General features: G+C 35.1%; 3 protein-coding genes, 1 long non-coding RNA gene and 2 pseudogenes across 7 annotated transcripts in view; 2 read left to right on the plus strand and 4 right to left on the minus strand.

The window, feature by feature from the left end:
- Positions 1-15,490: 15,490 nt before the first annotated feature.
- Positions 15,491-17,921, plus strand: LOC146922498 (uncharacterized). The gene is made up of 4 exons (XR_015010855.1): positions 15,491-15,644; positions 16,359-16,411; positions 16,557-16,620; positions 17,404-17,921. It is a non-coding gene; the product is annotated as an uncharacterized LOC146922498 (long non-coding RNA).
- A 17,678-nt stretch (positions 17,922-35,599) lies between these two features.
- Positions 35,600-39,341, minus strand: LOC146922499 (mitogen-activated protein kinase kinase kinase 1-like). 2 transcript variants are annotated; one of them, XM_085715396.1, is made up of 5 exons: positions 39,286-39,341; positions 38,171-38,230; positions 36,845-36,955; positions 36,391-36,633; positions 35,600-36,094 (listed from the first exon to the last, which is right to left on the minus strand). In XM_085715396.1, the coding sequence occupies exons 2-4, from the start codon at positions 38,180-38,182 to the stop codon at positions 36,424-36,426; spliced, it is 333 nt and encodes a 110-aa protein (XP_085571522.1). In that variant the 5' UTR covers positions 38,183-38,230; positions 39,286-39,341; the 3' UTR covers positions 35,600-36,094; positions 36,391-36,423. The 2 variants fall into 2 exon arrangements, with proteins under 2 accessions (XP_085571522.1, XP_085571521.1); XM_085715395.1 differs by lacking the exon at positions 39,286-39,341 and adding an exon at positions 38,355-38,448.
- Positions 39,342-39,388: 47 nt separating this feature from the next.
- On the minus strand, positions 39,389-46,422 carry LOC146922500 (disease resistance protein Roq1-like). Its single transcript, XM_085715391.1, has 4 exons — positions 45,777-46,422; positions 43,191-44,289; positions 39,909-42,055; positions 39,389-39,751 (listed from the first exon to the last, which is right to left on the minus strand). The coding sequence occupies exons 1-3, from the start codon at positions 46,052-46,054 to the stop codon at positions 39,977-39,979; spliced, it is 3,456 nt and encodes a 1,151-aa protein (XP_085571517.1). The 5' UTR covers positions 46,055-46,422; the 3' UTR covers positions 39,389-39,751; positions 39,909-39,976.
- Positions 46,423-46,885: 463 nt separating this feature from the next.
- LOC146922501 (toll/interleukin-1 receptor-like protein pseudogene) lies at positions 46,886-47,389 on the minus strand (annotated as a pseudogene).
- A 5,073-nt stretch (positions 47,390-52,462) lies between these two features.
- Positions 52,463-58,080, plus strand: LOC146922502 (glutamate receptor 2.7-like; annotated as a pseudogene). Its single transcript, XR_015012488.1, has 7 exons — positions 52,463-52,772; positions 53,396-54,699; positions 54,788-55,085; positions 55,444-55,840; positions 56,063-56,295; position 57,276; positions 57,741-58,080. The product of XR_015012488.1 is annotated as a glutamate receptor 2.7-like (transcript).
- A 10,804-nt stretch (positions 58,081-68,884) lies between these two features.
- Positions 68,885-72,089, minus strand: part of LOC146922503 (protein SUPPRESSOR OF npr1-1, CONSTITUTIVE 1-like) — a 6,623-nt gene continuing 3,418 nt past the window's right edge. The window contains exons 4-6 of one of the 2 annotated variants that reach the window (XM_085715393.1): positions 69,346-71,462; positions 69,210-69,261; positions 68,885-69,143 (exon numbers count right to left, since the gene is read on the minus strand). In XM_085715393.1, the coding sequence (XP_085571519.1) occupies positions 69,414-71,462 (2,049 nt within the window). In that variant the 3' untranslated portion in view covers positions 68,885-69,143; positions 69,210-69,261; positions 69,346-69,413. The remainder of the gene's footprint in view (positions 69,144-69,209; positions 69,262-69,345; positions 71,463-72,089) is intronic. The other variant, XM_085715392.1, reaches the window with a different exon arrangement.

The following is a 72,089-nucleotide window of genomic DNA, read 5'->3' on the forward strand; positions in this document are numbered from 1 at the left end:
GTCTCACTTAAGACCTCAACGCTTAAGTGGGTCCCACATTACTTTTGCTTAAAATAATCAATGTCATTGTACTATTGCTTTTCAATTGCAATTTACCTTGATTTTTTAATGTTATTGGTGGGTCCTATTTAGACCTTTTGTTGAAGGATCTCCATTGTAGTGGTTGAGTACCTATTAGGTACTATTATTAAAAAATAATAAAAAAGTGATGTGTCAATGTGGGACCCATTTAAGACCTCAAAGTTGAGGGTCTCCATTGTAGATGCTCTTAGGGCACATGTTAAGCATTAATTTCATTCCATTAATGGTTAGAATTTAATGAAAAAAATTAATATCAAATATTTTGAGCAATAAATTAACACAATTTCCAATACATAATTTCTATTAATAGAATTCTTAACATGTGTCATAGGGCACGAGTTAACATTTCTCATAAAGAAATAATCAATTGAAAATATCAAAGAAGTCATAAAAAGGGACGAATTTTTCTATTAAAATCACTCTTTTAGATTTAGAGAAAATTGTTCTACCTTTTTTCCTCGAAATTGGTCTCCCAAAACCGATGGAATAATGTATTTTAACTGACATATCATACCATATAAAATGTTGAATGATCAACACTCATGAAATTAATTGCAACAAACCTCCTAAAAACTAGAGTTTAAATTTTAAAAAATATTCATTTCTCTAATTTAGAACTTCAAATGACATAAGAGAATCAAGCTGATAGTTCAGCATGAGATTTTTCTTTATCTGTCCTTTTTAGTACTGCTTTTGTGGCTTCCCACATGTTCACTCCTGATTTCCATCAAGAGTGTTATATGAATATACTATGTCTTTTTTTTTAATCAATGCAAAAAAAAAAAGCAATAAAATAAGGATGATAATGGGTATCCTATGAACAAAGTACTACGGTGTGTAACGATCCGATTTTTAAAATATTACTTATTTAATTTTTTATTGTTTATCTAATTATTCGATGTATTTGAATTGTTTGGTTAATTGAATTTTATTAGAGATGGAGGAACTAAGGATATTTTGGTAATTTTTTTAGTGAAGAGCATTTTAGTAATTTAGAAGTGGAGAAATATTTATTAAGGTTAGTAGTAACTTTGTGGAGTTAATAGAAGTAGCCCCGTAAGTGTAGCTTGGTTGGTAGAAATATCGTAGATAATTTGTGCGAGGGAGAGTTCGAACCCTGCATTCCCCACTTTTCCACACATAATGTGTGTGAATCTAACCACTAGGCTACTTGACAAAAAATAAATAGAATAGAGGTAAATGCTAAAAGAGGATATTAAGTGAATTAGAATCGTAGTGTTATTTTTAGTAAGAATAACACTAAGCTCAATAGGAGTAAGTGAACTAAGCTCAATTAGTGAGAGTAAATAAGACTAGTAGTAGTCCCAAGCTAGGGTTGTGAAATCATTTATCAAGTTTAAAAATTGGAGGCTAGTGAGAGAAGAGAGAAAAATAGAGAGAAAGAGGAAGAAAGAAGAATTTCAAGGGAGAAGAGGATCTAACTTGAAGATCAAAGTAGAGGGGAAGATTGAAACTTAGAGTCTAACTTTTGGGAGTTATAAGTAAGAGGGAAGAGATTATGTTCACATGTTGAGTTATAATCACTTGTATAATATTTGGGTCATGTTTGTTCTTGTGAATTTATGAAATTGATGTTGATTTGAGTTGATTTTTGTGCTCTAATTAAGTTGATAATTTTGAGTATGTGAAAAGTGGTAGAAACTTGTTGTTGTTTCATGAAATTCAAGGTTTGATTATGTTAAGTTGATAACTATGAGTTCTTAACTTGATTGGATGAAAATCATGATGTTGTTGAATGTTGTTAAATTCATGGTCTATCTCTTTGATATGTTATTGGGTATGTATTTATGTTGAAGTTCATGAAGTTATCATGTTTGGATTGTGTTGTTGTGTTGTTTTTGAGTTTTATGTGAAATAATTGAATTGTGTTAGCTTTTTCTTCTTTTAACTAAGTCCAAAATTCAGCTTATGATAGAGTTTAGAATGCGAAACAATGTTCGCAGTTAAGTGCAACGAGATATAAAAGAGATAGAGAGAGAAGCGAAAGACACAAATCAATTTATCTTTGTTCCTTCCACAATCCAAGTAGTCCATCACATACAAGAGATTTTTCACTATAATCACACAAGATTGCAAATGCTCAAGCACACAAGCAAGAAACTTCCAATGCTCAAGAACACAAGCAAGAGACTTCAAACAAAGATTACAAAGAAAATTGTTTGGATTGAACACTTGATATACAATCGAGGTGTTCACAAAATACAACACAGCTTCAAACTCTAAGACTTAAGAATTTCTAAGATGTGAAAGTTAATAAGAAATTCTAAGTGTTTGATGCGTATAGATTTTGACAGAGTAATGACACTTTGAAAATATTGCAAAGTCTTGTAATTTCTTCAAGTCTTCAATCCTTTATATAAAGGTTGAAAAGAGACGTTGAAGAGTGTCAACGCATCATTAGAGCCGTTAGAGAAGCTTGATTAAACATCATAGATTTGTTGCTTGATTTGGTTAATGTCCTATGAAGGAATGATTTTGAAACATTTCCTTGACAAGGAATTAATCGTTCTTTTCCAAATGAGACACAATTGTAGCTTCGTACGGTGCACATGGGAATGCTGGAGGTAGTGGTCGTACTATTGTCCTTCATTGTGCTTTATTGATAATGACATACATTGACTCTCCGAAACTCCAGAACTACCATGCTTGGTCTCTTGTAGAGACTTTTGCACCTTTTGTCTTCGGCTATCCAAAGTCCGGCTTCCAGAGTTTGAGGTCCGGCCTTCACGCTTACCTTCAAAGTCCGACTACTCCAGCCTTTCCGGGTTGTCATCGAATCCGACTTGATACTTAGCTTTTCCCGAAAATTCTTTTCTATACTTTTGTTCTTTATTAAGAACCAAAACATGATTAAGACATTGTAAATTTTTATCTACGGTTCGCACACTTGAACAAATATTAGCAAATCTAATTAATCTTTGAATACCTTGTTATTTTCAAAACTGAAAAGGCATTGTTTTCACTTATTTTGTTCCAACAATCTCCCCTTTTTGATGATGACAAACACAAGTATTAATAGACAATTGTTGTTAATCAAATTAACAAGTTGACTTTAGGTCCGAGGTTTGTAACCTCCCTCTAAGTCCGATAGTCCAGAAGGTGAGGTTTGTAAGCTCCCCTAAGTTCTATCCAGGTTAATTAAATTCATTTTAAGCGCAATAATCTTAAAAACGTCACTCGGAAGAATATCACATTAAATCCAAAGGTTAAGAGATAAGAAGAAGGTTATCCTAAGTTAATTTTAATTAACCTAGTGGAGCTCGAACCTAAATAGTATTATATGTCTCACTCCCCTTTTGTTATCAACAAAAATTATAAGTAAGTGTAAGAAACGATATGGATAAAAACATGATAGCAAAATAAACATAATAAGTAAATATAGTATCAGTAAGCAAGAAAAATAGTGTGAAAATAAAATAATAAGGTTTCGCCGCTTCGCATCATCTCTAACATGATATTGATGTCAAAGTTCATCTGATCTTGCTTCCTTGTCATATCAACTTGAGTCTTTGCCATTTCAGCGAGTTCCCTAGCCATCTCGGCTTGCTTGAATACAAATTCGGTGTGTTGCTTCAATATATCATCCCGTTTCTTTGCAAGCTATTCCCGTCTTCTCGACCAATTCACTTGATTTGTGTTGGAACAAAATGTGTTCCCCTTCTTGTGTTTTTCTCACCTTCAATTTGCACTTAGATGTTTTTGTTCTTGCATAACTTCTAACGGTTATGCTTTCATATATTCTTGCATCATCTTTTGCTCTAGCAAGTCACTTCCACGTTGTCTATAAACCGAATCATGTCCGGTTCTTCAAGATTCAGCCTCTTGACCACAACTTTGTCGAGTTTGATAAAGAACTTTGAGATCCAGAAGCTTGAAAAGCTTGAAGATCGATCTTCATCCGTTATATTTTTCTTGTTCGTTTGTTTTCGCTAGCTCGATGTTAAAACATCTTACTCGACATTATGTTTGTATCCGATGTTGAAACATCGTATAAAATATCTGAAAGCTAGCTGCCGGAATTTCAATTGGTATCAAAGTAGACACCCTACCTCGCTATTGGGTGAGATCCAGAGAAGATACTTTACGGCGTTATGAACAAGGAATGAGGTATTTGATATATATTTTTTATGCCTATTAAGAGGGAGTATTACCCGAGGGGGAGTAGTATGCTTTACCGATCCGCCATTGAGGGGAACATTATTTTTAACTAGCTCGATGATGTCATGATGCTAGTTTGATGTATACGTGTGGTTTACCAACTGCGGTAAAACCCATCCAACCTAACCGGAGCCTACAAGTGGACACAAATTATCTCGAAATCTTATTTTATAATATATGTCTAATAGGTTCTATTTATCCAAAGAGTTACTAAGTTCAATTATCTAAATCGAAATGTCATATTCAACTTCCATATTTCCTTTGGTTAGCAATTACCCAATGATAATAAATTAAATATATAATTTGTACACTCTCGGAATATGTAGAGTGTTAATCGTGTTCTTGGCTTGGTTAATCTTAAGGGACTCAATTGGTGTTGATGTTAAGTTTGGAGGAGGTTTGGAATAAGTTAGAAAGCAAAGGTTACGATCCGAAGTGCCAATTTTCAAATTTTTAAAGCTAGTAATCAATTACCATAGGGAGGTAATCGATTACCATTTGCCTCGCACCTCCGTAATTTCACCTGTTAATCGATTACCGAAGTGGGTAATTGATTACCCACGTTCAAAAATCATATTTCGGTTTGTTAAAAATCACTTTTCACCTCCAAACTTTCCAAAAATATTAATGCAACCGGAATAAGTCAAAATCCATTATTTTTCAACAGAGAAACCAAACAACAACACAATCAACGCTACATATCTCATGGGGAAAAATCTAATTAATCATGCATTCAATTTTCATCATATATTTCTCACAAATCACACATAACTACCCAAGGAGGGAACCAATTCTATATGAACTCACATGAAAGTTCTGAAATCTTTCAAAAGCTCTAATCCCTAAGCTTTAGCTTTAACTCCTTCTCCTTTATCCACTAACGGCTTCTAAAAGCCAAAGCAATCCATAACCAATTCAAAGAACACATGCATGCAACCACTCTAAGCTTGAAGAATCAACATCCCAAGTACCCAAAAGGAAAGGATGATTCAACCAACAAGGAAAACGAAGAGGAATAGAAGTTTAATACATGATTCACACTTCAAATTATCCAAAATTCATGATGGGAAGATTGCATGTTGAAAAGGTTTGGAGCTTAATTGAGTTTAATGGAGATAAAGGGAGAGAAAAATTTGAATTTTAGAGAGAGAAGTGAGTAGAAAAATGAGAGAACTTATGTGATTTTGCCTAAATATAGTCCTTAGGTGAAATTACATAATTGCCCTCTTTCTATAAATCTTTCTCAAACTCAGTTGACTGATAAAATTTCGTTAGAGTTTTAAGCGGAATGTTATAGTTTTTGAGGGTGGGATTTAGTATGGGAAAGGATAGTTGTTTCCCAATGGGAAAGTATTTTTTGACCATTAGATTAAAGAGGAGTACCAATTTTATCATGGTCTATCCACACTATATTTTTCTCTTTCTCTTTCACCATTTTCTTCAACCCTCCATCACTATTCTCCTCTCCACTTCTCTACCTTTTCTCATAAACCCCCAGCACAATCACTTAACATTTTCCACTAAACAAACTTGGTAGAAATCTCATGGTGACAAATAGAAAATCATAGTCATAATAATAAAGGAAAACAGGACCTGATTTTAACTAATTATTTCAAAGAATAATAAAAAGATCTAAAATCGTATAGCAAGGAAATTTTCTGAAAGTGTTTGTCTGATGTTTGCGTGAATTGATTTCTTGGGCTTCAGAAAGAAAGGGGATAATTAGTTAAAAGTTATACAGTTGATGCTAATTCTTGTTTTGAGTGTGTTAATTAAAGGAGAGACCGATGAGTATCTTCTTTTCCGACGACGGTTCCGACGACGTTTGTTACAGATGTGTTGCCATGTGATTAATAGCAACATCGTTTGCGACGGAGAGGTTGGATTCGTCGGACGGAAGGGAGAGAGGAAGAGACGAAGAGATGGCGTTGGAAGTGGTGTGTGCATTTAAAGGAGGACGGGGAGGGTGGGAAATATTGTAAAATTCCAAATCTGAATATGATGTTGCTAATTATCCCCTTCAATATTGAAGGTTGAAGGTCGGAAGTGGTGTGTTGCTAATTATTCCAGATCTAAAATCTTAACTTATGGAGGTTGAAGTCAGTGGTGGTGGGGGGTTCACGGTAGAGTCTGATGGAGGCTAAGAAAATGATGAAAGAGAGAAAAAATATAGTGTGGATAGACCATGATAAAATCGGTACTCTCTTTAATCTAATGGTCAAAAAATACTTTCCCATGATGGGAAACAACTACCCTTTCCCATACTAAATCCCACCGTTTTTGAGGGAGTGATGGAAACATGACAAACAAGCTTAACCAAACCAACAATTTGACCTATTCGGAGGTAGGAATCTTTGAAGGATAACTCACCATCATGAGAATGAGTCCAAATAAGTTTGGCACCTTTGTCATGAAGGGTAAGTTTAATGAATTTTAAATCATAATATATTATTTTTCTCATATTTATAAGATTAATTGTTCTTTTATAAAACGTTTAATTTTTGTACAATATCGGTATAGAAATTTAAATTTTCAACACATTACGGCTAATTATGTGCGTCGTTTTAGAAGTGACTATGGTCAATAATCAAATATTTCTAATGATCTAACGATTATAATTGTTTATCAATGTAAAAACTACACACATTGATTGTTTATATAAATCAAATCCTTTGGAAAAAGCATATTTACCATTAGTCATGGAAATGTTCTATTTGTGAAGGCTTATACTTTTACCAATATCTTTTGTGTATAACGAGTCTTTTTCAATTCCTTCTTTTTTCTCCACTTACAATAATATTTGTAACAATGATTGACATGGAGTTAGTAAGAAGGTTTGAACAACGAGAACATAGTACGTAACGATAGGTGTTTCCATCACAATTTTATTTTTATTAAAGACATGTTTGATGTCCGACATGTATCAATAATAGATACCGACACAACGTGGGTAAACTGTTGGTTATTAACTATAGGTAAAATGCCTATCAATATGATATTATTTTCACACAACTTTATCGAATGACAAACTTTTTCATAAATCATACAACATATTTGCTTCCTTTCTACTTCTACTCTCCCTCTTATTAGTTCTATCTCCATCATCATGGCCGGCCTTGTGTTTGTTCAAGCTTGGTTACGACATAGTACCTCAAATATTTTAGGGTCTTAAAATTTCATAAGGCTCACCATCAATTTTCCCTTTATCTTTCGAAAAAATGTTTGCTCCTCTTTAGTCCATTGTTGATATTGGCAATTCAGCAATGCAAATCTCAACTCTCATTGCTCTCAAGACCAACTACCATTTATATTTCAAATATGAAATTAATGGATCCAATATTTTAGACATGGTTAGAAAAACTCTTTATATTAAATTTTTACTTTTTTTTAACTCAACTTTCAATCTAATTCCTAAACTTAAAGGTCTCCTATTTTAATTATTTTTTAAACATTAAAAACACCCATTTTAACATTAAAGAGAAAATTTCAAAGACTCTTTCTAGTCTCACCCAATATAATTCTAGTTACACCCAAATTTATTTAAAAGTTTACCATAATACCAAAATTTGTCTTCTTCATGTAAATTTCTAAAAACCCTTCTTTCATTATCATCATAAATCCTAACCCATTTTTCACCCACAAACCACCATGGATATGCAATCAATACCTACTAAAATCGCCAATTAAATCAACATCTCCTCCATTGATACGTACTCGATTCATACAAGTAAGTGAATTTCATAAATTTCTCCGAGTTTCTATTTATCGTTTGCTCTATGATTTATTTGATGTTGTTAATTTTACCATGGATGTTTATCATTATTGTTAATTTCACGTTTGTCTCGTCGATTTGTTTGATTTAATTTTACGTAGAAGGGTAACGTAATTTACATTTACATAGGTCTCACGTGAATTTAGTTTACGTACATATTCTAAAGAGGAATAACATACACGTAAACTCGCTTACATGAACTTAAGTAAACTCGGTTTACATAAACTTTGTGAACTACGTTAGTTTACTTAACTTAACTTATGTAAACTCAGTTTACATAGTGTATGTAAACTCAACTTACATAAACTACGTAAATCGTGTAAACTCTTATTGTAAACTCGCCATACATAAACCGTGTAAACTCGGTTTCGTAGTGTATGTAAACTCGTTTACATAAACCGTGTAAAATAAGTTTACATAAACTACGTAAACTTAGTTTACATAAACCGTGTAAACTCGCTTTACGTAATGTATGTAAACTCGCCATACATAAAATAGTTTATTTTAATTAAAGGGTATATTAGTAATTTTGGGGTGTAACTTGGATTATTTGGGGTGTGGGTAGTATCTGTCAATTTCAAACTTATTTTTGGGTGACTTTGCATATTTTTAGAATTTAAACAAAATAAAGAGAGCATGTGTGACACATTAAATGAGACGATTTGAATTCTTTTGGTAAACGTGAGAAATAGATATTAAAGGGAAAGAAAAAGGGAAATATATTGTGTGAGCCTTTTACCATTATGTCTAACGGATCTGCACAATCATATGGTTAAAAAGGATCTTGCATTGAAATTATTTGTGCATATTAAAATTATTCAATACTAATATATCTTGTCCTTTTCACTTTTTATTTTTTATCCATTGAAATTTTACTTCCTTTTCACCCCGACACCTTTTATCGGCATTGATTGGTAATTTTTCATACATAAAGATAAGTTGTATTGAAATTAATTTATACATGTTGTCCGTAGCTATTAATAAATTACCCTATGTGTGATGATGTGTATACAATTGACTTTTAATATTCCAAAGCAAAATACCAATATTTATTTGGGTTATGTTTAATAATAATAATAATAATAATAATAATAATAATAATAATAATAATATTAAAACTCATGTAGAAACTTGAAAGATAGCTTATGTTTAGGGAAAAAATCTATCTCTCAAAGTTGTCCCGTAAGAAATGCAAATTGGGCAGTTTACCTCTTTGTTATTTACTCATATAGTCGATTAATAAGACCAAAACGAATATCATGTTAAAACAAAAAATTCAACATAATCAAGATATGTAAATTTTGTCAAAAAAAAGAAGATATGTGAATAACTACTATAGAAAACACAAGATAAAGAGAATATCAAACTATAATTTATTAATCAATCTTATTCATACATGTATTACATAAGATATGAACCTTTCTTATATATATATTGATTGATTTATTAATAATAGAAGAGTTAATGTGTTTCGAGAGATTGATACTACTCAATGGAGGTTTGCGGCATGGAAGTTTAGGACACTCAATTGGTTGACATTCTATATCGGGATGCTCGGCAACAAGGTGGTAAGCCTTGTACATTTCCAACCAGCGCACATGCAATAGCAAGAATTAACACAACAAACTTGAAAATAGTTTCCATTATAACAAAGTTTCGTTTGCAAAGAACAATAAAATGGATAATTCAAACTGTATGTTAAAACAATGTCTACTTATTTATAGGTAAATAAATAATATTGTAATATATCACAAAAAGAAATATTTAGACTTTATTAGTGTGTAAGCCTTAATTGTTTTCTTAACTGTTATTTTTATGTTGACTACTTTTTTTTATGTTAAGTAAATTATAATACTTTACTATTTTATGAAACTATAGTCACTAAAAATAATTATTAGTAGTTAAAAAATTATATTGAGAATATTTTTCATTCTTCAATAATTTAACCTACATATAAACTTATTCATTCTTCCATAACTATCCTTATTTATTAATCATACTATATATAAAAGTTGCCCCAAGCTAGAATTTTCGCCCTAATTAAACCTAAACCCTAGCGAATAAAATTCTGTTTTAACCCCGACCTAAACCTTAATTACGAAACAGCTATAGTAACAAAAGAAGAGAAAAAAAGCCAAACAACCGTACGCGCGCTCAACAAGCGTCTTTCTCTTCCCCGGAAACAATCACTCCGACCTAACCCCTCTCTATTTTCTCTCACACCCATTCTCTCGAATACCATCATCTCCTCTCGCCACCGGAATCTAGCGGACCTCCGTCGTATCCGCACCATCACTTGTGGCCATTTCATCTCCGCAAAGCAGCCGTATCACCACCATCACTAACTCGGTCATTTCATCTTCGCCGCCGCCGTATTCGATTCTCGACTCCATCTTCTTGCTCATATCGAATCTCCGTTTCTCTCTCATTTTCGCTCCGAGCAACTTTCGCAGTCCTTCGCATGGATTAACCATTCTCAACCATCCTTCACCATTAGCGATTTCACATTCTCCCCCCAACCTTTTGATTCTCCTCAATCACCGAGTCCAAAAGGTTCGATTTTGAATCCTTCCTATACGTAAACACAAAAACGCTCGATCATTTTCAATTGTTGATTCAAAAAAGGTTTGATTTCTTCTCATCCAAATCTCATCGATTTCATCTAAATTTTATAATTTTATATGTTTTGTTCATGGTTTAAAGATCAAACGTCGACTAAGCTTGGAATGAATTTATATGTTCTGTTCATCATTTAAAAAAATAGTAATTCTTCTACCCCACACCTAGCACTCTAATATCATGGGTCAAACTTCAGCTGGTGACACTTAATTGTTTTGATTTTTTTTTTGAAATTTGGTGATTGTTGTAAGTTCGGTGAGATTGAAATGATTCGGCCGTCATCTTCAAAAACCGTGCTATATTCTCATAAAACTAACGAGAATGTAATTGTGACGGTTCAATTTTTGTCTTTGAAGTAAGTGATTTGTGCTTTTGTCATGGTAGTTTATGTTTATTTGATTGAGGTGTCGTGTATTATGTGTTTGATGTCCAAGGGAAATTCACATGGCTAGGAGATTGCTTAGTATGCGGATGGAGATATTGTAGTGTGTAATGAGTATAATCCGTCTATTGGTTATGCTACGGTAAAAATATGCCAAACTCATTTTGTTAATAGGTTTTTTGTTGTTTAAATTTGTTCATTTGGTATTTACATTGAAGCATTGAGTGCTTTTGTTTTGAGATTTAATGTTTTGGTTTGATCGATGCAGGTCTCGGTAGTATGAAGTAAATGTAAAGGTCTTTGATAGTTGCTTATATGGAGAAATTGTGTATCCAGATTAGAAATCTTCATGACTATTGAATTAGGTAGGAAATATCAAAACTCTAATTTCTCGAGCAAATTAAAATTATTTCATGCTTACTTTTGATATTGTGGATTGACAAAAATTAAAGTGATTGATGTAACTTGAATATTTTGATGATTTGCCGCTGTACTTTGAGAGTCAAAGGAAATTAAAAGCATGACAAATACAATTTTTTGATTTAACATAACGGTTTAAATTTTGATTTTGATTTGATTTGCAAGGAGTTAAGTTAAACCGTGTTAATTGAAATTGTTGGTCAGATTTCTTGAACGGTGAAGTGGAGGAATCGAAGACAAGTGCAGAGGGTGATTATTCAATCGATAAAAGCAATTAGTGATTTTTAAAAATTCACCGGAAGGTGATTGTCATGACCACTTATGATCTAGATAGGTATTTTTCATAATATTCATTGGTTGGATTGGATGTATCAGTCTCTCTATCTCATCTAATTATGTTTACGATTTTTTTTCTCCCTATTTTTTCTTCACTTTTGCAGTGTTTTCCTTTTTGGTAGGATTGTGTTTATTGAGGAATGCATAGCTTGACTGTAATAATGATGTAGAACAAGAGGATCCATCAACTATTGGTATTTCGAGAAAGCTTTAAATTTGACGGAAGCAAGAAGACTAGATGGATAAGTAACTCTCTCAATAGTTAGGTGCAAGATTTAATGAATCAATTTTGGTTAACACAAACTCAAAACAACCATTGATACAACCTCTTTGTTATTAAAATCTAGAGATCTTTAGGCCGTTTTACCAATTTTTATGTCCCTCTCTTTCATTTCACCAAGCACCCAATTTCAAGCCTCTATCCCCAATTTCTTTCAACCGCCAAATCAATTGCCACCTCTCGAGCTTAAAAATTGAGTTATAGGTATGAATATAGTGTTTTTTTTCCTGTTTCTCTTGCAGAATTTTAATTTTATTTTGATATGTATGCTAACATGGTAACTTTGTAAAGGTTGTGTGATTTTTTTGACATTTTATAACAAGGTAACTTTGGCTAGGTTTAAGAGAATGATATAAATGAGGTTATGACTATATTACTATTGGAAGGAAGAATGAAGTCGTGTGTGGAATAAATTATTTAGAACTTCATTTATCAAACCGGATGATAACAAAAGCACTCGGAAATTATGTTGTTCAGCTTTAATTACTTTCCCTTTAAAATGTTTGAAGGAATGCCTCATTGGATTTCATTTTCACCACTCATACTTTCTTTTGGGTTACAAATGTGTGTTTCAGTTAAGCCTTGAAAGTCTCCGTTTTTTGCCTTGACATTATTTTGCTAAGAACTTCTTTAACTTAATAACCCTTTTTTTCCTCCTTTGCAGGATTGTTGTCATTCTTGGTTGCCATTAGATTAGTCACTAGGATTATGCATATTAGTCATGTGGGTTTATTATGCTTCTAAAGCATGTGGTTCTCTATTAAATCTTGAACTTCTTTTATGTCGGGTAATAATTTGTCTTACTCATTGGTTCTATCAAATTGGATTCAAAATTTGAGCTTTCCTTTGGCAAGAAATGGAGCTAACTATACATATGTCTATAGAATTTATAACTTTTGAATAATTGCTTTTGACTTTTCAAAATGAATGATTGTTTAGTCTCCGTTATCTTTATATTTTTATTAATGTCTTGATTAAGGCTCATACTTATGGCCGCGAACTTGATACATTGTTGACATATTTGTTTCTTATTTGCATATTCCGTATGAATGATGCCTATGAAAAATTGCAAAATCAATTATTTGAACATTTAGGGCAATGTGTGACTATGTCGATGACTTCATATGGAACTACAATTTAGTAACTCAACGTATCAATGATTGGAATAAGTTCTTTGTGTCCATTAAATAAATTTGTTCAAATTCTAGGATAGAGCAAGATGTGTTCAAACTGATGCCTAATTAATTACCGTACATATATTTTCATCTTAATTATGGACAATTAAGTTGTGATAGTTGGCCTTTCCGTGGTGGTGCAGTCACTATATTGGTGTATATGTATCTTCTATATCCGTTTCTTATTGGCTAATAAACGTTTTTTAATTAAAGTATTTGATATCAAATTGTGCATCACCATCATACTCGTGTGGAACATCATATTTTCTAGAGATGATAACATATTGCATTGATTTTATTTTTTTTTATATTGCATTGATTAAAGTCATACTCTTTGTAGCAATTTTTTTTAGAGAGGTGGCTGATTTTTTACTCTGTAGTATTTGATTGTCTTTAGATCTCTCTAATGTCGCGAATGTATATACACGGGTCTATTGTAGCTATTTGAGATAATCAATGGTGTATCTAATTAGATAGACCGGACTACTACCTCTGAAAATTCTCGGTTTCTGATTTATTTTAGATATTTCTTGATAGTTTAATGAACAAATGAGTTGTAGCCAATGATTATTGTCTTTAAATTTCTCAATGAACGACTAGATTTCATTATGATCTTGCAAAGCTATTTCCAACACTTATTTTTTTGTTGCAAGAATTACAAATTTATGTGATTTTTATTTTCTTATTAGTGCTATTTTGTGTGTAATTTACCACATTGTTTATGATTTGAATTTCTAACTATCTTTTTATATTGTAATAACTTATACGCCGGTACAATGTTTGTGGCCATAATAAGGTTCAATTTTGTATGAATACTCAAAAGTGCACATTAAGAGAGTTCTACTCAAAAGTGCACATTAAGAGAGTTCTACTCTTTTTGGAATTCGAGAATTTTCCTGTAGTATATCTCGTACTTTTTTCATTTGAGAGGTCTGCTACTAATGCTATGTCATGTTTTGCTAACTTGCCGCCGTAGAGTTTTTGGGCCATTTTTTCCGCGGTGTTGTTCTAATGCCTATTCAACTCACATTTTCCGGTCTCGGAAGATAATTTCGAAGCCCGTTTTGGTATGAGGCAGCTAGAGTTTGTGTTCTACCGCTTGTTCTAATCCATATGTTATGTAAAAGCTACATGTTGTAATCTTTTCATGTCCTAATCCATATTTTCTATAAAAGTGATAGTTGTTATCAAGAATATAGATTAAAAATGCAACATCTCATGTTCTATTGTATTATGAATGTCGTTTTTAACTTGCCAATTTATGTATGATAAAAAGTCTCACCGTGGGATACTTTGAATTTGCCGAGTTTGAAAGGAAATAGGGTGGACTTAGTTTAACTTCTTCACCTACTATTTTTTGTTCAATGTAGACAGCTTTCCTATAGTTGTGTGTTATACAATGACCATTAACAAAATTTAAGGGCAATCACTAAATCGAGTTGGTATATACCTTCCACATCGTGTTCTCAAATGGTCAACTTTATGTATCAATATCGTGGGGTTACCTCATGAAACGGTCTCGAAAAATTTGCTAATAGATGAACATGGTGTTTGCATTGATAGTACTTCGAATGTAGTGTTTAAAGAAATTTTCCAAAATGTGTAGACACGAAAACCTCAATTACTATTGAATTTAAAGTTATGACATTTGAACATTAAGTTGAAAATATACGATGTATTTTTGCTTTTCTTTACTATATTTACATTGTATATGACCCGTGCGGCGGACGGTGAAAAGTCTAGTTTTGTTAAGTACGCGACAACTTAACCTAATTTTTTCCTCCACTAGTCCCTTATTAGGTTTGCAACAATTCAATCCTAAAATTTTGACTCTAAATTTGCATCATTAAATGCTAATCCTCAACCCTAAAATTTTGGCCATAAATTTGCATCATTAGTTTGTGATCATCCATGCTACCTCAACAAAAACCCAAATATTTTCTTTTTTTTTCTTTACTTATCTATGATTTTTCTCGAGGTTAGTTCCCATTAAACCTTTCTCTCTTCTTCTTTGTTGTTTTTTTCACCGCTTTCCATATAAATTCACAATCACTCCTTTTTCTTTTCATTTTTCAAATCTTTGGCAATTACTTGCTTCAATACCTCCTTCAAAAAACTCGCTTCATCTCTCGGTAATACATTTTTTATATATGCATTTCTCCGTTTTTTATTTTTTCTTCTTAATCCCTAATTTCAATTCAATTTCGCACGCACTTTTCTAAATTCTATTCGATTTTATAGAACACGAATCGTTCATCGGACTCAAAGAATCAATGACGAACTCAACATGCGGAGGCGCCGAGTCGGACCTATGCCGAGACGAGTCCGCATGCGGAGGCTATTGATGCTCTTGAAAATCTTCTCGCTCCTGCTTCTTCTTTTTCTATTTCTAACCTTTTTGTAAGTTTTCACTTCTTTCGCTGTTTATTTCCTTGAATAGTTGTTGCATTTGAAGCCTATCTTTGTCCACACCATACCTACATGTTATTTCCTGCTTCCAATTCATTTCTTTTAATTTCATGTGTATACCTAGAAAAAATTAATTTAATTAGAGTCTAATTTTTCAATAAAAAATGTATTTTACAGGGGAAACTGGTTTCTGAGTATAATTTTTAATTCATTGATTTCAGAATTTAACCAATATTGGTTTGATTTCAGATAATTTTTAATTCATTGATTTCAGAATTTAACCAATATTGGTTAAATTATTGATTTCAGAATAGATTATATAGTGACAGAAGAGAAAATTTTGACACATTTTCTGCTAACTGGTTTGCTTTCCTGATTCTTATTGGTTAAATCATTGCAGTTTTCATTTCATATTTTGATTTTGCTTATGCTTTCAAATGTTAATGATTATATGGGGTTTGAAGTGTCATGTTGCCTGCAAAAGAGTGAATATAACCTTATATTTGTGGCTACCAAAGAATGATTTGGATTCTTTCTAGAAGTTGAGTTTCAAGTTCTTTTTCCTTGCATCGCTGCCGCCTCTTGGCACTGCTTGGTTTATGTTTGTTCTCTATTTGTTGATATTGATATGTTTCTTTGCATTTATACTATTTTATCTTAATGGTTTTTTATTGATATATTTATTCTGTTTTGATCTTCATGTAGCTTTGATTCTTCCCATTTTGTTCATCTATGTTGAATTGATTCTCTCTGAAAGAGTAAGTACTTTCTCTCCTTGCTATTCAATATGTAACTAAGTTACATCTGGAGTTAAGAGAAAAAATATCTAGACTAGAAAACCATCGTTAATTATACTATTTCAATTCAGTTTTGATTTCGACTTTTAATTCATTTCTACTTTAGGTTTTAGATTGCATCATGCGCCATGTTGCAATGGATGGGAGGATCAATGGTTAAAGCTACGGCAGTGAGTTTTTTTTATCTCTATTAGTCTCTTTTGTTTTCATTCTCTTGAAGTTGATTCTCATAATTTTTTGTGTGCCCTTCTCTCTTTATGTCAATCACTAATTTATTTCTTCAATTTTTTACAGCTTTTATAATCTGTTTTTGTTCTTATTTCCTTCCTTTTTTTTCCCTCTGTTTGACAACTAAAGAGGAAAAATTAATGTGTGCCATGCTCAATTGATTTTGTTCATTTTCTAAGTAAATGCTTATGGGTTTTGTATGATGTATATTTATCATTTATTTTTGCAGTGTTTTCAACTTACTGTGTAAAATAAGTAGTCTGAACCTCCGAAATTAAAGGCTTCCTGTAGAGGTTACATAAATCAGTTTTATTTTTTTTGCCTCCAGTTTGAGATTCCCACTATTTTCTTGGTTCACTTTCAATCTATAAAAATCCTTTATTTTACTTTTGCTAAACTCCATTTTAATTGGTAGTGTTAGTTATCAACCATTGCTTGCCGGTTGTGAAAAGATATTTCTTATGTCTTTATTTGTATGTAAAACCATGCAAATTAGTCCCTTTATTGTGTGTACATATATGTTTGCAGTAGGTCTGGTGTAAATGTTCATAATCTTGGAGTTTACTTGGTAGTGTATGACATCCTCGTATGTAACAAATGATTTGGTCTCTTCATTTGTTTTTTCTGTTTTCTTATGGTGTTTTCTTATAACAATATACCTGGTGTAAATGTTCATTTGTTTTTTCTGTTTTCTTATTCGTTTACATTTGTTTTCATCCTTATAGTGTTTTACGAGTGGTGTTGGGTTCCCCAGGATTGTTTGCTAAGGTAACCGAAGAAGATAGTGTCTACTGCCAGTTTTTACTACTGCTGTTTTTCTATTTTTGCTTTGTTTGGCGATGCTGCAGCAGGTTTTCTCTGTTTTTCTTGGTGCTATTCGCCGGTGTTTTTTTTGGGTGAGGCGATTCAGCTTTGTTGGGGTTTTTAAGGCGTGTCGGTTTGGCCCATGTGGTGTTTTTTGCTGTGCCGTTTTGTTGATAGGTGGCTGCCAGGTCTGTTGGGTCAGCTAGGGAGTGATACTGGGGTATGCTTGCTCTTTGCAAGTATACCTTGGCGTCATTGCTTTGTCGCATATTGGGAGGTTTGGAGTTTTTTCCGGGGTTTGGGTGTTCCGTATATTTGCGGCACCTTTTTGTATATTTTTTAGTTTTTTCAGCGAGTTTTTTGTGCGTCTTGCACATACTCGACGAGAATAGTATTTGCTATTTCATTATAGTTAACCACATTCGACAAATAGAACTAACGATACAAACTCCACAAGCCTAAATATGACTTAGATATTGTGTCCTTAGGCCTCTAATTATAAGCTCATTTTGATGATAATTCCCTGCTTAATTTACTATATAGATTTTATTTCAAAAACAATGATCCCTTAATAGTAATACAAAGAAAGACTAGAAGATATTGGTCACTATTGAGGAAAATGAAGATATAGACGTAACATTAACATTAAATGTAGTTTATAAAAGAAATATTTCAAAATGTTTTGTAGTTAATTATTAATATGTATAAAATTTTCATTATAATAGTAAAAGTTGTGATAAACTTATTGTGTTCCATATATCAATACATTTGATTGTCTCATTGCTAACGTAATTCAAATATCATATAATATAATTTAAGCGTTTCTTTAGCAATAACCTAATATGTTAATAATCTATCAAAAAACATAACTTAATATGTTAATAAAATATTTGTTAGCATTTATTCGTTAAAAAAATATGAGTCATCAACTCAAATAGACCCGTACGATAGCACGGGTCAAGAGTCTAGTTTATAAGAAAGCTAGACAAGCACTTAATCCAGGATTTCTAGTAGTGGCACCATATGTATTACAATTGTTCCATTTAGGTAAAGGAGGTTGCCATATTATTTCTTTTATTATAGCACGCTTAGTATATTTAATGTTAAAATTTAGAGCCTTCAAAATCACATTTTTTTTATTAATGAGTTAGAAATCAGGCTAGTATTGTTGGCAATCAGAGGGGCTGTTGTGAAAGGAACATATGTTTATTGAAAACGTAGGATTGATGCTTACATTTGAAAATCTTTTACGGTTCGTTTGGTGCGCATGATAAGGAAACATGATATGATTAGAACATCATATTACGACTCAATCTGTTGTTTGGTGCACCGACATGAAAGCATAAGTTTAACCTACTTTTACTCTTATCTTATTCCCCCTTTGTTATTTTAATTCTTAGTTTTTGGTGGGTTACCAACGTGATATATAAGCTTATCAACACACATGCAAATGCTTTGTATCCTTATTCAACAACCGAAAATAGAAAAGGACTTAAACAAACAAATTATGTAAACAAAGATCTTAAACAAGGTACAAAAGTTTGTTGTAGATTACTTAAATCAGATACATAGATTCATAACCAAACAAATTACATAGCTTCACATCAAGAATTGGGTGAAAAATAGGTTTAGAGAGCAAAATAACGTAACCGACCATTTTGCTAAATCTCCTGTCATATAGAACAGTCCTCCAAGAAAAAAACTTTGAGACGTATCTACCAAACTTATATATTAGGGATAAAAACATAGGCCTATCCATATGGACCCACCAAATCCATTCCAAATACGGTTGGTTGCACGTTAAAATAGTTTCCACTTGGAACCCTAATGTCTCAACAACATAAAATAGGGTTCAAAGTTAAAACTCAATCCTTCGCCGGTGCTACTCAACTCACTTGATCCATTCCTTCAAATTCAATGTATATGCATATGTATGTATATATCCCTTCAAATCTCCACTTTTTCTCTTCATTCATATTGCTTCTATTATTTAATTTTATTAATTATATTAACATGTCTTCCTTTAATCTTTGCGGCTAAATAGTTGTCTACAATCTCCACCTCTTGGAACAGTTCTACAATGTCCATTGTCGTTTGTCAATGATATTTCTTGGAGTGTGATTTCCTTGATTAATGAGGTATGTTATGTTGCAAATTTACAATATTTCAATGATATATTATCGGCCTTTTGAAGCAATCAAAATACATGATTTTACTAGTGTAGGAATTAAAATTCCAATAAATTGGACTATTAATTTATGTGTATTACTAAAAATAACATTCATAGGTTAACCTTGGAAGAAAACGTAATCTCCTTAACCCTTGTAAGTAAATTAATACATTTGCGAATTCACATGGTAATTAAATTAACTGACCTGAATTTTCGATTTTTGGCTGAAAATGACACTCGTTTTTATAAGTCTTAGAAGATCTATACAAAAAAATTATCAACTTCTTTACAAATATGAATTATAAATCCACAGACTTTAGAAGAGAAATGGTAGCTAGCATTCTTCCACTCTTTTGAATTAGAAGAAATTAACATAAATACAAGTTTTCCAATTTCAAAGTCTCATCACTTTACTCTGGATAATTTTCTTAGGTAACCTTTGTTGGAACAAAATGTGTTTAACAATGAACCTTAAAGAGTTTTGATGATAACAAGGTATTAAAAATTGTAAATTGGACTAGCTAATATTTGTTCAAGTGTACAGGACCATAATTAAAAAGTTACATCATCATTGACTCGAATGAGCAAATAAAGAGCAAAGGAAACAACAAAGTTTGAAGCTTGGACGCTCTGAAGGCAACTTGCTACCGAAGAGAAAAAGCGCTCTGAAGTTTAGTCGCTTCGAAGTAAGAATAGTGCTTCGAAGACAAGAGGTCCAGAAGTCGTATCATCGAAGCCGTATCATCGTAAGCCGTATCATTAGAAGCCGCATCATCGTAAGCCGCAGAAGCCGCCTCATCGAAGCTATTTCACCGTAAGCCGAATATCAACCGGATTTGCAAAGATTCAAGAATTGAAGAATCATCACCGCAAAAGCTATCTATTGGATTCGAAAACGCAACAAAGGATTAGTGGAATTTTGCAACGGTCATTTCAAAGGTGTTTGAAGGCATGTGCTTGCAATTTGGACGAAAGCGTTGACATTTGTACGAATTGTACAACCACGTTCTCCACTACTCTGTTTTGTGTCCACGCTACAAGACAAGAAAACAAATCAGAATACGGCTTCGTCTGCATAGATGTTCCTTTGGATAAGGAATGGATTTCAAATTAGTTCTTCATAGGACAACAACCAAATCGGGCAAAAGATCAAAGGTGAAAGATCAAGCTTCAACAACGACTCTTTGCCGTGCGGCAATTTCACAACGTCTCTTTCACACCTCTATATAAAGGAGTGAAGACCTAGATATTTGGTAATGCCGAACAACGGACTCTCAATATTTTTACAAGTGCCAAATCTCTCGCCGAAATTGTTCCGCATTCACTTAGAATTTCGTGTCTCAAAGTCATATCTTAGAAATTCTTAAGTCCATCGAGTCCGTATCCGATTTACATTGTGAGCACCTCTCGATTGTATATCAAGTGTTCAACCTTAAACAATTTTCTCGTGTAATTTTGTTTAGTTAGGAAGTCTCTTGCAGTTGTGCTTCGAGCAGGAAGTCTCTTGATTGTGTTCTTGAAGAAAGGAAGTATCTAGCTTGTGTGCTTGAGCAAAGGAAGTCTCTTGCTTCGTGTGCTTCGAGCAATTGTAATCGAGATATTACTCTTAGTGAAATCTCCTTGGAAGTGCAAGGGGGACCGGACTACTTCCGGATTGTGGAAGGAACCAAGATAATTGCTTGGTGTCGTTCTTCTTCTCTCTCTCGTTTTATTCCGCTGCATTTAGATTCGATTATCACTTCGAAGCCGTCTCACTTAGCTTCGATCGTTGTGTTCGCTTTTAGGAGAAACGAAGAATTTTTCAAAACACAATTCAACCCCCCTTCTTGTGTTTTTCTCACCTTCAATTGGTATCTAGAGCCTTGGTCTGTTGTGTTACACTTAACCGGTGCAACAGTCAAAGATCCGAGAAAAACATGTCTACTCCTCCTCCTACCGGTTCTAGTGATACTAGCTATAAAAATGTCTCTCATGATTATAGTGATAGTAAGAAATCCAAAGTGTTGGAAAGATTCCAAAATTCAATGGAGATCTTGTCAAGAATTCTCTTGGTGGAAGACCAACTTTTACGATTACATCATGAGCCTAGATGAAGAATTATGGGATATTCTCGGAAGATGGTGTTGGTGATTTAGTCCTTGATGAAGAAGGAGCTGCTGTGGATAGAAAGAAACATACTCCAACCGAGGAAACTCTACAAGAAGCATCATATTATCAGAGGAGCCCTTGTCACTGCCATACCCAAAGCGGGAATACATGAAGATGAGTGACAAATCCACTCGCTAAAGCTATGTTTGCTTCTCTCTCGTTCAAATTATGAAGGGAGCAAAAAGGTCAAAGAAGCAAAGGCTCTCCGCTTGTACATCATTATGAGTTATTCAAGATGAAGGATGATGAAACTATTGAGGAGATGTACTCAAGGTTTCAAACCTTAGTCTCTGGGCTACAGATTCCGAAGAAGAGCTATGTTGCTTCGATCATGTAAGCAAGATACTCGAAGCTTACCTTCCGTGTGGAGACCAAAGGTGACCGCCATTGAGGAAGCTAAAGATTTAAACACTTTAAGTGTCGAAGATCTTGTTAGTTCTCTCAAAGTTCATGAGTTAAGTCTTAATGAACATGAGTCCACTAAGAAGAGTAAATCAATAGCTCTTCCATCCAAAGGCAAGTCATCAAAAGCTCTCAAAGTGGTTGAATCTGAAGAGGAAGAACGGTCAAGTTCGGATTCGAACCGGATGCCGCCGAAATGGCCATGCTCTCAAACAGACTTCCGCATCCGGCCAAGAAGAACAGAAAGTTTCTTGCCGAAGGGGTAACTCCGAAGCTCAAGGAAAGAAGATCGAAGGGATGCTTCAACCGCAAGAAGCCCTGGACACTTCATTGCCGAATGCCCCGATCTTCAAAGAGAAAAGTCAAAGGACAAGTCAAAGAGGTCTACATTCAAACCAAGCAAATTCAAGAAGCAGATTAAGCAGAGTTTAATGGCAACACAGGATGATTTGGGAAGTGAATGCGGATCCGATAAAGTGGAAGCCGATGAAGATGCAAAGGTAGCTGTTGGGTTGGTAGCAACAACAACTTCGGAAAATTTGGATCGATTCGACTCGTAAGATGAAAACGAGGTATATTCCAAAATTCCCGAGAGATGAACTTGTTGAGTCACTTAAAGAACTCCTTACACATTTTGAAGTAAGAACCAATGAGTTGAAGGATTTAAAAGAAAAATATGCTGATTTGGTAAAACAAGAGAAAATCAACTCTATTGGATCCGAAAGCTTCGAACAAGGACTTAGGGGCTTTGACTTCATGTGTAAAACGTATGAAGATCGGCAGTTCTTATGTCGGAAGTTACAAGATAAGTGTAATGAAAAATCTTTAAGTAACCATGAAATTGCTCTGGAAGATTTTATTATATTCGGCATTGACGAAGCGAGTGGCTTCTATGATTTATAGCATTTACAAGAACAATGGCAGAGGAATTGGTTTTCCGAAGTGAAACTTGAGAAAACCAACCTAAAAATCTTGTTGTGAATGCATCAAGGAAGGTACGAAAACCATTTTTGTACCGAAGGGGCCGAGTTGGAAACTTGTTGTTCAATTAGAACCTGAAGCTTCTAGTTCTAAGGCTAAGATTACTTCAAAGCCAAAGAACTCTAAGTCAAAGGCTATGATCAAATCCGATTCCAAGATTTCAAAGGTAAGGATCCTGAAAAGATCAGTAACCTATTCCTCAGCAGTACGAGTGAAACCAAAATCCGAGGTCTCAAGTCTAAGTTTCGAAGAAGACGATTACCGCTTCGAAGTACCAAAACCTAAGGTGATGGTTAATCGAAGCAACCCAACTCACAAAGACAAGGTACAAGAAGTGAAGAGTAAAGCCTTAAGTACTAACCTTCCAGGACCCATAGGACAATGGGTACCTAAATCTAAAAATGTCAATGATGCAGGTATGTCTAAGAGCAAAGTGCTAAAGCAAAGATCATGGTACCTAGACAACGGTTGCTCAAGACACATGACAAATGAGACAAGTCCATGTTCCTCAGCCTAACAATGAAAGAGGGAGGAAATGTGAAGTTTGGAGGCAACCAGACAGGCAAGATCATAGGTACGGGAACTATTGGTAATTCCTCTACCTCAATTAATAATGTATGGTTGGTAGATGGTCTTGAACATAACCTTTTGAGCATTAGTCAATTTTGTGATAATGGTTATGATGTGCTTTTTGAAAAACCCAACCGTACAAGAATCAACAAGGAAGACAAATCCATTGTGTTCAAGGGAAAAAGAGTTGACAATGTCTATAAAATCAATTTTTCCGAACCGGTGATCAAAAGGTGATTTGCCTACTATCGCTGAATGATAAGAAATGGATGTGGCACGAAGGCCGGGACATGCTAACTGGAGGTTAATCTCTAAGCTTAGTAAGTTACAACTTGTGAAAGGGCTACCAGACATTGACTATCATTCAGATGCACTCGTGGTGCATGTCGGAGAGGGAAAATTATGAAATCATCTTTTAAAACCAAAGACATTGTTTCAACCTCAAGACCTTTAGAATTACTCCATATTGATTTATTTGGACCAGTGAGTACTGCATCCTTATATGGAAGTAAATATGGATTAGTCATTGTTGATGATTACGACGGATGGACTTGGGTGAAATTCCCGAAAAGTAAGGATTATGCATATGAGGTATTCGGTAACTTACGCACACAAATTCAAACCGAAAAAGAGTCAAAGATTTTGAAAATCGAAGTGATCATGGTGGAGAATTTGAAAATGAGCCATTTGAAGATTTTTGTGAAAAACATGGAATTATCCATGAATTCTCTTCTTCCTAGAACTCCACAACAAAATGGGGTTGTAGAGAGAAGGAATAGAACTTTACAAGAAATGGCCGTAACCATGATCAATGAAAACAATTTGGCTAAACATTTTTAAGTGTAAGGAAGTGAATACAAAGCATGTTATGTTCAAAACAGGATCTATATTAGACCTATTTTGGAGAAAACCGCATATGAACTCTTTAAAGGAAGAAAACCCAATATCTCTTACTTTCATCAATTTGGATGTACATGTTACATTCTGAACAACAAGATCTACCTAAAGAAATTTGATGCCAAGGCCCAAAGAGGAATCTTCTTAGGTTACTCGAAAGGTCAAAGGCATACAGAGTGTATAATTCGTAGACACTCTGTGTTGAAGAATCTATGCACGTTAGATTTGATGACAAAGAGCTTGAAGATAAAACTTCAAAGCAAGATGAAAGTTTCGCAGAGATACAGGTTCTGAAGTTACTCCTAACACGATCGGATAGCCGAATCCGAAGATAGTCCGGAAAGTGAACCCACATCGAAGCGCAAGATGAAGCCGCTTCGATGAAGCACAAGATGGCTCACATCAAAGCGCATCCTCCCAAACACATTCAAACACAAGTCTTCACATCCCGAGGAGCTAATCATTGGAAACAAAGATAATCCAAGAAGAACAAGATCACATTTCAGACAAGTAGAGTCAATGATTGGACTAATCTCAATGATTGAACCTACAACAATTGATGAAGCACTTTCGATGATGGATGGATCCTAGCTATGCAAGAAGAGTTGAATCAATTTCAAAGAAATGATGTGTGGGATCCGGTACCCAAACCTCAAAGACAAGAACATTATTGGAACAAAATGGGTATTCGTAAACAAGCTGAATGAGCAAGGTGAAGTAACAAGAAACAAAGCCGGGCTTGTTGCACAAGGGTATAGTCAACAAGAAGGCATTGATTACACCGAAACGTTTGCTCCAGTTGCAAGATTGGAAGCAATCAGTTACTTCTTTCCTATGCGATTAATCATGGCATAATATTATATCAAATGGATGTCAAGAGTGCATTTCTAAATGATGTCATAGAAGAAGAAGTGTATGTCAAGCAACCTCCTGGATTTGAGGATATTAAATATCCCGACCATGTTTTTAAACCGAAGAAATCACTATATGGTTTGAAACAAGCTCCCAGAGCTTGGTATGATAGACTAAGTAATTTCTTAATCAAGAATGATTTTAAAAGAGGACAAGTTGATACAACACTCTTCGAAGGACCCTTGGGAAAGATATTCTTGTTGTGCAAATATATGTTGATGATATAATATTTGGTTCTACTAATGCATCTCTTTGCAAGGAATTTTCGAGTTAATGCGGGATGAATTTGAAATGAGCATGATGGGAGAGCTGAAGTTCTTCCCGGGCATTCAAATTAATCAATGCAAATATGGAGTCTATGTTCATCAATCTAAGTATACAAAGGAGCTTCGAAGAAGTTCCACTTGAAGATTGTAAAGTGATGAACACTCCAATGCGCCCTACGTGCACCTTAATTAAAGAAGATGAAGGAGCTAAAGTTGACCAGAATTGCCTGTTTAGAGGTATGATTGGTTCTTTGTTATACCTCACCGCATCTAGGCCGTATATTTTATTCGAGTGTATGCTTGTGTGCAAGATTCCAATCAGATCCTAGAGAATCTCATATGCATCGCCTTGTCAAGAGAATCTTCGGGTATTTGAAAGGAACAACTAATCTTGGACTCCTTTATAAGAAATCCTTAGATTATAAGCTAATTAGATTCTGTGATGCCGATTATGCTTGGTGATAGGATTGAAAGAAAGTCAACCAAAGTGGCAATTGTCAATTTCTCGGGTGATAATCTTATATCCTGGGCTAGCAAAAGACAAACAACTATTGCTATGTCTACAAAGCGAGAATACATTTCGAGCTGCAAGTTGTTGTACACAACTACTTTGGATGAAACATCAGTTGGAAGACTATCGTATAACCGCTAACGGTATTCCCATTTATTGTGATAATATCGTCGCTATATGTTTGTCTAAATATCCAATTTTGCATTCAAGAGCTAAGCACATTGAAATCAAACACCATTTTGTCGTAGATTATGTTCAAAAAGGAATTTTAGATATACAATTCATTGATACCGAAAATCAATGGGCTGATATATTTACTAAGCCTTTAACTCGTTGAAAGATTTGATTTTATAAAGAAAAATTTGAACATGCACTTTGTATCCGATTAAATGCTTGCTTGCTCCCGAATAGGATTTTAGGTTCGAAGTCGGTTCGGAAGCGTAGTCCATCGTAAGCTCTTTATTGAGGTTCCGAGGAAAACTCGCTTCGATAATAACGACGTCGGCATTCGAAGTCCGAAGCTGGATTTGTTGCTTCCGAATAGTTGAATTAGTGGAAACGTTGGGAGTTACTTTTTAAAGTAACTTCGGCCCACTAACTTGGTAGTTACTCGTGAACTTCGACGTGGCCCGTATGTGTTGGTGTATAACTAAAAGGGCAATGATGATTTAATAGCTTTGAAAGTACTTTTCACGCGCCCCCAATTTTGTCATTAATGTTATGTTTGTTTGTCTCTTTTGAATTGCAATCGTTTTACTTTTAACACTTTGTCAATTCACACACTACTCACTCACAACAAACATATTTGCTTTCAAACCTCTTGCGAAGTAAGCGCATTCTCTCAACCCTAGAACCACTAAAATCTTCATCTTCTTCAAATCTTCTTCAATCATCAAATGGCATCATCAAGTTCGCAACGAGAAGGTTCAATATCTACTTCACGAATGGTCCCCGAATATGACTACGAGAGGAAGAAGCATGAAATTGGAAGAATGGGATTTACAAGTTCGAGATAGAGAATCCGGTGGATTTTTATTCTCGGCTTTTCATAAGTGTTGGATCGGAATCTACTATGAAGAGCAAGGACTCATGCATTATTTCAAAATGTTGAATGGACCAACATATGAAGCTCGGTTAGACACTTCGGGTAAGAGCAAAATTTTACAACAGAGCGGCATCCCTAGTGAGGAAAGTCGATGGTGTTAATGTATCCCGAATTAGAAGGGAAGACAAGAGAAGAAATGGGTCTTGCGCCGTTTGTTGAAGATGAAATCGAGATCAAGTATCTGCGGTATTCCGGTAAGAATTACTCAATGGCGAGATAGAAGTTGTTCTTAAGATTGAAGCGTCCGGATATTACTACGGAATTGATCTTTCAAGTGCTTCGCCGAACAACGCATTTGGAAAGAAAGAGCTAACTTGGTTATATACAATTCGAGAAGGAGAAGAAATATGCCGAGATTAAACATGGAAACTAAGATGCTTCGAAGATTCGCGAATGAGGATTTGTTTCCATGTGGTGATAATGAGAAACCAAATTTGGCTCGAAGGTCTTTCTCCGACTCCTCATCAAGAAGGAAAAGGTGAACGTGCCCAAATACATGTTCAAGTACTTGGTAGAGTGTCCGAAACAGAAGTCACCAAGGATAAACCAAGGCCCCGGGTTCCTTATGGAAGACTCTTATCGTAGATATTCTATCAAGGAGGTGTCTTGGACAATTTAAGCGAACTCAAGGCTACACAGACATCGGATGCCGGATACAAAGACCGGATCATTCATAAATGCTCAAACTCTCAAGAATATGAAGCCGATCGGCAAGGTCACCAAACTTAGAACCGATCTAAGTGAATCTCATGTCTTGTTCGATCTTATGAGGGATTTTCCACCCATCCGCAAACAGGATCCTATTGAAGTACATATGAGGTACATCAAGGAACACTATGTGGCAACCAAAGAGGTCATCGGGTTGGATGAGGTACCCGAGGAAATGTATGGTGGTACCGTGCCTCTAGCAAAGGCGAGAAGAGCTAAGAGGAAAATGACCAAAGAAGAGTATCCGAAGGTTGAAGAATCCGCTAAGAAGGCAAGACACGCTTCGACAAGCTTAAGATTGGTGGTTCCGCAATGCCATCAATTGAAGAGGTAGCCGAAGACAACAACTCTTGTGTAGTCCTAAGTTTTGGTATTGCTCCCGTACAACCAGCTATACCAAAGAGGAAGAGGAAGCCACCTTGAGGAGGACCAAGGATTTTCCTCATATCACCATGACGGCCGAAGCCGCTTTCCGATTTGGAGTTAAAGGACTTACAAGGAAAGAAGGCAGAAAGCCGAAAAAGTATTGGAAATTGCCGCCGAGCTACAAGAGTCCGTAGTTTCGTGGCCAAGCAACCGATGCCGATGACGGTGAGTCCGCAAAGAGGATTCGATCCCGAACCGAGAAAAGGTAATTAATATATCATTAGATTCCGCATCCTCATCATTATCGCAGTTCCGATGATTCCGATGATGATATACCCTTAGCTCAACTTTTTCAAAAACCGGTAAAAAGCCATTCAACATCAACCAAGACCAACACAGAGCCTCTCACCAAGCTCGTATGAACCGGCTTGGTCATATAATCAATGAGAAGTTGGCTGAAATGGCCGAGCAGAGAGAGAGTTATTAGTGGAATCCTTCGCCATCACCCTCAACCTCTCAATATTCCACCTCTCAACATGGTCTTACTCGAGAAAATGTTGAATCCACCTCGAAAAAGCCTGCGAGACAACTCCGGAAAGCTTCGATAAAGTTGTTTCGAGAAAACCCCCATCAACAAACACCTGAACCACATAAACCCACAACACCCCCACAATCACCATTAGCATCCATTGACCCCCAACTCAACAATCAAACAACAACTTCACCACAACAATCACCAACCGAAACCGAAACCGACTTTCAACATTTACCCGAACACTCCCCGAACCAACTCCCATGGATATTGACAACTCTCAAGTCAATGTCCAAGACCTAACCTCTACCGCACACATTGCTTCGACCGGCCATCAACCTCAACCCCAACACAAACACACATTACCATTCCAAGCTCCTAACCCCGTTCGGGACCTTACTCACAATGATTCTGATCTTGAAACCCTTGAACAACCACCCACAAACATCCCGGAATCTCGGATATATTAACGCCGAGCTTCTCACAATCCTAAGTCAAATGCATAATCCGGTGGATCAAAGAAGGTCAATTGATCTCACCAAAGTGCATATGAAGATTCCCGGGCATCACTTCGAACCGGCGGTGAGCTTATTGAAGACATAAAGGCTAAGTGCATCGTAGTCAAGCAAGCTTCAGTAAGGCTTATGGAAAAATCCGAATCGAGTCTCGCAGTTAGAAATCCTACACCGCTCCCGGCAAACCAGCCCTTCTTCTTAGAAATGGACTACTTGACCGAGAAGCAAGGTTGTGTAAGCTTCGAAGAAACAGATGGCACAGCCAGCGAAGAGGCTAGAGAAAGGGAACAGGCTCTTCTCCAAAGGCAACAATTTCTTGAAGAACAGCTTGCGAAGAAAATTGAAGAAATGGAGAAGATGAAGAAACAACAACAAACCAACTCTTAGTTGCACACCTTAGTGTTATCTTTTGTTTGTTGTTTGTTTTAAATTCTTAGTCCTTGCTTCGAAACCATCTTGTTTTATTTCTCTATGCTTCGAATGCTTAATGGTTCCGATCGCTTAAGCCGCTTCGATTTATGTATAATGCCGGATATTCTTGTTCATATACATTGCTCTGATTAACTTAGTTATTTTCCTATTATACTCTCTTCATGTTTGAGTTTTTCTCAAATCTTTTTGTCTTTTATGCTTATTTTTTTCAATTTTTTTGATAATGACAAAAGGGGGAGTATATGTGACAAGTATTTAAAAGCTCGAGCCCCATTAATGGCATTTGAAATTTTTGAAAAACTTCTATCATTTTTTACCTTATTGGTATAAGCTATGAACAAAAGAAGGAGTATCAAAATTCAAGTAAAATTAATTGAACCATTCTTCTTATCTATAAGTTAATTCTTTCAATGATTCATTTTTTAAAGCTCGATAATTTTATTGTGCGAAAAATGAATTTAATTAACTCTGGATAGAACTTAGGGGAGCTTACAAACCTCACCTTAAAGACTATCGTACTCAAAGGGGGAGTTTGAGCTTACAAACCTCAGATTACGAGCTTACAAACCTCGTAACCCCAAAGTCAACTTGTTAATTAGATTAACAACAATTGATCAATTTTTTAAATACTTTTGTTTGTCATCATCAAAAAGGGGGAGATTGTTGGAACAAAATGTGTTTAACAATGAACCTTAAAGAGTTTTGATGATAACAAGGTATTAAAAATTGTAAATTGGACTAGCGAATATTTGTTCAAGTGTACATGACCATAATTAAAAAGTTACATCATCATTGGTTCTGAATGAGCAAATAAAGAGCAAAGGAAACAACAAAGTTTGAAGCTTGGACGCTCCTCGAAGGCAACTTGCACGAAGAGAAAAAGCGCTCCCGAAGTTTAGTCGCTTCGAAGTAAGAATAGTGCTCTGAAGAATAGTGCTCCCGAAGACAAAGAGGTCCAGTCGTATCATCGAAGTCGTATCATCGTAAGCCGCATCATCGAAGCTCATCGAAGCTGCTCATCGAAGCTATTTCACCGTAAGTCGAATATCAACCGGATTTGCAAAGATTCAAGAATTGAAGAATCATCACTCGCAAAGTCGCCTATTGGATTCAAAACGCAACAAAGGATTAGTGGAATTTTGCAACGGTCATTTCAAAGGTGTTTGAAGGCATGTGCTTGCAATTTGGACGAAAGCGTTGACATTTGTACGAATTGTACAACCACGTTCTCCACTACTCGTTTTGTGTCCACGCTACAAGACAAGAAAACAGCTTCCGAGAATACGGCTTCGCCTGCATAGATGTTCCTTTGGATAAGGAATGGATTTCAAATTAGTTCTTCATAGGACAACAACCAAATCGTGCAAAAGATCAAAGGTGAAAGATCAAGCTTCAACAACGACTCTTTCATTGCCGGCAATTTCACAACGTCTCTTTCACACCTCTATATAAAGGAGTGAAGACCTAGAGATTTGGTAATGCTGAACAAATCGACTCTCAATATTTTTACAAGTGCCAAATCTCTCTGAAATTGTTCTCGCATTCACTTAGAATTTACGTGTCTCAAAGTCATATCTTAGAAATTCTTAAGTCCATCGAGTCCGTATCCGATTTACATTGTGAGCACCTCTGATTGTATATCAAGTGTTCAACCTTAAACAATTTTCTCGTGTAATTTTGTTTAGTTAGGAAGTTGTGCTTCGAGCGAAGTCTCTTGATTGTGTTCTTGAGCAAAGGAAGTCTCTAGCTTGTGTGCTTCGAGCAAAGGAAGTCTTTGCTTGTGTGCTTCGAGCAATTGTAATCGATATTACTCTTAGTGAAATCTCCTTGGAAGTGCAAGGGGGACCGGACTACTTCCGGATTGTGGAAGGAACCAATATAATTGCTTTGTGTCGTTCTTCTTCTCTCTCTCGTTTTATTCCGCCGCATTTAGATTCGATTATCACTTCAAGCCGTCTCACTTAGCTTCGATCGGTGTGTTCGCTTTTAGGAGAAACGAAGCATTTTTCAAAACACAATTCAACCCCCTTCTTGTGTTTTTCTCACCTTCAACCTTAATGGAACAAAGGACTAGGACGGCGAAAATACAAGAATATTTATATGGCTTAAATATGCGATTCGTCCCCGCAAATAGGGGTCGCTTAAAATTTTGTCCACTGCAATCGCTAATCCTTTTTTTTTTTTACCCCCGCAAAGTTTAATCAGCTTAAAAATTCGTCCTTTGACCCGGTTAATCACCGCCACGTCGGCAATTTACCAAAAATGGCATGGGAATTGACGAAAATACCCCCGGCTTATTTTTTTCCTTAAAAAATTTAAAAAAAATCTGAAAAAATAATTAAAAATTTCGGACAAAAAAATGTTAAAATTAAAACTGAAATTTTTCGGAGAAAAATTGTAAAAAAAAATTCGGGAAAAATCTGGAAAAAAAAAAATTTGAAGGAAAAAAATAAGCCAGGGGTATTTTCGTCAATTCCCATGCCATTTTTGGTAAATTGCTGACGTGGCAGTGATTAACTGGGTCAAAGGACGAATTTTTAACTGATTAAACTTTGCAGAGGCAAAAAAAGGATTAGCGATTGCGGGGACGAAATTTTAAGCGACCCCTATTTGCGGGGACGAATAACATATTTAAGCCTATTTATATTGTCAAGTAGCATCGAGCAGCATACCGAATCAACTTCATTATCTTGACTTGAGGCTGGCGAATGAGCACACAACCAATGCAGCTGTGCGCCTTCAACAACCAACTGCAGAACTTGTTCTTGCCATGTGCTTCCAGCTTCTATGGTTGCAAAATCACTTGTTCACAACAGTTTGCGACCTTGGAAAGTTATTCTACAAATAATTACAGATAGAGACACATGCAAGTTTGGCTTTCATTGCAGTTTTTTTCACATATTAAAACAATACTAAAAGATATTTTTTGGACTGTAGTTTCCTTGATTAATGAGGTTAGGCCACACTAATTTTATATTCATCGTCCACCTTGTGTAAATAATTAATTTTTCAGCTATTAAATTTCTTTTGGATCAACTTGTGTAAATAATTACTAAGTACTAATTACTAATCTTTTTTATAGGACGTCCACCTTTTCTTGATCTGTTTTCGATATGTTCTACATTTTCTATTCTTGATTTGTTTGTCGGAGAAGAATGTGGAGACCGTGCTTGACAAGCCACAAAGTAGTAACATTAACACTGCTATGGAGAATATGGAGATGGACACCCGATTTTATTGCTCGGTGTCATTCAAAACTCCAATAAAAAATCATGAGTACGGTAATTATTTGCACATAAACAAGAAATGCAGAAAATGTTGAGCTTGTTGATAGTGTAATGGCTGCTCAATGCTCATGCTTTATGAACTATGTATTTTTTATACTGCTGTAAAAATTACTGCCTAATATTTAAAGATTTTGGATACCCACATTTACTTAAGATAGTATGTCAGGTTTGATTTATTCATGTAATGTGGTACATAGATGAAGAAGTTGTTGAATGTAATCTCTATGTTGGCTAGTATTAATTAATGTTATCATCACACATAAAGTGCCATATTAAGTGCATATGGTCCTTTCAATACTTTTATGAGCATAGGTGGTGTGTTAGATTTGGTTTCACTAAGATGGATTTGCAAGATAATGGCCCTTCCAACTCTTTGTCTTATGATCATGTTTTTTTGTTTCCTCTTTTAATTTGTCTTGATTTCACTCATAGTATCCCTCATGACTTTCGGCTATGTGTCAGACTGCGGTAATACAAAAATCAGCACAACATTTGTTTTTGGATTGTCATTTTTTTGGGTTCTGTTTGGTACCTTGTTTGCAATCGGCTTGGTTTTTCTTCGGTTGATCCTTTTGCTATTATGGATCAAGTTGTTCACTTCCACGTGCTTCTAAATTGCGGCGCTCTCTTATGCTTTCAATATGGTTGTCTTGCGTTTGGACAATTTGAAAAGGAAAGGAACAATAGGATTTTTAATCACAAAGAAAGCACAACTCTTCTATTTTTCTGGATCATATTAAGATACTTACTTTTTAGTGGATGAAGGCAACTCGCACTAGTATTGCTTTTAGTTATCATAACTGGTGGCTTAGTCCTCTTGAGTGCTCGGGCATGCCTTGTGCCTTTTGCTTCAGACTACTATGTTATTGTAACTTTTGTTTTCTTCTCTGGCATGCCTTGTGCCAATTATTTGGTTTGTTAAAATAAATTCCTTCCCTCCTATGTTGAATAATATGTTAATATATCCATTCCTTAAGGTTGATATGGGTAGGGTAGGGAGTAAAAACAGATAATATAATATTTACATTTGTTTACTTCATTCACAATTGATTATGTGTGGGGAGTAAAAATTAATTATTTCTGCAAGGACCGAAATTCAAATAACTCATATTTGCAAGAACTAATAACATATTTCTGCATGTTAAGTTGAATATTATTCGGAAAAAAGTTAATTTTGTAAAGAACTAATTCGTTTGAATTTAAAACAAAAACATGTGATCAGAAAGAAAAATCAAAGAAGGGAGTAGCTTGGAAAGTTCCCTGAATTATTAAGCATGGCATTTACTCATGCATAGTCTTCCATTGACTTTTATGTAGTCAAACATCTAGTTTGTTTGTTATTTGACTAATTTATTTAGAGTATTTGGTTCTCAACATTTTTTACATAGTATAGGTGAGCCTTTTGAAAAAGAAAAATAAATATTAATTATTGTTTTTTAAATAGATATACGAAATAACAATAACCATTAGAAACTCAAACACAAAAGTGGACGAGTTAGGGTTTAAACCCCGATCACGTCATTCGACCTAGCAATTTTGGTATCTTTGCCACTTGAGTTGGAACTTGTTGACAATTATCAATACTATTTAATAGGCTACAAATTGAATGTTCAAGTATAGTTGTAGAAAAACAATTATTAATACTCGATCTCAAAGTCAGAGACTCAAATTTGTGCCACTCTCTTTGCCTCTAGACATTTACCTTTTTGGAATGGGGAGAAATTCTTCATTTACCTTAAAGAAACTATAAAAAAGAAGGATCAATGAAACTTTTTTACTCGAAGATCAAATGATGGGACAACTGAATCTGTTTACGGCTCTGTGAACAGGACATCAGAGTTTGTTGTTCGGGATAGCCTGCAAGTGACACCATTGGATAATACTTCTAGCATTGCACTTTTGCAAAAGTTGAACATACATTTGGATGATTTGGAGGAGCATGTGGTGAGAATTGCAGAGAGAGAGAGAGGTAATCAATAATCTTGTACTGCTAATTTTGATACTTGAAAATAGAATGATTACTATCAATGAGTTTACTTTGCAATCTTGCTACCTCTGTCTGATACTGAAGGTCACAGTATAAAATGATATAAAAACTCATCAAGGTTTCTAATCCAATGTAGGATAATTTAGCCATGATTTCCTTTGTCAGTCGTAGAACATAGTTTTTTTCTTTCAAGAATCATCGCAAAGACAGCATGAAAGAACAAAAAGAAACCAAATTGAAAATGAGAACATGCCGGTAACATGTACAAAAATAGCAACAGAAATGTCCAATTTCTGCCCCTACTACTCCCAGAAGTTAAGCCAACAAATTGGTAGAAAACTCAGGTAACCTATTACATTTTGATGATAATATAATTTCAGCATGCTTTGACAGACATTATAATTGAGTAATAATTATACAACAGATAATTACATGACACACTACTCAAAATAATTACATGTCACATGGACCCTAATTCTTAAATATGATATTCATGCACCCCAATTCTATGGAAACTGGACTACTCGAACCGAAGCAGTGCCTAAAAATATATGCTACAACACAAGTTACACAACCAAGAAAACTCTGATATCAAAAGGTACAACATGACCAACAATTGCGACAATAATAACCCTTAGACCAACTCTAACAAGTTGATTATTGAGCATTGGAAGCATTTAAAATCAAATGAACAACAGATCTGTCATTAAGAGTTAAATAATCAAATAAACACATGCTGCACTTTGAATGGGTGTAATTTGCAATTTGAGAATTCCACTGGAAACAAGTTAGGGAGTCTTTATTTGGTCTCCTTGTCCACCTCCTGTTTTAGAAATAATTTTTTAGGAAGAATATTTGTCACCAAAATATGGTTAGAACACAGTTGAGCAGAGCTCCATCCAATTTAAATAAAGCATGCATCATATGTGCATTCAATTCAACAGAAACTAGCACTTCAAGCATCGAATATTTTTTACTTATCTCCATCCAATAGATAGTACGTAAAATTCTTGAAAGGATGGACAGTCGTAACAATAGTGTTTTAAAAAAAAAACAATAATAATTCAGATTCATGCATACACAGGGCAGTAAAATGAGGTAGTACGTAAAAATATTTACCATCATTGTGTTCCATAGTTGGAGATGACAAGTTTAACTTCTTTTCGGAATATGTGGAGACGCTGAGCCAGAGGACTGGGAGAATGGCCTCTGGACAAATTTGTGGTCTAAGAGTTGAGCCGCAGTGGGACGATAATCTGGATTAACTTTAAGACACTGCAGGATGAAATCACGTGCATCTCTTGAAAGAGAATCAGGCACTGGAGGTAGTTCACCTTTTCCAATTCTGAACATTGCGCTGATCTGTTGTCAGAAGATATTCAGCAAAGCTTGGAAGTCAAAACTAGCAGTAATGCAATGTTTCATATAAATTTTATATAGAGATAGGGATCAATCATAACTGCATAACACTTCAAAAAGTCACATTCGTTTAAATTTAATCTTGTGTTAATAGCCTGGTAAAAATAAAAGAAAGAGTTGGATTATGAGCTTGAAATGGTAATATGATACATACACATTCTATAGGAAAGTATGGAACTTGCCCAGTTAACATCTCCAACACAGTGCATCCTAGACTCCATATATCAGCCGGAAGTCCATAACCTTTAACTTCTCCTCTTACAACCTGCATTAACCACAGTAAAGCTTCAGCATCACTGCTTAACCTAATAAGAATCATAAAATGAAAAATCTTTTTTGTAGGTTTGTGTATAGGTGTGTATCCGGCAAGTTCAAGGTTTCTAATCCAACAAATATGTACAACACCGTTATCACTAATCATATGTTTCATGCTGGCGCTGTGGGAAAACATAGATTTGGCAGTGTATTAGTTGAAGGATTGATTCCCTCCGAAGCCTTTTAACCAAGTGATTGGGCTTAGGTGGTTAATGAGCTCTACTCTATGGACAAATGGTTCGGGAGAACCCAAGTGTGATTCCTGGCTAGGGTTTTACCTACCTCTCGGCCGACCTCCAGATCCCCCTTCCCCTAGGAACAAGTGGGGTTAACTCCCAAAACACAAATCTTCATCAATTTACTAAAATTAATAAAAGATATATGATGAATAAATGGGACACGTGAAAAAGAGAGGCGTAACTATTAGGCCTAGCCAAAAGATGAAACAATCAAAGCCAAACCACTTATTGTCATCAAAGGAGTAAATACAATATTTAGTCGTTGTAATTGTAGGGTTGTATCAACCTATTCCTCCCTATTATCAGTATCCCAAAATGATCCCTGGAATATCAAAATATCAATCAAGACGGTCCCTCTGTCTGGATCTCCTATCACACATGTTTGAAATTTCAAACATCATTTTGGAATGTCAATAAAGTGGGAGACTAGGTTGATATAATCCAACAATTTCAGAGACCAAATTGAGAATTTACCCTATTTTTTTTGAGAATTTACCCTATTATAAGGTAATGCATCTGCATATACATATAGATTAAATTGTATTCATTTACATCTTGATGTCCATGCTACACTTCAGAGATTTATTGTTTCGGCTTTACAACTAACCCTATTAAATGATGCTAAAACAACACATAATTGCTTAATCAATTATGTATGGAAAGATTTATTTACATATGAACTGAGGTTCTAGGTCAGAATCCCAATAACTTCAGAAACAATCAAACCAAGCATAAATCAGTAGAACGTTAAATCTAGCTGTATCTGTATGACAATTTAATTTCATTCAGCAGGCAAAAGAAGAGCATAAACTAAATCTACATGTAACAATTATTGATGCAACCACTTAACTTTTAAATAAACAATGTAGTAAATATGATGAACCATTATTCAATAATTCTCTTTCAAGATAAGATTGAAAGCAAACCTCAGGTGCCATCCAGAATGCTGTTCCCTGGTATGATTTAACATCATTCAGTATAGTTACCTGAAAAACAACAGTAACAGTAAAATTAGTAAATGGAAATTATATTTTATGCAACTAAAGGTAGTGCAGATTCCATGACTGAAGTTGAAGTTTGACAGAAACTGAAGCAGAGTAGAAAGGTCACCTTTGCCAATCCAAAATCTGCAACTTTGACAGATCCATTAGCATCAACTACTATATTTGCACATTTAATATCCCTTCAATTAGGAGGGAAAATAGTGGTGTGTGTACGTGTATTTACATCACTAACTATTATCATGGTCCAGGGATTAACCAAACACAAGCTGAGCAAAACCTTCTATTTAGTAGTTAGGAAATAGGAATTCAAATCCGTCTTATGTTAGGTAACAAGAGGATTTATTACAGGAAAAGAGGAAAGTTGTAAACCTATAATTAGTTTAGTTGTTATCTTTCTGTTTGAGGTAGTTATTGTGTTTGTTAGTCCCATGTTCTATAAATAGGACTAGCTTCTGTTTAGAATGTTGGGAAATTACTTTGTGAAAGTTGTGAACTAGAGAATGCTCTAGTTGAGAGGAGAATGATATCTCATTTCTGTACCAAATTCTTTTGAAATAAATCAAGTCACGGGCAAATAATAATTCACTTCCCCTAATCTTTCAAGGTTAGGATTTGTGGGATCCTAACAATTCATCCGACATGCTTTCTTTGCCATGGAAAACAGGGTAGTTGAATTGAAGCTCTCCGCGAACGAGCATACCGTGAAGGTGAATAATCATTTAGTATCAAGCCATAAATTAACGCTGAACTGCATGCCGTGCTTAACTTAGCTGTTTTAAAATCACAGACTCAACCTAAAACGAGCAAGCCCGAGTGACGATTTATGTTCTTCATAAAGGGCAACTATCGATCTATAGCAAATCGTCATAACCAGTTGGTAGTCTTTATTCAAAAGTGGTATATATGGTCTGAAGTTTGAATAGTCGATTGATTTTAGATTTTCACCAAACTTTGAATAGGTCCATGGAGTTTTAATCAAATAGTACAATTTTATTGGTTAATTTATCTCGGAGACAAGAAAATATGATAGTTCATACCCTTGCAAGGGCTGCTACATCTTCAACCAGTCACCATGATTTTGAATTCTTACCTGCTTGTGGAAAGTTAAGGATGGAAAAAAGAAAAAAGAAAAAAACAGAAATGGAGCTGAGATACATTTCAACAAATTAGTCAGAAATAAAGAGTCGTAATTCATAGAATATACATTTACTTTGAGAAGAATAAAGAAGAAAGCTTAGAAGAAGTTCTTCTGATACTTCTCGGTGTTCCATTCCACAACTCAATAAATAAGACTTTAAAGCCATATTAAAAAAGTTGTACATTACAAAATTAAAATGGTCTTCAAATTAGAAACTGTCAAACCACAATTAACACTAACCACATCAGGCCTACAACATTTATAAATCACGGCATTCTTCATGAAGTGCAGACAAGCTCGCCAATCAGGGACTAAACTTCGAAAAAGACAGTTGCATGCATGAAATCCAAATGAATTTGAAATGCCTGAAATGAAAACAATCAATACAGAAAGTTAAACACAAGGTGAAAGCAGAATTAAACGAACCCATGGAATAACCTAAAAGGTGTTCAAAGTACTTGTGAATTTTAAAACTTAAAAAAAAATGAGAATTAGAACTTCTATTTGAAACATATTATATACCTCCAACCACCTATCTTCTTTTGTTTGTTTCCAGCAATGCTCCGACTCGATTCTTCAATGTCATTGTTTTAAAGTCTCAAACTATTACCACAATTGTCATCCTTTTCTGTTGTATAAAGAGGGCATATTCCACACTCTTTCACCATGACATCTGAGTTAACATGGAAAAAACCACGTTTGATGAACTCAAAAGTAAATTGTTGGACATCAAAGAGGCTGTGTTTTTTTGTGCAGGAATCAAAGAGGCTGTTGTCAATGCTTCCAAAGTGCAATGGATATTTCCATATGAATGTGTGATCTTGGATGAATAACCTATTTCGACCCTTCCAATAGAAATAGTAACTATTGTCATCGATAAGAATAGGAAGACGGTGTCTGCAACCATCAGATTCAAATGTTAATCTGTATGTAAAGCTTCTATTACTTACTTTTAGATCATCCAAATCTACACCACCCAAAACGACAGACAGAGCAAAACCAACAAGCTTATTATTACGTGGCGAATCTAGAGAATCTTTTTTCATTGTTACTAAGTGTCCCTTACAACGATAAGGAAACCAACCAGGAATTGCACTCCCAGGAAAACAAAAGAACACAGACTTATATGCATCCTGGGTGATCCTAAGCTGTGCTTCATCCCCAAAATTACTGCAAGCAGTTTCATCCAGTTCTTGACTATTGGTGAAATGAAATTTGAAGGTATCCTTGTCAGAAACTGATGGAAGTTCCAACCTTGAATTTGGTATCATTCTCCCAATGGCTGGACAATCATACGCCAACAACTGGTTTAGAGATGGCGGAAGTTGTGGGATACATTCAAGCCTTTTGCAATCACTCAAATCAAGTGATTTTAAACTTGAGAGATGAGATATGCTCTCTGGAAGGCTCACAATATTGCTTTCTTGAAGGGAAAGTTCCCTAAGTGATGACAAACTACCAATGTTATTTGGGATTTCTGTTAAACTGCAACAGCCAGAACAATCAAGCCCAGATAAATAATTTAGATTGACAATACTGTTTGGAAGTGACACCAGCTCAGTGCAGAACTTCAGACACAAGGTTTGAAGTCCAACCAAATTTTCCAAAGATGACGGCAGTTCCTTAATTGCTGTTTTTGTTAAGTTAATGTGAACGAAATTTCCTGCAGGCTCTAAGATCTCTGGAAAGGTCTTCAACATTAAGCAACCATGCAAATCAAGTTTTGTCAGCTTCAATTTGAAAATACTGCTTGGAAAAGTATCAAGCGATTCACAGTAGGTAATGCTTAACTTGTTGAGTTTGCTGAGACTTCCAATGGAAGATGGAATAATCTCAAGGCTTGAGCAATTGTGCAAGCTCAACTCTTCTAGCCCGACCAAATGGTGTAAGGATGACGGCAGTTCCATTATTGCTGTTTCGTCTAAGATGAGCACCGATAAATTTTCTGACATTTCCTCAATTTCTGGGAACGCCTCCAAATTCGAGCAACCACCGAGGTAAAGTCTTTTGAGAAATTTCAATTTGAAAAGGTCAATTGGAAGGCTTTTGAGTGATTCACAATGAGAGAGATCCAACCAACAAAGCTCGTTGAGACTTGGAAATAATGAGGGTGAACCTTCTCTCAACTCTTCAAAGCTTAGTAATTGTATATTATCCTTTGGTTCTTTGTTTGACTCAGCATAATCCAGGGGATCAAAAGGATCCAAGAAACGGCTTGGTTCGTCTACTAATTTGATCTCGGAATGGGATGTTGCACACTGATATTCAAAAACATCAAATATAGGGTTTGGTTCTTCTAGGAATTTCTCAAAACGTTGGGCTTTTTGGTCATTTTGGAATCTTCGGGCTCTTCTAGTAATTCCTTGAACCCCCATATCTTTATTTGCATCACTGACTGAAAACTTGTCAAGACTGCTACAATCATGGAGTACTATTAATCCAGAAGTTGTCCGCAAAATATTACTAGGAATGTGTACACTCTTAACGGTAATACAACCATTTAACCATAAACACTTGAGCTTGGACAGGAAACTAGAAGAGTAGACTTTACTCAACTTTGTGCAGTGACTAAGAACTACTTCTTCAATATTTGGGCATTGACCGAGGTCTGGTATTTTATCCAGGTTTGCAGAACCACGAAGGTCAATTGTTTTCAAATTCGGTAAATCCTGTAAACAATAAATAAATGACCAAAGTAACATAAATAAAAGTTTGTAAACTTGAACCAGTTTATTTGATAAATAATTGAACACTTACTACTCAACTATTCAATACTTAATCATTTTATTTAATCTAATGAAGAAAGTGAGTGGTACATGGGTGAGGGATTTAATTGAGTCATCACCCTAAAATCCAGCATGAAACATTATAAGTTTTTTGAACTTTTTATTATGTTTTTAAACATATCTACAAAAAAATCATTTCACACACATAACAAATTAAAAGAGAAAATGATTTGATGATGCGCTAAATTATGTCTTTTCAATTTTCATCATTTGTGTATGTGTGCCCGCCCAACTTTTGTATATGTAAAACTTGCTCTTGAATCCTACTCTAATAAGATGATAGAACCAACTGGAATATTAACTGATAATAGGGAAGAATAATTTGCTTTCATTACAAACAATGGCAACACATCAAGGTCTGCCTACCTCCCCAATGCCAAAAGCCCTGTTCCTCTCAAATGACAATGATGCCGTCTCTAATCCCTTCTCCCTATTTATAGGCAGAGTGTCTTATTTGACCTAACTATCTCTTAACACACCCACTAACTAACCCATTATCTAATTAACTAACTAGTAACAACTTCTTAACTAGCAATAACAAACATATCATAAGATCAAGAGACTTTCTATTAGTTCAACACAGAAATAGAACATAAAGCAAATACCTGTTCTCCCTCCCATAGTTGTTCAAGATGGCTATGAGGCATATCAAGTTTAACTAGATTTTTGGGGCAAAATTTCAGTGGCAGTGATTTTTGAGGGAAGCTATCCCAACGAAGAAACTTTAAATCATCCGGAAGATTTTTAAGAAATTTTGGAAGAATCACATTTGAGTCTTTCGAAAAGCCATACGGTTTTATAGAACTGTATCATTCTAAGATTATCCATCTTTTTGAATGTTTTAGGATGAAATTGAACCTTTTCTATCTCGCACATGTTCAGGAATATACATTGGATTGCATCCGTCCCCTAAAAGTATATGCAATGGAATTAGAGACAAATAAAAACTGAAAAAAAGAAGTTACAGGACTTATGCTGCAAGAAAATAAGTATATGATATTTGTACAAAAGAATATACCTTATTCCCTTTTAAAACTTTATAAATGTCATGATGCTTCCATAATCGACTTTGTTTTCCAGGATCATTGACACATTGTTGACGAACAATTTCATGTCCCATTTCCTGTATTAGATCGTGCATCATAATTCTACCTTCCGAAGCAGATATAAGGCACCTATCTTTGAGAACATCCATTCCAATACGAGCAGAGAAACCACAACTATCCAGTGTTTGTGTTACAACATTTTCCAAATGTCCTTTATAGAAACAAGCTATGTCAAGAAATATGTCCATCTCTTCTTCATCCAACCCATCATAACTTAATTTCAACACTTTGAAAATGTCATTCTTGCCTGACTTTTTCAGCTTTTCTAATTGACTTTCCCATACTTCCTTTGTTCTATCATAAAGAGAAGACCCTAAAACTTTGAGAGCTAATGGAACCCCTTCAGCATAATTTAATATCTTCTCCGTGAAGCCTGCATAATCTTCTATGGGATAGTTTTGTTTAAAGGCCTTTGAACAAAAAAGACGCAGAGATTCTTGAAAATTCATCCCCTTGACTTCATGTATTCCATCAGCATCGACATGTATTCCATCAACATCGACATTTTTCAATACCTGCTTGTCTCTAGTAGTCACAATGATTCTACTACCCTCCCCAAACCTACACCACCTTCCAATTAAATCATTGAGTTGATCAGAATTGGTCACATCATCAAGAACGAGGAGAACCTTTGTCCTTTTGAGCCTTTGATAACTTAATCTAGAGGGTGTGTGGTTTTCTCCTAGAAGCTCTGATATATATTTGCTTTGTATATGGTTTAGTCCAAATCTCTCTATTTCTTGTTGAACATTTAGGACGATGCTGCCGGAACTGAATTGATTTGCCAGTTTGTGATATATTGCTGTAGCAATTGTTGTTTTTCCTATTCCTCCCATACCCCAAATTCCTACCATTCGAACGGACTCTGACTCAAGGTGCAACATGGATTGGATTTGTTCAATATGCTTGTCAATTCCAATCATTCCTTGATAATCGCTTACGAAAGAGTGATTCAAATTCAATTTTCTTGAAATATCTCTCACAATGTCTTCAACAAGCGTGTGTTCTGGTCTGGCACATGATAAAAAAACCAAAGCTTTAGTCTTCAAACTATAAAAACTAGCCTAAAGAAGTTAATAAGAAAAACATAAGTCGCATCTTGGTTCAATTTTATTGAGTTTCACTTTGTAAAATGAAGATCTTATCCAAGTATTACTAAACTACAACCTCATATTTGAATGTGTTATAGATGGATTGGTTTGGATCAATCCATTAAAAACTATAGATGGATTTGATGCATGCACCTTATTTCAAAATCCAATGGATCACTTCTTTAAAATAAAAAAAGTCCAATAGATAACTTCAAAAAATATTAATCTTTTTTAATTAAATAATTATATTTTTGATTATCATCTTATTTTTTTAACTAAACTATTTTTTTAAATTAAATCATCATCACTCTCCCACTTTTTTTAAATTCATAAAATAAAATACCAAAATGAATAATTTTTTATGCAAAATAATTTATTACGATCTTTTTAAAAACGGCTTATTTATGCAAAAGAGCTTATTAAGATCTATTAAAAAAAAGAAAAAAAACTTATTCAAAACATCTTATCTATGCAAAACAGCTTATTACAATATATTTTTAAAAAACAGCTTATTCAAGCAGCTTAATTATGCAAAAGAGCTTATTATGATCTCTTTTAAAAAAACAGCTTATTCAAAACAACTTATTAGGATCTCTTTTTTAAAAAACAACTTATTCGAAACAACTTATTTATGCAAAATAGCTCATTACGATCTCATTATTAAAAACAACTTATTCTATACAACTTATTTATGCAAAATAGCTTATTCAAAAGAGCTTATTTATGCAAAACAGCTTATTACGATCTCATTTTCAAAAACAGCTTATTCGAAACAACTTATTTGTACAAAACAGCTTATTAGGATCTCTTTTTTAAAAAACAACTTATTTGAAACAGCTTATTTATGCAAAACAGCTTATTAAAATCTCATTTTTAAAAACAACTTATTTGTGCAAAAACAACTTATTACGATCTCATTTTTAAAAACAGCTTATTCCAAACAGCTTATTTATGCAAAACAGCTTATTTGAAACATCTTATTTATGCAAAACAACTTGTTAGGATCTCTTTTTTAAAAACAGCTTATTCAAAAGAGCTTATTTATGCAAAACAGCTTATTACAATCTCATTTTTAGAAAGAGCTTATTCAAAACAGCTTATTTATGCAAAACAGCTTATTACGATCTCATTTTCAAAACAACTTATTCAAAAGAGCTTAGTTATGCAAAACAGCTTATTCAAAACAACTTATTTATGCAAAACAGTTTATTCATGCAAAACAACTTATTTTAAATAAGCTGTTTTTTAAAAGATATCCTAATAAGTTGTTTTGCATAAATAAGTTGTTTTGCATAAATAAATTTGAACTAAATATATATATTTTGACTTTTGTTTATATTTAAGACGAAAGGGTGTAAAGACTAATAGATTTGCCTGTCCAAAAAATAAATTGAACTAAATAGTGACCTGGTTACTTGTGAGTCCCAGCCAGAGAGTCCAGCTACTTGGGTTAGAGCTTTCTTCCATACGTTCACTTGATCATCTTTAAATCGATGTTGTTGATGCTTAACAAAAGCTTCTGCATAATTCTGTCTCTGATGTCTAACATCTGATGGATCCACCTTATAGAAGACCGGTATAACATGCCTTCCATATCTTTCTCTGCATTCGAGTATCTTTGTGAGTTCATCCAAACACCAAGTGGAAGAAGCGTAGTTCTCAGACAAAACAACAACATAAATCATTGATTCTTCGATTTCTCTGTATAGTGTCGGTGAAATCTCGTCGCCTCTGCAGAGTCTGTAATCTATGAATGTTTGAATCTTCTTCCTTTGCAGCTCAGCGTCAAGATGACTGATGAAATTGTTACGCGCGTGTCCTCTCCACGGAAGCTCAAGAACACATCATACTTAGGAGGAGGAGTTTGAGAAGAAGAAGAAGTCATGGTTCTGAAAATGTATTGATCCTCCCCTTCCAAGAGAAGAGTTGTTGTATCTATCAAGAGAAAGAAAAAATAAAAAATAAAAAATCAAGAGAGATATCAAAAGATATATAGATAAAAATGAATTGTGCAAGGATAATGAGAGAATAAGGGGAAGGAAGGAGAAACACACGTTATAAATGAGAAGTAGCTTCCTTCAAAAACAAAAAAAATGAGAAGTAGCTTTACACGTTGGGAAACAAACAGATGGCCACTATATTCGAATCAGTAAAAGTAAAGCATATACCAAAAAAGAAAAAAGAAAAAAATAAAGTAAAGCTACTATGATAGAGCCGACACTCAACAGAGATAGCCACTCACATGGGATTTAAAAAAGGAGATGATGCTCTTGAGGCATTAAAGTGGTTGTCGAACGTTTACTTATGATTTACAGTACAGTTTTATTCCGTTCAATGGCTCATACGATGAAATGGTTTATCAGGTCTACAATAAGGTATGGTAACGACAACTAGGTTAGAGCACTAGTTTTTTTTTCGTTTTTTTTTCCTTCTGATTAATAAAAATCTTAAATTTTACTTCTAATGCAGACATTGGATGCTGCAGTTGGTGACACAGCCATAGTGGAATACAGATATCATTTAGTGGACTTTTCACAGCCAGAGAGAGCAGCTATTTGGGTTAGAGCTTTCTTCCATGCATTCACTTGATCATCCTTAAATCTACGTTGGTGCTTAACAAAAGCTTCTGCATAACTATCTCTTTGATGTCTAACATCTGATGGATCCACCTTATAGAAGACTGGTATCACATGCCTTCCACTATATTTCTCTTTGCATTGGAGGATATGTGTAAGTTCATCCAAACACCAAGTGGAAGAAGCGTAGTTCTCAGACAAAACAACAACATAAATCATTGATTCATCAATTGCTTTGTATAATGCAGGAGAAATCTCATCGCCTCTACCAAGTTTGTAATCAATGAATGTTTCAATCTTTTCCCTTTGCAGCTCAGCATAAAGATGACTGATGAAGCTATCACGTGTGTCCTCTCCACTAAAGCTGAGGAACACATCATGCTTTGGATTTTGAGAAGGAGAATGAGAAATGGCAACATTACTAGAAGAACTCGCTCCCAACATTATTGAAACCAATTTTCTTTCTTGCTTATTCACGTTAATTTCTCTCTTTTGGTGTTTACCTTTCGCGTGGATATCACTACGGTGTGTGTATATACACAAGCACTTGGTCGGTGCCGGAAGAGTAGTGTTATTTGAACATCAATCTATGTGACAATCAAATGGACAACCACATTTTCATAAAGAAAAGTGTGTATTGTCACATAAACCAAAGTAATAGAGAGATAAAGTAAAATTATAATGTGAGTATGAGAGAGAAAATTGTCACAAAAGTTGTTAAAAAATGGTTGTACAAATATCATTTCTCGTGCCGGAAATCCCATGTTTATATTCTTTTCTCTCTCTGTTTCCATCTCTTATGTCATAGAGAAAACATCAGAACAGAGTTAGAGAGGTATTCATGATTTGATTTCTAAAATAAAATAACATCTAAACCTTATACGGTGCTGTGGTGAAAAGAAAATAAAAAACAAAAGTGGAATGCTAATCACCGGCATCTAATCAATAATTCAAATGACTTGTTCAAAATGTTTTAGAAATATTTTTTGTGGCAATAACATCGAAACCTTTTTTTGTGACTGGTGTAACTTCTTTTATTTTATTTTTTTGCAATAGTCAAAATCGCTTGTGTTGATCTTAAATTCAAACTGGATATTTTTGGGTCAAATAGTTTAGTTGCGAGAATTCCACACATTAAATGTGAAAAATTACGGGTTCAAATATATGTTCGAACTTCGAACACATCAAATGTTTCTCCAACTACCATCTTAGTTTGTATTCATAGGACAAAATTAAAGCAAAGAGAATTATTTAATGAATGTAGCATATGTTAGGAAAAGATAAGTGTATTGAATATATTTATTTTTTGAAATGAGTTGAATATACTCCCTACCCCTACGATCACATTTATAAACAACTTTTGCTTTTTTAGATTCATTAAATAATTGATGTATCCGAAATATAATATAATCCATAATCACTTTTTTTTTGGTACAAAAAGAGGGCAGAGCCCTAATCCATAATCACTTATTTAATGAATTTGAGAAAGCAAAGGGAGTATTTTTTTACAAAGACTAAGTATTGAATATTGAAATTAGGTAAGCACAAGGAAAAAACATAGTTAATTGCATTAACAAGATCAATTGTTCCAACGTTGACCGACCAAAAGTTTTCTCGTTTTACAACATTATGCACAAGACTAATTCAATGATATTCATTTATACTACTAATAACAATCATTCAAAAGTCAAAACCTTGTCATTAAAATGGGAAAATTGGGCTTTACATAATGTAAATGATTTTACCTATTCAAATGATGCAGGCTTTACATGATTTTTTTACCTATTCAAATGATTTTTTTACCTATTTAAATTTACGTGGACGGGGTATCGTAATTTAAGTTTATATAAGTCACACATTAATTTAATTTACGTATATATATTCCAAAATGAGGTAGCGTATTTTAAGATCACGTAGAGCAATTCAATTTATATATGTACGGCTAAACTTAGTGCACATTAACTTCAGTTCACCTAAACCGTGTAAACCGAATTGACGTTATTTTATTAGTTTGACTTAAGTAAATTTACGTATATATTTACTTACTCATGTAAACCGAGTTTACAAAAACTATTTAATTGGAGGGTATATTAGTAATTTGGGGTGCAACTTGGATTATTTGGGGTGTGGGTAGTATCGTGTTTATTTACGCTCACGTGTCTATTAAAACAACCGGCGACTAAGTTTGTCGTTCATAATGAGAGAGAAAAATGCTTCAATTCATAACATTTGTGAAAATGAAGATCCAATTGAGTTTTGGTTTTTTTCAAGGAAAGAAACTTATATCATTTTATTACTATAAAATGTGTTAAATATAATTTGATATCTAAATGCGAAAACTAGTCGAGGATGTGGCCACCTTTGATTTATAATGGGTTAATAGTGTTTTTGGCACTTGTAATATGATGCACTTTTGGTTTTTGACCCCTTGTAAAAAAAAATTTACATTCCACCCTTGAAAAATGAAGATTCTGCTAGAATTTGAAAAATGAAGATTCGAAAACTAGTCGAGGATGTGGCCACCTAGAATTTTTTCAAGGTGGAATCTAAAAAAAAAAATTTTACAGAGGCTAAAACCAAAAGTGCATCATATTAAAGGGGTCAAAAACACTATTAACCCATTTATAATTGTAAAACAATGTTAAGTCAACTCTAATGTTGAGTTTGTAATGGAGCTTGGTTGTTCTCTCTAATTTAACTGGGAATTAGAGGTGTTAATGGAAAAGGAGGTTTCTATTTATTTGATGATAACTTAAGGAAGGATAGTGTAAGTGTCATTTGAATAGACCTCAATGGAGGTCAGGTAATTTTCCATTAATTTAATATAGTATGAAAATGGTAATGAATGAGCAGCACTTAATCAGAAATTCCTTCATATACAGCTCCAAATGAACCACAGCCCAAAAGCTCACCCTTTTGCCAACTTCCGGGGGTAATAACTAGGATATTAGCCCCCCTTTGGTTTGCCACTTCACCAACTTCATCTATTTTCTCTTCCTCTTCTTCCCTCTCATTTCTGCCACCGGGATTGAGTTCGGACGAAGACTAAGCCTTCATCGCCTCCCAATCCGCCGCTGGAACGGAGAAACCCTCTGGTCCAGACAACCCTAAACTCCGACATATAATATCAAATTCGTCTTCTTCTACCTTAAATCCCACTTCACCAACTTCCCCTTTTTCTTCTACTTCATCTATCTTCTCTTTTTCTCTCTCATTTCTTTTCCCTTCCGGAGCAAAAATCCCACGTTGAGCATGTGTCGTCCACCAAGGACAGATCCACCATAAGGCATGGTGTGACTATAACCACACCAGATTTTTTCCAATATTTTTTTAATATCTATATCAAAATGATTAAAAGATTGAACAAGATCAAAGTGATTGTCTATGGGACAACGATTGTATATGTTTTCTTTGAGAAGAAGAAGAAGAAAACTGAGAAGTAAAAGAAGAGCGGTGTTGACCTTGATGTGTGTAGTTGGCTTTGCCATGTTTATTATAGTATGCGGCTGATAAAATGATAATCAAGAAGTGGAACTATATTAAATTATAGGTTTTTCTTTGTCAATTGATTTTGGGCCATTCACTTGCTACCTTTGAATCTGCTGTTTAAAATGTTTAGTTGACGTCACAACATCTCAATTTTCTATTTTTATGTCAGTCAACAGTCAACACTCAACACTACTCGTATTTGTGAAGTGTTGACCGGGCTCATTAACGATCATTTCTGCTAAAATTGTCCTATACGTAGATATGTGGTTTTTTTCAAGTAAAGATGGGATATGGTTAGTACTTAGTATAGTTGTTTGTTACTGGTTAGTGTAGATTAAATAAAAAATAATAATTAGATGTTTATCGGAGTTAATATACATTGTCAGACCCTATATATTAAGGTTTCATACTTTCATCTCTTTGTTGCCCTATTGATCTTTGAATGTATCGAAATTGTATAAACAAATATCTTTTCTGTTAATCATTTTTGTCATCAAATTTGTTTTTAGATAGGCAAAGTCTTTGGAAGTGTTTTTTTTTTGGTTCAATTCTGTCCTTACAATTACTAACTAATCTATCATGTAACAGAGCTTATGATGACGCGATATAGACACTCGTGTTGATGACGATTACATACCGCAGAGAAGGTATCCCGGTGCGGCGGTAACTGTTCTCCAATTGGAGGGGAAGGGACCTGCAAAACTTATAGCTGCTCAGACACTCAAATCAGTATATGATCGAGGTGGAGAAAGCATGAAAAGTAGGTAAATGGTGATTGTGATTCGTACATGGCGGCAAAGCCACGTTTATAAAGACGAGCAGGTTCGTATGCGCCGTGTAGCGCGGAAGACGGTTGGAAATGAATTGGTCGGTGCTCCGGTGCAGTAAGTAAAGCGCACAGGTGACCTTCTTTAAGCACCTTTAAGGAGGTGTAACTTGCTCTTAGGCCTAGTTGATGGGTTGTGATATTGGACCTAAACATAGTACACTAGTCCATTTATTTAGCAATGAAGTTAGTGGGAGATAACTCCTTAGATGTACCATCGGTTCCCCACTATCAGTGATTCGCTCATATATTGATATTGATTTCACACACACAAAAAAAAAATGTAGTGAAAGATATAGACAGAATTGAAGGCGAAAGAAAGGTGAACAAAGGATCGACATTAAAGACTAGCCATTAGACTTCAAGTAAGAATATTTTTCACTCTTACATTTTTCTCTGATTATTAACTTATTGTTAGAATTCAATTTTCTTTAATGAAAATCTAAAAGTGGTAATAGAGTTGTTTTCCCATCAGTTATAGCATCGAACTCCAATAACTTACCTGCATGTTATTGAAACTTGATTAACAGTCGATTTGTAGTTGAATATTATTGGGAAAAAACTTAAGTCTTGTAAAATTGAAATTAGCATCTTTTGATTTTGTTCAAGTTCTTGTGCAGATGATGCATTAATAATATTGGCTGATTAAAACAACCTAGATTCTTTCGTAAGAAAGAAAAAGTCAAAGAAGTCAAAGAAGGGAGGAGCTTGGAAAGTTCCCTGTCAAGACTAACTGAATCCAAAATAGTTTTTTAAGCAACAGTGAAAGTGATTGCTCTGATCTGAATTTTTAAGCATGGCATTACTCATGCATAATCTTCCATTGACTTTTCTCTAGTCAAACATCTAGTTTGTTTGCTTTGCGACTAATTTAATCAAAGTATCGGAGAGACTTTTGAAAAAGAAAAATAATTATTAATTTTGTATTTCTTATAGACAGAAGAAATGACATTAACCATTAGAAACTCACACACACAAGTGGAGCACGACGTACGGCCTAGCAATTTCGGCATTTTTGTTTGGGGTTTAAACCTCAGCCACGGTATTTGGCTTAGCAATTTCGACGTCTTTGCCACTTGAGTTGGAACTTGTTGACATTTATTAATACTATTTAATAGGCTACATATTGAATATTCAAGTATTGTTGGAGAAAAACAACTATTAATACTCATGCTCAAAGTATGTGACTCAAATTTGTGACACTCTCTTTGCCTCTGAACATTTACCTTTCTCTAATGGGGAAAAAATCTTCATTGCAACTAAATATTCTTTGCTTCAATATTGTCATGTTATTGTTGGCATGTTCAATAGTGAAAAGAAGCCACTGCTTAGTGCCACAAAGATCTGTTATGAGCATAGGTGTTGTGCTTGATTTGGGTTCGTTAATGGGAAAGCATCAAAAGATAGCAATGGAAATTGCAGTCAAAGAGTTCAACAACCAATTGAGTTCGTGCAAGCTGGATTTGCAGATAAAAGATTCATGTGGAAATTCTGCACAAGTTATTTCAACTGGTAATTTCCCTTCCAACTCTTAAAAGTCGCATACAAAATGTTTTTATCTAATTAATGCACGCCACGTTTTATAACTTACATGTTTAGGGTGCCTTTGATTCACAAAAGTACTTGAAAGAATCTATATTAGAGAGAGATAGAGGGGTCTTAGTTTTTGGTACTTTTCATGTTCTAGACATCTTTGACAAATAGTAGACAAACAGAGAGTTAAAATGAACAATCAAGTTGATGCATACTTATCGCCGCCCACTAAAGTTGTATCCAGCAGTTTTGGGTCGTATTAGTGACATATCTTGTACATATCCGAGTGTGTCATAAAATATCCTGCAGTATTGTGTTGTATCAGTGAAATATTTTGTATCCGAGCGCGTCAAACGTTATCCTGCAGGATTGCGTCTTATTAGTGACATATCTTGTACTAAAGTTCAATCCTGCAGTATTTCCATATTTTGGTGCCAAACATATTAGAAAATGCAAATAGTTTCCACTTTTCTTTATTATGAATCATGATTATGTGTAGACAGATGATATTTACATTCACCTTTCTCATTATGGGTTTATTGTGAAGACTCAAGTAAAAATAAAACAATCTAACGAAAATCATTACTCTTTTATAAATATAGTTATGGATCTCTCACGGAGACACCAGGTGTTGGCCATCATAGGAACGATTACACACAACGAAGCAACACTTGCTAGTGAATTCGACGACAACATAAAGAACACTCCTATCTTGTCTCTAACTTCATTTGCTGGCAGACAAGAATTATTATCTCCTAGATTGCCACATTTCATCGAACTTGGAGATAATATTAACCATCACATCCAATGCATTGCAGCAATTGTAGGAGAATTCAGATGGAAAAAGGTGGCAGTAATTTATGAACATAATAATGACGACTATTCGTCTGATCCAGAAATAATACTTAGCCTCTCTAATTCTCTTAAACATGCTGGTTCTGAAATTGAAAGCCATTTAGCTTTTCCTTCCTTATCCACACTTTCAGACGCAGAATCTACAATTGAAGATGAGCTTAATAAGTTGAAAAGGAAGAGTAATAGGGTCTTTTTGATTGTTCATTCTTCTTTAGAGTTGGCTAATATTATTTGTGAGAAAGCAAAACGAATAGGTTTGATGGAAAAAGGTTCTGTGTGGATTATCCCGGACGAGGTTGCTGGCCTACTTGATTCCGTTAACTCTTCTGTTATCTTCAACATGCAAGGTGTTGTTGGATTTAGAAAACACTTCATAGAAATGAATAAGGAGTTCAGAAGGCTTAAATTCCTATTTCGAAGAATGTTTGCACTAGAATACCCTGAAGAAGATAACGTTAAGCCAAGTAACTTTGCACTTCAAGCATATTATGCAACTAAAGCTATTGCTGAAGCTGCAAATAAATTATCACAAGGAAAGTTCAGACTTGAACAATTCTCAGAAAAGATTTTGTTTAGTAAATTTGAAAGACTGAGCGCAAAGACTTTCTCCAAGAATGGACAATTTATCCAATCACCAACCTTCGACATAATTAATGTGATTGGGAAAAGTTATAGAGAATTGGCACTTTGGTCTTCAACACTTGGTTTTTCAAAGAACATAGTTAGACATGAAGTAATGGAGACGACAAACACAATAAATGATTCTAATGGAGTTTTCAGCACTGTTTATTGGCCTGGAGATTTACAATCGGTTCCCAAGGGATGGATTCACGGTAACGAGGAAAGGTCATTGAAAATAGGAGTGCCTGCTAATGGTGTCTTTACTCAGTTTGTGAATGTAACACATGACAGTAGGAATGGAACTTTGATAACTGGTTTCTCTATCGGAGTCTTTAAAGTGGTTGTCAAACATTTACCTTATGATTTACAGTACAGTTTTATTCCGTTCAATGGCTCATACGATGAAATGGTTTATCAAGTCTACAATAAGGTATGGTAACGATCAACTAGGTTAGAGCACTAGTTTTTGTCTTTTTTCTTCTGATTAATAAAAATCTTAAGTTTTGTCTCTGATGCAGACATTGGATGCTGCAGTTGGTGACACAGCCATAGTGGAATACAGATATCATTTAGTGGACTTTTCACAACCGTATGTTGAATCTGGCCTCCATATGGTGGTTACTGAGCAACCGGCAAAATCAAAAGAAACATGGATGTTTTTGGATGCCTTTACAAAAGAGATGTGGCTGATGATAGCAGCTATGCATATTTTTGTAGGTGTTGTTATTTGGTTGATTGAACGGGAAGCTAACCCAGATCTTAGGGGTTTCGGATCGATGCTTTGGTTTTTAGTCACGGTACTATTTTATGCACATAGTAAGTCCTCTAAATTGAAGACCTCCGAACATGTTTATTTCTACTGACATGAAGTCCTCTGAACATGTTTATTTGAGTAGATTTCGTAGCTACTAACTATCAGCAAAAATCGAAGACCAAAACTTTAGTAGTGATTACAAGTGTAAGACATCTCTCACCTTACAAACCAGTTTGTAGGGTTGACTTACGTGCAATACAAATGTTACGATGGTATTAGAGTTAATGAATGTATTGATACCTTCATCTTACAAGATAACTTTATAGGATAGAGTTAGGTTTAACTCATATCTTTTCAGTCATATTCTTTTCTAATTTTGAAAAGCATATTTCTAATTCTTGATACATTTTTAATATGCAGGAGAACCGATAAGAAAACCATTAGCTCAGGTTGTACCGACACCTTGGTTATTTGCTATTTTCATTGTGACAAATAGTTTCACAGCAAGTTTGACATCCATAACTATTTCGCAAGTAAAACCATCGGTGTTAGATATCCAGACCCTTAAAAAACAAATTCACCAGTCGGGTGTAATGGAAATTCATTTATTGTGAAGTATTTGACTGACGTACTAAAGTTTAAGCCTGAGAATATTAGGAAAATAAATTCCATGAGCGACTACGCTGCTGCCGTTGAGAAGAAGGAAATTGAAGCCGCCTTCTTTGCTGCGCCTCATGCTAAAGTCTTTCTAGCAAAGTACTCATGTGAGGGATTCATCAAAGTCGGGAACGTTTTCAGGCTTGGCGGCTTTGGTTTTGTGAGTTTCTCTCCTCTCATTGTCACTGATTTTTAACATGTTTAGTATTTTAGACCTAATAGATGTTTTCATACACACAAGGTTTTTAAAAATAGTTTTACGACTACGGTTGTGAAACGTTTTGTGGATCAAGAGTATGGCTTCAATTGAAAACCTTACATATGCATGCTTTTTATTTAATTTTTCAAAAACTGATCCAACTTTTGTGGTTTGAAACCATAGGTATTTCCAAAAGGTTCAAGTCTAGTTGCTGACATATCAGAGGCATTGCTGAATGTGATAGAGAGCGGAGAAACAGAACAACTAGAAAAAGATATGTTGAATGAGATAGAGAGTGAAAGCAAAGCCAATTGTTCTTCTTTAGAGAGCAACAAGCGAAAAAATAATTCATCGATAGGCCTTCCGCCTTTCCTTGGTCTGTTTTTGATCTGTTCTACTTTTGCTATTCTTGCTTTGTCATTGTTGAAATATGATGCACATTTCTAGATATTTCTAGAATACATTAGAGAAAACTAGAACAAGCTTAAAGTTATTATATATTTCTAGATTGTTCCATTAATGTCTAGGTTAAGTTGTAGCCTAGAAACATCCATAATATTCTAATGTAGAAAAGGCAAATAAAGGCCTAGATTATTCTAGTTCTAGAAACATCTATAAGCACCTATAAATAGACTTATATGGGTGCAATTGTATTCAAGCCTTTAAGCCTTTGAGATGCAATGTCAATAATATTGAAGGCTTCACCATATCACTAATGTGTCTCCTTCTACAATATGCTCATCACTAATGTGTGTCCCTACCACTAGCTCCCTCACGCTCTATATTTTCCAACAAAGTGGTATCGGAGCTGCGTTCGGTCATTAACGGGGCGTAGCAAAATATGACCTCGTGTCACCAACTATATGTTCTTCTATAACACGAATTCTTCAAAAGTAGAAATTCTCAGTCTATGACTCAAACACAAAAGGAGTACATGTAGCCACAAGGCTCTACTGTTTGAGTTCAAACAAAAACTAAGAAGGCTATAGAGGAGTTCGGGTAGCCTAACAGCCCGATCCTCTAAAGTTCAAGTCCGACTAATGTCGAAGACCTATGGCGAATAAGACACTCAAGTTCGAATAGAGCACAAGTCCAGGCAATAAATATAAATGGAGACTGTGACCTCTCGATGCTTAACCCGAGTACAAGCATAGGTAACTACTAGAGCAATAATGAGTCCTGTCAAGAATCTACTACATGAGTGACAAGGAGACTCACAAGCAATTATGAACAAGAAATTCTCCCTGTCGAAATCTTCAACAATGTCGACAAGGAGATTCACATGCAACTAAGGAGGAAGAATGGTCCATGCGAAGTCTTCATCAAGACCAATAACAAATATCATGGCAAGAGGTGGCACAAATTTTCTATCATGTCAAATTGATCAACTATGAAGAGTATCAATGCGGAGGAGATGATAACACAAAACTATGTTTGAGCAACTACGTACTACATTGGAAGTTTTCGAAATATGCATCAAGGAGGAGTGTTGAAATATGATGCACATTTCTAGATATTTCTAGAATACATTAGAGAAAACTAGAACAAGCTTAAAGTTATTATATATTTCTAGATTGTTCCATTAATGTCTAGGTTAAGTTGTAGCCTAGAAACATCCATAATATTCTAATGTAGAAAAGGCAAATAAAGGCCTAGATTATTCTAGTTCTAGAAACATCTATAAGCACCTATAAATAGACTTATATGGGTGCAATTGTATTCAAGCCTTTAAGCCTTTGAGATGCAATGTCAATAATATTGAAGGCTTCACCATATCACTAATGTGTCTCCTCCTACAATATGCTCATCACTAATGTGTGTCCCTACCACTAGCTCCCTCACGCTCTATATTTTCCAACAGTCATATCACATGATTTGTTTGTTAGTGAAGAATGTAGAAACTTTGAGAAGACACGCTGTTTTAGCATTAACACAGTTATGGAGAAGTACAAGCAAATTTTTTTCTTGGTGTTGTTTGAAACTCCAACCAAGAATCTTAAGAAGAGTAAGTAATAACACAGAAACAAGAAATGCATCAGAGGAGAATGTCACTAATAGCCACCAAATCCTAGTAGTGTCTGGTTGAGCTTGTTGATAATGTACTGGCTGCTCATGCTTCATGAACGATTCGTGTCACATACTACTATTGTAAAAATGTTTGTACAATATATTATGCCAATACATTCTAAGATATTATGACAGGTGTGTGATTCATGTTAAGTAATGAGCTTGTTGATATAGTTATGGCTGCTCATGCTTCATTAACAAGTCATGTTTCATAATGTTGTAAAATTAACCTATTACTACCAAATATTCAAAGAATTTGGATCTTCGCTTTTCTTAGATGATACTATGACAAATGTGATGTTATAAGATTCAAAGATAAATAAGTATCATTAAACAATTTGGATAATCATTGAGTTAGAGAGACTGTGGTGTACATTGTGTGTGGTAAACTGATTCTTGTATGCTTCTCAAGGACTTCGATCATTCGATGCAACAGAAAGCTTGCTTTCGAAACATCTAGAATTGTAAGCTCTGAACAGATTGTATGAATGAACGCTCAAGCTCATTATTCTCGGGTTGCCTGCAAGTAGCATCCAAACACTTAGAATGACAAATTCTAGATAAAATTTAATTCTCAAATTCTAGATTGTATGAATTTATATAAAAAAAATGGCAATTTTGGTATTATTGTAAATTTTTAAGTAAATTTGGTGTAACGAGAAATACATGGGGTGTAACTAAAATATTTCGTTGATATTTGTAGTGAATGGAACTATATTGAATGCCTCGCGAATTAATTGCAACCGTTAGATATTCCTTCCACAAAATGCATCGGTGGGATTGATATAAATAGAGCTTTTGTTACAATACAAGTAGCGTCGTGATGTCATCATGATAAATTATTTACGATATGGAGCATTTTCTTTTTTATATTTAGGATTTTTTGAGAAATACAGTTGGGACAGTTAAATATATATTATTAGAGTAGAAAATCATATAAATATACTCAATTATCACCAAAAAAACATTTTTTTATTTTTTGGCTAACCCATTGTTGTGAGAAGCGAAGGTTTCGCTACGCTTCTTGGGAAACAATTAATTTAATGGAAATAAAATCTCTGATTTACTCTTCCTTCAAAATTTCTCAAAAGTTTAAAGATCATTTGTGAAAATGGCATTGGTAGGAGAGAGAAAAAGACGAAGAAGCATGGCCAAAATATAGAGAATGGTGTGGTGATCACAGTTTATGTGGAATCATCAAACAAATCATCAAAGAAGAGGAAGTTGAAAATCATGAAAGACATAATTTCTATATACAAGAAAAAAATATTAATCTATAAATGAATCATGATTCATTTCATTTTGATTGGCTCATGAAAACAAATGAGTCATTTTCTATTTTTTGATTGGTTAATAAAAAGTAAATGAGTCATGATTCATTTTGATTGGATTATAAAAAACATTAAATGAGATGAGCAATGTGAAAATGCAAGTTGTACTTTTGATTTGATGCAAGACAAATGTTTATAATAATGATATAGATATAGATAATAATCGATCATTATTTAATATTTTTTAGGATCAAATTAATATTTTTCATTTTTAGGAATTCAATAGGTCTCAATTTTTACTCTCAATGATCAGTTCATCTCAAGCCACAACGACAATTTTCACTGAATTGCATGTCTTGCCTTCACCATTTTAAAATCATGGACTTGACTAAAATGAGCAAAACCTGAGTGATGATTTGCAGAAAATTATCAACTTATAGCAAATAGGTACAAACTAATTGGTAGTTTTTATACAAAACTGGTAAAAGGACCGACGATGTAATGATTGATTAATTATATAATTTTTCACCATGGTTTGCATGCAAATTTAGAGCAAGATTTTGGCATCAAATATAATTAATAATAACTTGTTTCAAATCCGAGCAAGTATAACATCTTGAAAACATCAAATGACTACAAATTTTCACTAATTTTGAAACGGATAATTGATTATGATTCCTAGCATATCCATGAAGATTAGCTTACATAGTTGGCATGAGTTCTTCAAACTTTTGTCTCTAAAATGATGTATACAACCATTTTTAATGTTTTTTTTTTTTTGACAAAATTTTTAATGTTTAATGCTTCACTTCAAACTCTAAAATAAGTCAGAATTGAATGCAAAAAGAACAGTGCAAACAGAATTCTGCGCCCTGAATACAGTAGTGTAATAAACTTGTGCAGTTTCCTACCATCCCTGCATATATGTAATCATCATAGCTAACTATTAGACCTTTTTTTTAACATCTGGCAAATTCGCAGTATAGAAATGGTCATGCACAGCCAAACACAAAAGTGGTGTGTGTACGTGTATTTACATCACTAACTATTATCATGGTCCAAACACAAGCTGAGCAAAACCTTCTATTAGTGATGTAACCAATTGGTAGTCTTTATTCAAAAGTGGTAAACTATCGATCTATAGCAACCTTCTTCATAAAGGGCAACTATCGATGTAACATCCCGCTCGTCGGCTAATGGAAATTTCATCTCGTTAAATGTAGCAGGGCTCGGGTTTATGGAAAGTGGTTATGATGAAGAAAGTTAAGTACGACGAAAGATATTTATAAGTAATATCGGTTAAGCATGAGTTATGTATCGGTGTCGGTAACCACGACTAAGACCAAGGGCATTTTGGGTATTCGCACGCAAGGAGTATATAAGCAAGTTTGAACCCAAAATATTCATTTTCCCTTTCACTTTCTCTCTCTAGGTTTTGAGAAGAAAGTTTCTCCTCCTTCTCTCTACCATATGCGCCCTCCCTCTTCTCTCTAAGACATCCAATCTTCCTTCAAAACATGATTTAGGCATGGATTATGGTAGCTTAGCAAGCAAGAAACAAGAGAAAGCTTGGATTAAAGCTTGGTTTGGTGGGAAAAGCTAAAGATCAAGATTGAAGCAAAAGCTAGGGTTTGAGCTTGGACTTGAAGGAAAGCAAGGAAACATGATTAGGTGAGTTCCATAGATAGTTTACCTTCCTTTGGGTTGAGTAATTTCATGTTCAAAGTATAGATTTATGTTTATGAGAGGTTTAGGACCCTAATGAACTTTTGATAAATTCTTGTTGATTCCATGTTAAATTGCCATGAAATAAGTTTATGAATGTATATACATGTGGCTGGATGATTATGATGCATTGCGGGATCGAATTTGACAAGTTTTGGGTCAAAATTGGAAATTTGGTACCACAGACCCGAAGAACTACGCTATTAGCGAAATCTACGCTAATAGCGTAATTCCCAGAAAAGCCACGCTCCGTGGGCGCTATTAGCGCAGCCCTTCGGACCAGCCAACATGCTTTTTGGCTGTTGGCTCGGTGTGGGTCGGTGGTGCGTTCCGATGCTTTTCTTTCGACGTTTTACAACTTTATAACACCAAAACAACATCTAGGCAATGCACATAACATCAAATGATTCTTGAAATGAAAATCATGGCAAATCTAATAAGAATGACAAGAGTGGATCAAGAGAGTTTAAGCCGATATTACTCGGGTAGCTATGATTTAAGAAAGGGCATGAATGTAGAGCCTCGACATAGTGTCGAGAACTAGAAAGATAGCAAGAATGATAAGTATGACAAGTATAGGATATGAATCCCTAGAATGATAAGACGCGAAGTGTATTCTCTTCGCATATGATTTAGTATGCCTTAGTAAGTATGTGAGCCGTGGATTGACTAGCTAATCTATCCACCATGATTAGGCATGTTTATGAACGAGTATAGATTACCGATAATCGGATCGATCAAGGTTCCGAGGTAAACATGTATGTATGATTATGTTTAACGTATATGCACGACAAGACCATGATTAATATGTGTAGGTGACATGTCTCTTGCTATCCACGTCATGGGGATACAAGGGGTTCTCATAACGAGAACGATTCAAGCCGTAAGGGACCCGCATGTCACCGAGTTAACAAGACGTAGGTGTTCGTGTCTCTTGTTATCCACGCCAGGGGGATACGGGAGGTTCTCGACCTAAGGGGAACGGTTCAAGCCGCAAGGGACCCGCACGACACCGAGGGAGTCCGATGTACGTACATCGGTCATGTATGGGATTGATCTCGGGGTTACTCCACTCGGGACTATCCGTAAAATGAATCAAGATAATAATTGTTTGTTCAACGCTAACCTATGAATGAACTTAGATACGTTTATGTTTAATATGATTATGATTATGATTATGTTTATGCTCATGAACGAGCCCATGTATGATTATGTTTAAGAACAAGAACAAGAGCAAGTTATGGATAGAACAAGTAAAGAATATGAAACCGATGACGAACTTAGGTTCCCCTAATCGTCCGGTTTAGATTTATGTCATGATTATGTTAGTTTAGGCCTTGATACGTAGATCGTATACTTGGCAATGCGGTCTTAGATTTTCCCCTCGACCGCCATGACATGTATAGGAAGTGAAGCCCATAACAAGTAAGATAAGATTATGACGGCTCTAGTATGCACTACCGTCTAAGTATGCAAGTCCCCACACACGTATAATCAACCGTCGAGGTTGTAATGTAGACACGTGGTGACCGTAGGTTTCCCCTTGAGGTTGCCTATAGCCTAGGATTTAGGGGAACTCACCGAGACATTATGTCTCATCCCAATCCTTATTTGTTTCGGATTAACGGGTTGGATTAGCATGCTAGTAGCCGGATGGATATTGCGACAAGTGTTCGTTTATACCGCGGGATGTATGGATAATCAAGGTTGCTCATAGTATATTTATGAAAAGTTGAGTTGTATTTATGATGTACAAACGCATTTGTTGTATGAGAATATTCATTCGAAGTTTTAATGTTGTATATTTTAATGTATCCGGTACTAAGAATAACGTTCATGCTAAACTTTCTAGATACGTTTAGTATGGGTGTTACAATTGGTATCGGAAGCAGGTCGATTCGGATCGTGCCTTGGGTCATTAAATTACAACTAAGGCGATGGGACCATTGGGTTCCGGGTAGATGTTCTATTTGTTGTTGTTAGTTGAGCCCGATCAACTCAATTTAACATTCGACGATTAGGACGGATGTCCGAGAGCGCGAATAGGACCCCGGAGGAACGAAGTATGTGATGAAGATGCCTTGGAAAGTGTGAACTCAAAAGTAAGAACTCGGATAAGTATTTGTAAGAGTTTGATCGTGCCAAAAAGGTGGCCGGTGAACTAATCAAGCACAAGGGTGAATCCTCCGGAATGTAAGGCATGTTAAGAAGGAACGTTTCGACAATTTCGGGTATGATGTTAATGATATTTTGTATAATCGTAGGTGAAGAATTTGGAAATATCTAAGTATGATATGAAGCTTCGGTAAGAGTCGTTGCTAGAATGGAATGGTATTCTGGAATGTAAGTATAAGGCTAAAAGTTAAGGAGAAGTCGACATGTGTTGATGGAATTAGTAAGCTCTCGGGGATTGAGATATGAGAATGGAAGATAAAGATTTATATGTTCGGCGAGAATAAGGTTCTAGCGATGAATGAAGTTAAGTACATGTATGTTGGATGAAGTTGAAGTCTTATGTGGAAGTTTTATGTCAAGTGATATGATGAACAAGATATTAGTTCCTAATGTGCGGTGAGTTGAATCGATTGATGTTAATGCTTGCCATGCAAAAGTTATAAAAATGTTTTTAAGACGATCGAAAGGAATGATATGCATTGGGATACTTGAGGAAATAAAATTTTTATGAAAAATGTAATTTTTGGAAAACTGAGTTAAAGAGTTAAAGAAAGCACGCCAATAGCGAAAATTTCGCTAATAGCGAAATTACTCCGGAGGATTTCGCTAGTAGCGTACTGAGCGAAATTTCGGTTTTCCCAAAAAGCTGTCATTTCGTCTCTAGGGTTAGCAGTAGCTATTGGGAGTTGTTTTCACAATCTTTTATGTAACAAACACTCGCTATAATATCAAGTATCGAATGCACATCACCCCCTATGATTTCGAAGAAAGAAAATGCATGGACAAGTATTAACGGAATCAATCCGGTTTAAGGCAACATTAGAAGTTAATGTGGCAAGAACTCGACGAAGAGCTTGGGTCAAAAGTTTTAAGGTTCCGGCATATGAATAGATAAAGTGGATGCGCATACATGAGATGAAAGTTAAGTGGTAAAGAATTATGCAAAGTCACAATATTTTCAGTATTTTATGAAGTCATGGGTACCCGGATCCATGTTTTGCTTAATTGAATTACTAAGGCTCGTTATTATGATGAATTTTAAAGTTTGCCAAAAATTTTGAAAATGAATACATGCATATGGGTGATTGGAGATGACATTTTTTGGATTTAAAAATAAATTTTTGCAAGTACCGGTTGTTACGACTCACGTAGAGTGGGCTAAACTCACCGGAACTAAGATTGGATGACACGGTTGTGTTGTCGGCGGTTCCGTGGTTTTAGAGTAACAAATGGGGCCAGATTTATTACGTTTTTATATAAAGAGGAATCGTCAACGCCAATACCCCGTGTGCTAATTTGTGAAGTTCTATGAAAAAGAAATTAACGAGCAAGCATTAGATGATTACGCAAAACATAGTATGCGAGAATACAAGGATGCAATGAGGTATGATCAAGAAAAATATGTATAAATTTATGATGAGTCTATAATGGGAATTCGAGATGTACTTGGACACAAGTTTATGGCATTGAATGCCACACGAAAGGTCATGACAAGAGTTCAAGAAGATGATGCTCATATGTAAAGTTCGGCTTGTCTTAATGAATTAGAGTTTTGGTTAAGGCCAAGCGGGTGGGAATCGAGACGCGCAATGGAATGTTAATAGATAAAGTTTTCGACGGTGACCTTGGAACATGAAACTTGATAGTAAGAGTCTTCTTGAGAAGCAATGTGGGACAAGCGAGAAGCTCACGAAATGTTAAGTAAGCAAAGAGATTAATGCGATCGGTGAAGGATATGGCGAAGGTATAATGGATGTGTCTTCATCTAAGTATGATAAGAAGGATTGGAGACACGACAAATGAAGAATATGTGCTATGATAAGAGAAATACATGTAAGAGTTGAAGGATTCCTTTTGGTGACTCGGAATAGTGATTGAATTATCAAGTGTGAACCGGTATTAAAAGAAGAAGTGGTATGCGGGATAAAGTAACAATATGTGATCGTAACCGGATATGATGTTTTGAAGATTCAAGTTTATTGTTCTTAGAACGAGGAAATGAGATAATGTTATGAGGGTCAAGGATCCTATATGATTTATGTTATGCAATTATGTGAGCCTCCAAGATATGTATGTACGTCGAGAAAGAATGAGAAAGAAATTACTTTTGAAGTTCAAGAATTTCATCATGGATGGAGATATGAATCTTGAGTTATGCACGATGAAGTGCACGCCCTCTTATGTCAAACTTATTAAATGATCACGATACTTGCTATGAAGATTTCGAACTATGATTTAAAAACTCCTAAATTTAAAATGGGTATTGAGAGACTTGGAAACGAAATTGTATTTAACATGATATTTTCATAAAATTCTTTTAAAAGGTTATGTCTCTATTCGTTCCAAGGATTCGAATGCTCATGTTTAAAAAACTTTTGAAGCAATATATTAGAATGGGTATCGTTATTATTTAACAAGAAGTGACATTTGAAGGTGTGCGAATGTTATGGAAAATAATATGTGTTGAAGTGAACAACAAAGATTTCCGAAGAGTCTTATGAGACGCACAAGTATATATTAAGAGTATTCCAAATACAAGAGGTTTAAGTCGGAAGTTTTCGCAGCATGTAAGTTACAAGATGGGTTGATGAATGTTATATGTATAGGTGTAATTAATTTCACCTCTCTACGACAAGTTATATGAGTCATCCATGAATTTGGGTGCAATAGGAATGGTAATGAGATCGAAAGATTTCTTAAGACTACGAACAGAGACAAGAGATTCGTAGAATCGTCAAGATAAGTAATGTAAGAAAGAGGTACAATAAGGAAAGTCATGTTTTAACTATGTATGTGTATGAAAATGTTTTATGCCGCAAGTAAGCACGCAGGCAAACTCCGGTATCCGATAAGATTCCGGTTAAAAAGGCAAATCTGAGTGTTCATGTCTATGATAAGATACCTTTATGAACGGTTTATGTTAAGTGGGTAAGCTACGAGTACGAGACAAGGAGTTTATGTGTAGCAAGGTAAGTTTCAATTCATGATATACTAAGATAACTCAAAGTTTGAGTGATATTGAGATCAAGAAGGCTATGTTCGGTTGCAAGTGTATTAAGAAACCGAGATGAAGACATGATGCGGTAAACCCTTCGGGTATGTATGAATGGAAAAATGCTTGACTCGGATCATAGATGATAAGTCCGTGTCATGATTATTGGTAGTTGATCTCTAAATTTCGAGGACGAAATTTTTTTTAAGGGGTAGAATGTAACATCCCGCTCGTCGGCCTAATGGAAATTTCATGCGTTAAATGTAGCAGAGGGCTCGGGTTTATGGAAAGTGGTTATGATGAAGAAAGTTAAGTACGACGAAAGATATTTATAAGTAATATCGAGTTAAGCATGAGTTATGTATCGGTGTCGAGGTAACCACGACTAAGACCAAGGGCATTTTGGGTATTCGCACGCAAGGAGTATATAAGCAAGTTTGAACCCAAAATATTCATTTTCCCTTTCACTTTCTCTCTCTAGGTTTTGAGAAGAAAGTTTCTCCTCCTTCTCTCTACCATATGCGCCCTCCCTCTTCTCTCTAAGACATCCAATCTTCCTTCAAAACATGATTTAGGCATGGATTATGGTAGCTTAGCAAGCAAGAAACAAGAGAAAGCTTGGATTAAAGCTTGGTTTGGTGGGAAAAGCTAAAGATCAAGATTGAAGCAAAAGCTAGGGTTTGAGCTTGGACTTGAAGGAAAGCAAGGAAACATGATTAGGTGAGTTCCATAGATAGTTTACCTTCCTTTGGGTTGAGTAATTTCATGTTCAAAGTATAGATTTATGTTTATGAGAGGTTTAGGACCCTAATGAACTTTTGATAAATTCTTGTTGATTCCATGTTAAATTGCCATGAAATAAGTTTATGAATGTATATACATGTGGCTGGATGATTATGATGCATTGCGGGATCGAATTTGACAAGTTTTGGGTCAAAATTGGAAATTTGGTACCACGAGACCCGAAGAACTTACGCTATTAGCGAAATCTACGCTAATAGCGTAATTCCCCGAAAAGCCACGCTCCGGGGCGCTATTAGCGCAGCCCTTCGGACCAGCCAACATGCTTTTTGGCTGTTGGCTCGGTGTGGGTCGGTGGTGCGTTCCGATGCTTTTCTTTCGACGTTTTACAACTTTATAACACCAAAACAACATCTAGGCAATGCACATAACATCAAATGATTCTTGAAATGAAAATCATGGCAAATCTAATAAGAATGACAAGAGTGGATCAAGAGAGTTTAAGCCGATATTACTCGGGTAGCTATGATTTAAGAAAGGGCATGAATGTAGAGCCTCGACATAGTGTCGAGAACTAGAAAGATAGCAAGAATGATAAGTATGACAAGTATAGGATATGAATCCCTAGAATGATAAGACGCGAAGTGTATTCTCTTCGCATATGATTTAGTATGCCTTAGTAAGTATGTGAGCCGTGGATTGACTAGCTAATCTATCCACCATGATTAGGCATGTTTATGAACGAGTATAGATTACCGATAATCGGATCGATCAAGGTTTCGAGGTAAACATGTATGTATGATTATGTTTAACGTATATGCACGACAAGACCATGATTAATATGTGTAGGTGACATGTCTCTTGCTATCCACGTCATGGGGATACAAGGGGTTCTCATAACGAGAACGATTCAAGCCGTAAGGGACCCGCATGTCACCGAGTTAACAAGACGTAGGTGTTCGTGTCTCTTGTTATCCACGCCGGGGGATACGGGAGGTTCTCGACCTAAGGGGAACGGTTCAAGCCGCAAGGGACCCGCACGACACCGAGGGAGTCCGATGTACGTACATCGGTCATGTATGGGATTGATCTCGGGGTTACTCCACTCGGGACTATCCGTAAAATGAATCAAGATAATAATTGTTTGTTCAACGCTAACCTATGAATGAACTTAGATACGTTTATGTTTAATATGATTATGATTATGATTATGTTTATGCTCATGAACGAGCCCATGTATGATTATGTTTAAGAACAAGAACAAGAGCAAGTTATGGATAGAACAAGTAAAGAATATGAAACCGATGACGAACTTAGGTTCCCCTAATCGTCCGGTTTAGATTTATGTCATGATTATGTTAGTTTAGGCCTTGATACGTAGATCGTATACTTGGCAATGCGGTCTTAGATTTTCCCCCTCGACCGCCATGACATGTATAGGAAGTGAAGCCCATAACAAGTAAGATAAGATTATGACGGCTCTAGTATGCACTACCGTCTAAGTATGCAAGTCCCCACACACGTATAATCAACCGTCGGGTTGTAATGTAGACACGTGGTGACCGTAGGTTTCCCCTTGAGGTTGCCTATAGCCTAGGATTTAGGGGAACTCACCGAGACATTATGTCTCATCCCAATCCTTATTTGTTTCGGATTAACAAAGTTGGATTAGCAAGCTAGTAGCCGGATGGATATTGCGACAAGTGTTCGTTTATACTTCTGCGGGATGTATGGATAATCAAGGTTGCTCATAGTATATTTATGAAAAGTTGAGTTGTATTTATGATGTACAAACGCATTTGTTGTATGAGAATATTCATTCGAAGTTTTAATGTTGTATATTTTAATGTATCCGGTACTAAGAATAACGTTCATGCTAAACTTTCTAGATACGTTTAGTATGGGTGTTACAATCGATCTATAGAAAATCGTCATAACCAATTGGTAGTCTTTATTCAAAAGTGGTATATGGTCTGAAGTTTGAATAGTCGATTGATTTTAGATTTTCACCAAACTTTGCATAGGTCCATGGAGTTTTAATCAAATAGTACAATTTTATTGGTTAATTTATCTCGGAGACAAGAAAATATGATAGTTCATACCCTTGCAAGGGCTGCTACATCTTCGACCAGTCACCATTAGAAACTGTCAAACCACAATTAACACTAACCACATCAGGCCTACAACATTTATAAATCACGGCATTCTTCATGAAGTGCAGACAAGCTCGCCAATCAGCATAAACTTCGAAAAAGACAGTTGCATGCATGAAATCCAAATGAATTTGAAATGCCTGAAATGCAAACAATCAATACAGAAAGTTAAACACAAGGTGAAAGGCTGAAAGCAGAATTAATACCTTGTCTTATGGTAAGTTGGATATCTTGTTGTAAACGAACCCATGGAATAACCTAAAAGGTGTTCAAAGTACTTATGAAATTTAAAACTAAAAAAAAAATGAGAATTAGAACTTCTATTTGAAACATATTATATACCTCCAACCACCTATCTTCTTTTGTTTGTTTCCAGCATTGCTCCGACTCGATTCTTCAATGTCATTGTTTTAAAGTCTCAAACTATTACCACAATTGTCATCCTTTTCTGTTGTATAAAGAGGGCATATTCCACACTCTTTCACCATGACATCTGAGTTAACATGGATAAAATCACGTTTGATGAACTCAAAAGTAAATTTTTGGACATCAAAGAGGCTGTTGTCATTGCTTCCAAAGTGCAATGGATATTTCCATATGAATGTGTGATCTTGGATGAATAACCTATTTCGACCCTTCCAATAGAAAGTGTAACTATTGTCATTGAAAGGAATAGGAAGATAGTGTCGGCAACCATAAGATTCAAATGATAATCTGTATTTAAATCTCCTATTACTTACATCTGCATCATCCAAATCTACACCACCCAAAACGACAGACAGAGCAAAACCAACAAGCTTACTATTACGTGGCAAATCTAGAGAATCTTTTTCCATTGTTACTAAGTGTCCCTTACAACGATAAGGAAACCAACCAGGAATTGCACTCCCGGGAAAACAAAAGAACACAGACTTATATGCATCCTGGGTGATCCTAAGCTGTGCTTCATCCCCAAAATTACTGCAAGCAGTTTCATCCAGTTCTTGACTATTGGTGAAATGAAATTTGAAGGTATTCTTGTCAGAAACTGATGGAAGTTCCAACCTTGAATTTGGTATCATTCTCCCAATGGCTGGACAATCACACGCCAACAACTGGTTTAGAGATGGCGGAAGTTGTGGGATACATTCAAGCCTTTTGCAATCACTCAAATCAAGTGATTTTAAACTTGAGAGATGAGCTATGCTCTCTGGAAGGCTCACAATATTGCTTTCTTGAAGTGAAAGTTCCCTAAGTGATGACAAACTACCAATGTTATTTGGGATTTCTGTTAAACTGCAACAGCCAGAACAATCAAGCTCAGATAAATAATTTAGATTGACAATACTGTTTGGAAGTGACACCAGCTCAGTGCAGAACTTCAGGCACAAGGTTTGAAGTCCAACCAAATTTTCCAAAGATGACGGCAGTTCCTTAATTGCTGTTTTTGCTAAGTTAATGTGAATGAAATTTTCTGCAGGCTCTAAGATCTCTGGAAAGGTCTTCAACATTAAGCAACCATGCAAATCAAGTTTTGTCAGCTTCAATTTGAAAATACTGCTTGGAAAAGTATCAAGCGATTCACAGTAGGTAATGCTTAACTTGTTGAGTTTGCTGAGACTTCCAATGGAAGATGGAATAATCTCAAGCCTTGAGCAATTGTGCAAGCTCAACTCTTCTAGCCCGACCAAATGGTGTAAGGATGACGGCAGTTCCATTATTGCTGTTTCGTCTAAGATAAGCACCGATAAATTTTCTGACATTTCCTCAATTTCTGGGAACGCCTCCAAATTCGAGCAACCACGGAGGTAAAGTCTTTTGAGAAATTTCAATTTGAAAAGGTCAATTGGAAGGCTTTTGAGTGATTGACAATGAGAGAGATCCAACCAACAAAGCTCGTTGAGACTTGGAAATAATGAGGGTGAACCTTCTCTCAACTCTTCAAAGCTTAGTAATTGTATATTATCCTTTGGTTCTTTGTTTGACTCAGCATAATCCAGGGGATCAAAAGGATCCAAGAAACGTCTTGGTTCGTCTACTAATTTGATCTCGGAATGGGGTCTTGCACAATGGGGTTCTACAAAGTCGTCTAAGATACTGTTTGCTTCTTTTTGGAATTTATCACGTTGGGCTTTTTGGTCATTTTTGAATCTTCGGGTTCTTCTAGTAATTCCTTGAACCCCCATATCTTTATTTGCATCACTGACTGAAAACTTGTCAAGACTGCTACAACCATGGAGTACTATTAATCCAGAAGTTGTCCGGAAAATATTACTAGGAATGTGTACACTCTTAAGGGTAATACAACCATTTAACCATAAACACTTGAGCTTGGACAGGAAACTAGAAGAGTAGACTTTACTCAACTTTGTGCAGTGACTAAGAACTACTTCTTCAATATTTGGGCATTGACCGAGGTCTGGTATTTTATCCAGGTTTGCAGAACCACGAAGGTCAAGTGTTTTCAAATTCGGTAAATCCTGGAAACAATAAATAAATGACCAAAGTAACATAAATAAAAGTTTGTAAACTTGAACCATTTTATTTGATAAATAATTGAACACTTACTACTCAACTATTCAATACTTAATCATTTTATTTAATCTAGTGAAGAAAGTGAGTGGTACATGGGTGAGGGATTTAATTGAGTCATCACCCTAGAATCCAGCATGAAACATTATAAGTTTTTTGAACTTTTTATTATGTTTTTTAAACATATCTACAAAAAAATCATTTCACACACATAACAAATTAAATGTGCTAAATTATGTCTTTTCAATTTTCATCATTTGTGTATGTGTGCCCAACTTTTGTATATGTAAAACTTGCTCTTGAGTCCTACTCTAATAAGATGATAGAACCAACTGGAATATTAACTGATAATAGGGAAGAAGAATTTGCTTTCATTACAAACAATGGCAACACATCGAGGTCTGCCTACCTCCCCAATGCCAAAAGCCCTGTTCCTCTCAAATGACAATGATGCCGTCTCTAATCCCTTCTCCCTATTTATAGGCAGAGTGTCTTATTTGACCTAACTATCTCTTAACACACCCACTAACTAACCCATTATCTAATTAACTAACTAGTAACAACTTCTTAACTAG

The sequence above is a fragment of the Medicago sativa genome, chromosome 5 (genome assembly GCF_051527215.1).
Source record: "Medicago sativa cultivar Bolivia chromosome 5, Bolivia_mono, whole genome shotgun sequence".
In the NCBI taxonomy this organism is placed as follows: Eukaryota; Viridiplantae; Streptophyta; class Magnoliopsida; order Fabales; family Fabaceae; genus Medicago; species Medicago sativa.

Coding starts and splice junctions, on each gene's coding strand:
- LOC146922499 (XM_085715396.1), bottom strand. Junction 36,634..36,844: donor CATACTTTCCTATAGAATGT/GTATGTATCATA, acceptor TTCTGACAACAG/ATCAGCGCAATGTTCAGAAT.
- LOC146922500 (XM_085715391.1), bottom strand. CDS start 46,054: ATGATTTATGTTGTTGTTTTGTCTGAGAACTACGCTTCTTCCACTTGG. Junction 44,290..45,776: donor TGGGACTCACAAGTAACCAG/GTCACTATTTAG, acceptor ATCATGTGCCAG/ACCAGAACACACGCTTGTTG. Junction 42,056..43,190: donor AAGTTTTAAAAGGGAATAAG/GTATATTCTTTT, acceptor TATTGTTTACAG/GATTTACCGAATTTGAAAAC.